Below are 72,089 nucleotides of genomic sequence, written 5' to 3'. Positions count from 1 at the left end.
CCGTTAACCAGCGCGAGGAGAAGCCAAGACCGCCACCTTTCCCGCTCCTACGTCGATCAACAAAGCCCAACACCACCACCCTTCAACAATCCTTTACCATACACTACACGATTACCGACTTCCCTCGCAGAGTAACTTACCAATTGCCAAAACGCAATGGCACTATCACCTTCAGTGAGAACCTTAATACCTTGCATGCATCTAACCACCCCACCATATGCCGCGAGCATGTGGTAGGTGGTGGGTTTCTACCTCGAGAAGACCCTATTAATTCACCATGATGGAATTGCTCTCCAACTCACACCCCTATTTGGCTGGCAAAGTACATTTTTAAGCAAGTTTGAAATATCAAATTTATTTTGTTTGTAAATTGGAAATTTTAAGATGGTTATTTCTCTTTAGTGATTTTTTTTAACTTCCATATCGATTCATGAATGTGAGATAAACTTGTAGGTATTTATTTTTAAATGGAAAATTTTCGGCTAAACACAATAATCCACTAATTTAATCCTATATCACTGAAAATTTGTTTATTAAATATATATCAATTGTGTTTTATTAGAAAATATAATTATTGTAATCATTTTTTTAATTATCTTTTTGTGTTTATAAAACCCTGCGTTCGAGTTAATCGACTAAAACATAAACATGGTGACCAGAAATAAATGTTGCAACTAAATAAATTATCTAAGTTAATTTATATCTCCATGTCAAATCAACCATTTCTAAATTTTTCCTCACGAGTCAAAATACATTTAAAGAAAAAAAAAACTGTCAAAGTCCATGCCTGATCGCACGGCTTCTATCCGCAGAGAGGTTTTGGGACGTGTTCCTGGTCTTTGTTTCAACATAATTGTGAAGTGCATTTGTCCAGAACTTTGCCCTTTTTCCTATGCTTAGTATATTAGTTGAGGGACAACTTCTTGAACACCGCGGTACAGTGTCTGCAAGACTCGAATAGGTAAACGTCCCCATCCCCACAGAGCTTTGAATTATATACGAAAACAAAACAAGGCTGAGGTTCTCCTTCCCTCGCCCATTGGATTTTAAGAATGATGTTTTGGATGCCCCGCGGGAAAGGCTTGAAACCCCATGGATGCCCTCTCAACTTGATAAAAGTAATGGTGGATATTGGTAACAGAGTCGTCTATCAAGGCGGAGGAATTGTCTCGACAGTCAAAAGTGGCCGGAATCTAGGTAAAAGAATTTCAAAAAATCTTGTAGAGGCAGTTTGTGAATCATGTTTTTGATGGTGGAAATGGATTCAATACCATCAAAAATGTGTTGGACACCTCAAATTTTGAAGTTTAACAAATATAACTTGGATTTAGAAAAATCCTTGCCAGATTTTCTCTAAATATGATCAGAATTTCCATAACTTTCCAAACAATTCTTCCGGCTCATTAGACTACGGCTATTTGTAACTATTATATAAAAATTCAGTGTTTTAAAAATTATTTATTTATCTATACTATCATGGCTATTCATATTACATTAAAACTCCATGGATGCCCACTCAACCTATAAAACTAATGGGGGATGTTTGTAACTCTTATATAAAAATTCAGTGTTTTAAAAATTATTTATTTATATATTATCATTGTTATTCATATTATATTAAAAAATTAAATTAAAATATGAACAACATTAAAAAAAAGAATTAAATTAAAATAATATTATAAAACAATATGTCAAAAAATTATATTTAACCATATTTATTATCAAAGTTTAATAAAATTAAAAATAATAATAATATATATATATATACAATAAATCTATATTATTTTGGATCTACTTAGGGTTGAGAGGAGTCATATTTTTTAAGGTGCAAAACTTTCTTCACGTTTTGCATTATAAAAGAGATTTACAACTTTCTTCAACCTTCAATATGAGTAAACTTAACTCTTCTAGAGTACTCTTCATAGTGCCCACCTAGCTAGACCATTTTCCGTGACTAACAAGAGTTGGCATGGAAATGTCTCAAATTATAGAGATCAAACATGACAGGTCAACTTACAGGAGGCATAACATTTGTGTTTGAACTCTGATTGATGTGATTCTTACACTCTTGGAAAGATCTTCAAGTGTAGAATAGCACTAGTGAGTGCGATTATTAAGAAACAATTTTTTACCCCATAAAAACATCATTTAAGGCATTAAAATAACTTCAAATATTTCTAACCACAGTTCTTCAAATTGGTTCCCATTGTTAAAACTACTCATATTTCTCAAATTTGTCCACTTTAAAAACATGAAGATGGATGAAAAAAAATCTAATAATTCAATTTGAATCAACTCCATAAAAACTATATCAACTTATCGAATACCATTTATTCACATTTAAGAGTAAACCTTCAATTCCACCCAATCACCTTACATTGGAATGAATATCCATAAAAGAAACAAATACATCACAACTTCATACTTTGCATCCATATTCTCACTTAGAACTGAAATAATGAGAAAGGGTGGTTGATTTATGTACTCTTTCATTGATGATAACACTTGTGAATGGTCCATAATATATGTGTGTCCCAACCTTTTACCTTAATATCTATATATATATATATATATATATATATATATATATATATATAGATAGATAGATATAGATATATATCCACTTAAAGCATATTGAGGTGCCAAGCATATACCAGCTTTCATTGCTCATTAACCTTAATATTGTATGTTTAGGGACAAACGAAAATGATTCCCCATTTTCTAACTTATCCTCCTTACTATATTAACCATTCAATCTAGTCGCTTATTAACAATACTTAATTAATTCAATGCTATCGAAGCTTGCAACTATTTTTTGATGAGAGAAAATGTTCTAAAAAGGGAATTATTGTATGTGTTGTCACTCCCAGAGACAACGTTGGAGTGTTTATAAGACTAGTGCCTGGGTACATCTAAATCGGTGTGCCTCAAATGATTCTCGAGTAGGAGGAGACACCACCCATATTCTATACATAGATATCAGAGAGTTGGTTCTTTCATTCAAAGATACAAGCCATATGTTTCAGCATTTATACACACACATAGTTCCCAGAAATATAACATAAATAGTGAAGGCCAAGCACTTCAAAGACTTACATTTTAATTAGCTTTATAAGATAAATGAGAGGAGACAAAGAAAAGGGACAACTCAGGATATAGAGCTCAGAGTACCAAGAATTCTATATATAAAATATAGAGCCTGAAACCATAAGATTTACTATAACTATCTGAGTGACAGGAAGATGTAATGGACAAAGAAGAAATGAATCATATGAATCATATGCTTCACACAATATAGTTTTGGAAATATAATTTCAACCCCTCACACAGGCATATGCATTAACACTTTAACGCAGATGAATCTGTAGACAAGTCTGAAATATCAGAGTATCTATTATCGCATGAATTCAAAGAGGAAAACATACAAGATGAATGGAACATAGTAACAGACTGTAATACATCAAAGGAGGAATCACCACTATTCATGTAATATTCTGCAAGATCTATGTGACTAAGTGATACAATTTTCACAAAAATATCTGACTTTCTTTCAGATTCAAAACCCTTTTTTCAGTGCCGCAACCCCCTATTTATAAGAAGAGGTGTTGCTTTCAATCATGGTTTCATACATAAAATATTGGGCCGAGTTTTCAGCTATCAATTCAACTTTCTCTCTTGGCCAAGGGAGGTTTTGTATCCAAAAACCATTAAGAACAATAATAATGGCCTCACAGAGGAAGACACATCACAAAATTGTGGAACATGTGAGACATTTATGCAAAATCATAGTGCCCCACTCCTGTAATCACTTCTGTTTAGTGGCTACATTTAGTTCACGACATATGCTCCTATGCTACCCAACTAACTCTCGTCATTCCCTCTTTAAGACCTTCATCGCCGACCTTGAGAATGTGTTACGAAGAGCCATTTCTGGGGTTCCCATACTTGGTTTTAAATGCTCCCTCTCGCAATTCACTGCTACATCCGCCTTCGGGACCGACTCCATCACTTTGGCCTTAAATGTTCTATTGAATCCCTCGGTGCGATACTTTGCCTATTCTCAAAGGCTTGATCTCCTATATCTTCCTCTAGAGTTCCTTCCAGTGCCGACCTCATCGATTTCTGCCATAAAAACCTTCTGAGCACAATCAACGCCATGATCCGGCTTAAGGGTGCATTCTCGGTTCAATGATAGAAGTCTCAAGGGGCATGAGCATTCACCTCTTCATACAGGCGAAAGGGCACATGCTTATACCTCTAGGATGGGCGAAAGGGAACCTTTGGATTTCCCCCTTAGCCTCTCTTTATTATAGCCCCTTTATTGAAATTCCTTATACGACCAGGGCTGGAACCAAAGGCCCATGTGTTTGGCACCAAAGTTCTCAATAACTGCGTGGGGGGCCTTTTTCTTTATATTGCAGAAGTCCCTCATCGGTCGATTTCCCAGACCCAAACTCTTTATAAATCATAGCTCATAACTTATCACATCCGAGGGAGGAGTCCCACATATTGCAATCACTCTACACCATTGTCTTAAGCCTTTACCCCTTAACTGCTGTGATCGCCGATTTAGAGGGTGACATCATTACCACCACGTGTCACCCTGTGATTGGTGGCACGTGGCACCCGGAAATGGTCCCATGTCACCTAGAAAACACTGAAACCGGGGGCACGTGTCCTCTGCCACATCATCAACCATACTGCCACATCACTATTGATGGTAGCTGCCCTGCCAGCTCTAAAGAATAATCATGTGCCACCATGTCGCCTTTAGGAGGAGAGAGAAAGTGGCATGTCGGGCCTTGGTTTTTTCATGAATGCCTTTGTTAGCAAATTTTTGGCCTCCCAAGCGATTTTGTATTAAATCGTGGAATCGTCGATTTCCATTGTTTAAGAGCTGCGACCCCCGCCAATCGTCAATCCTTGATGCCATATGGAGGAGAGAGAAAGGGCAGGTCCGACCCTTGTTTTGTCGACCATTTCCTTTGTATTTGAAAATCAGCTCTCCCCGAGACTTTTGACATAGACATCGCAAATCGGCGGTTTTGCAGGTCTTTTTAAGTTGAAACCTCATTGAATTGTTGATTATTGATAGATGATCCCCCCTAGAGGCAAGAGAAAGGGGAGGCCCTACCCTTGGTTTTTTTTCGTGATTTCTTTGTTCACTATTTCCGGCCCTTCCCTGGCGGTGCGACAATATGTCACGAATCGGCACCCCCCACATGTTTTGGAGTATGTCGTAATTGATGGACTGTTGGATATGTGGGATGTGGGATGCGATATCCGCGTTCGAGACTACAATGTGCTGATAACCTTAGCTGTGTACCCCAAGTATCCTGCCGATGGCCGACTGCGATAAATGCTCCACCCAGACCACCGACTGGCGATATGCGATATTAGTGTTCGGTGAATCATTGTTTCTCATTCCGTCTGTGTTCCATACCCGTCTGAACACTGATATGCGATATGCGATGAGCCTCCTGGGTCTTGATTGCGATTTTTTCTCCATGCTTAGCCATTTTCCTCAATCAAATGGGCTTTTCAAGGGCAATCTTCTATAGGCTCTAAATTTTGATCCAGGAATCCTTTTCTGGACTTCTATATACCATCGCAAAGATTTTTCTGAGCATTATGCAATGGAGAGGATCTCATCAATCTCTGATAAATTCTGTGGCTCAGGAAATGGCTTCCACTTCACTGTTATCATGCATCCTGGACCATTCATCATTTGCAAAGCAGTGAGTGAGCAGTGAATGACAACATTGGCTCCATCTGGGGATAGTGCCTTGCCATCAAGGTGATGAGAACCTGCACACTACAAACTACTCCTTTGGGAATGGAGCCACTTCTCAATCAAAAGATAACTTTCACAAAAGAAGAAATTTTATAATAAAAGAAAATTCAAATGACAATTGTAGTAAACACACCGAATATTTACAATGAGTGTAATACAGCTAATTCTTAATTTTGAAAATAGAACTTGAGGAACTCACCATTCACTGGTAGTTCCAACAGTTCACCATCCAAGTTTTTAAGTAGACATGTGTTGTTCCCTCTCTCTTTTACAATCCTGAAGGGGCCAAACCACAGTGGATCAAGTTTTCCATGTTTTCCTTTGTCCTCCCATCAGAAATCCTGCCTAAGAACTAAATCTCTTGGCTAAAGAGGTTTGTTCTTGGCCTTCTTGTCAAATAAATATTTCATTTTTTGTTGATAATTGGACAATTTGGCCTCCACCTGTTCTCTGTTCTCCTGAAGCTCAACCAACTGATTAATCCTCCTTGTCAAGGGACTTGGCTCTTCTTCAACTTCTTGTAATAGCCTTGCTATTGGAATTGCTAGTTGAATTGGGAAGAGAACAACTTTTCCATACACTAACTCAAAAGGTGATTTCCCAGTGGATCGTTTAGGCGTTACTCGGTTGGCCCATAGAGAAAACTTCAGTTGGGAGTCCCAGTTCCTTTGGTTTTCAGTGATAGTCTTCTTCAGCACCCTCACCACAGCTTTGTTTGAGGACTCAGCCAAACCATTGCCTTGAGGGTAGTATGTAGTGGAGTGTCCAATAATGATATTGTATTTATGGAAGAAGCTGGTGAACTTGGCAGATTTGAATACCTGAGCATTATCAATGATGATTTTGAAAGGGAAACCAAAGCGGGATAATATGTTCTCCTCCATGAACTTTATCACCACTGAATCTGTAGCATTTATGGTTGGGATGGCCTCTACCCACTTGGTGAAGTAGTTAGTGGCTGTCAATATCCATTTATGCTGGCCACTAGATGGTGGGTTGATCTCTCCTATGAAGTCCAATCCCCACTGTCTAAAAGGCTCCTCCACATGCATAGGAATCAGGGGGAGAGGAGAAAACTTCTTCCTTTCAGCAAACACCTAGAATTTATGGCACCTCCTGACTTTGTTATAGACATCCTAGAACAACGTAGGTGAGTAAAATCCAACCTTGAGGATTTTGTGTTTTATGGTCTTCCAACTGTAATTCCCTTCACGAAACTCCCCAATCACCTTATGGGTCTCTCCTTCCACCAAACATAGCAACAATACCCCCACAGGGTCCTTCTAGTAGAGTAGGCCATTGGATATGATATATTTTTGGGCTTGCAACCTCAGTATTTGATATTTGGAGGCATCTAGCCCCAACAGGCACCTCAAGAATAAGAGGTAATGAACGATATTATTGTACCATGGTGATCCCTCGTACTTGGCATAGATTTTCTACTAATATGTTTTAATACTGCTTTAGTGCTCCTCTGGTCTGTCTTCCTCTGTGGTCAGATTTATGGCTAGTGCTTAGCAATTAGATTCAGAAAAAACATTGGGCAACACTTTGCCTTTGATTAGCTTGGTAGGATTTATTTCCAGATCGTATTCCTATATTTTCACTATCCACCTACTCCTCTTTCCCTCGCTGTCTCCTTGCACCAGGATGTCCTTGACTGCTCTTGTTGAGACAAATGTTGTGATCTTCGATTGTAGCACATATGCATGAAACACCTTCAGAGCCTTGACTAGTGCATAAGCTTGTTTCTCCAATATATTATATCTTAGTTCAGCGTCCCTTAGTACTTGGATGAAGAAGGCGATGGGTTGCTCATGACCTGTTTTATTTTTTTGTAGCAGCACTACGACAATGGTATGTGGAGAGGCAAAAGAAAAGATGTAGAATGACGCTTCATAATCGGGATTGGCTAACACTAGGGCTTAAGTCAAAGCTTCTTTGGTTCTTCTAAAAGAATCACGGGGACACGGCTCCACTTGACTTCGTTTCCCTTCTTAAGCATGTCTATAATACCTTTGACAATCTCTGCATAGTTGGGTATAAATCACCTCAAGAAATTTATTCTCCCCAAGAAGGCTTGGACTTCTTTCTTATTCTTGGGCAAAGGAATGTGGCTGATGGCTTCAACCCATTTAGGATCAATCTTCACACCCTCCTGTGATACTACATGTCCTAGCAGCTTCCCCTCACTTAGGGTGAATTGGGATTTCTTAGGATTCAAGGAGAGACCATATCTCCTGCACTTCTCAAAGGTGAGTTCTAAGTGGAGGATGTGTTCCTCCTCAGTCTTGGAAAAGATTGTGATGTCATCCAAGTAAACCACCACGAATTTTTCTTGCTCCCCCATGAAAGCTATGTCCATGGCTCTCTGAAATGTGGCCCCTGCATTTATCAGCCCAAAAGGCATGCGAGCATACATAAATGTTCCCCACAGGGTGGTGAAAGTGGTATTTTCTTGATCCTCGGGATGAACAACCACTTGATTATATCCAGAGAACCCATCCACCATAGACATTCTGGCTGAACCAACCACCTTCTGCAATATATTATCCATCTTGGGAAATAGGTAGTTGTCTTTCAAAGATGCCCTGTTTAGGTTCCAGAAGTCTACACATAGCCTTATCTCTTTGTTCTTCTTACGAACCGGGACCAAATTCGCTACCCACTCAGAGTATCTTAAAGGTACTATAATCTTTTCATGTAGCAGCTTCCTTATCTCCCTTTCAATGGAGGGGAGTAAGAGTGGATTTATTTGTTTGAGTTTTTGCTTGCAGGGTTTCACTCTGCTCTTCAAAGGAATCTTATGTTGTATGATGTTAGTATTAAAAATTTTCAAATCATCATAAGACCAAGAAAAAACATCTTTGTAGGCTTTGAAAAGATCTAAATACCTTTGTTTGTAATGCAAGGGGATTCCTTTTGACAACTTGATCATCTCAGGCTCCTCCTCTGATCCAGTGTTGCAATCTTGTACTTGATCATCCATCTCAGGAGCTATTTGTTTGGTGGCTATGTCATCTTTATTAAAAATCCTTTCTAGTGGGACTAGTCCGCGAGGGATAGTGTTCCCTTTTAATTGAAAAATTTTGTGCCCAACCACTACATCTTTCCATGAATCGACTTCTTGATCTACTTCCTCTTCTTCTTCTTCTTCTTGATCGATGGTGGAGTTAGAAAATTCCCCAACAACCTCTATGAATCGTTTCACTTGTTCATCATCTTCGAACACTTGACAGTGCTTAATGTTATGAGGTACGGAGGATCTATACTTGACCTCCACCTCATATCTGAGGAGAGGATTTTGAGGGGGCTTGAAAGTACTTGCAGCTACAACAAGAGATCCAGTCATCCTGTTTTCTTCCCTGGACAGAAACTGGAAGTTGAAGGCTAGGAAGAAATTATCAATTAAGTCCCACACTTGATTTCGATACATCCTCAATCTGGGGTGTTTGGCCTGGCATTGGTTCCTGATTTTCCTTACGACCAGCTCAGAGTCTCCATAAACTATTAGACATTCAATATTCAGATTTTTTGTAGTCTGTAACCCAAGGAGCAGTGCTTCATACTCCACCACATTGTTGGTTTCTTCGAACTCTAGCTTGAATGAGAGGGGTATCAGACAACCTTCAGGAGATACCAACAATACTCCTACCCCATTTCCCTCTTTTAAATTAGCTCCATCAAAATATAATTTACATACTTTGCTTTCACTTGCATGCTGATGTTCTAATGGCCATGTTAGGTGGACTGATGTTTCTTCTGTGATAGCCTCATATTCTTCTAGAAATAGGTAGGAGAGGTCACTTTCTTTTCCATAGACTGGGGAGTTCTTTGAGCCTTTAGCTAAGGTCATAGTTTTTACAAACCTGGATTCTCTATATATCCTCCTTTTCTCTCCTCCAAAGGTGGGAATGGTGGCATAAGTTATATCCAACTTGATAGAGCTCCCTACCTTAGAACCCCGAGATCTAGATAACATCATGCAAAAACGAGGGGGTATATCTTCCACTACAATGTCCATTACCATTCTCTTCTCAGGGACCTGAGAAAGTTTCACCACCAGATCCTTTATCATACCCAGACATTTGACCCTCTTAGAGTTGAAAGAGTAAAGATCCTTATAGGGCTTGGTGATTTGCAAGCCAAGTCATTCCATTACTTCCAATGGCATGAGGTTGTGGGAGGTTCCAAATTCCAACATGCAATTATGTAAAAGAAGATCATGAATTCCCAATGTTACATAGAAAGGTGTAGTAGAAGGATCAAGTTCTTCCACATGCGGCCCAAAGACCACCATTGGCCTCTCTTCTTGAAGATTTAGAGAATCATGGCTGGGTGATGAAACTGATGGGAGCATGAATTGAGATACATGAGCTTTATAGGTAGGCTTCTTTAGAAGCTTAGTCAGTGGAATAGAAATCTTTACCTTTTCAAGCTCCCTTTGAAGGTCGAATGTAGATTGGATCTTCTCTACACCTCCTAGCTCAACTTCCCCTCCAATACCACTGGTGTTTTTCTACAAAACAGGTGCTTCCTTTGCTATGTGCTCCTCTGAGCGATTTCTTTCCTTATTCAAGGGGACTTTTATCTTGGCAAGGATAGGATTCAGCTTGCCTTTTCCTTTGTCTCGTACTGGAGGAGTAACTTGGGGAGTAGTTTCCTCCTATTTCTCTAGTTCTCTTAACCTCTTCTTTGAAGATATTAGGTTATATTTATGTTGTGGTTGTGCCAACATGAACTCTGCAAATTGTTTACAATAATAATCCATATCTTGCTTATCTGCTGCTTCTCCACCATGACTAACCTCCTAGTGAACCATATTCTCTTGTCTTTCTTTAGAGAAAGCAGAATATAAGTCTCCCTACATGTCGTGTGTATCTGACCATTGCTCATCGAGATCATCTTCTAAATATAGAGAATGAGGGATCTGATTCGACTGTTCCTTTCTTTCCCTTGGCAGTATTTGTAATGGAGGCCTTCTATATTGTGGGTTATATCCCCAATTGTTTCCTTGAGCATTTTGTTTGGAGGGACTCTTGTTCTGAATTTCAAGTTTTCCAACCTTATGTGAACACTCCTGATGAGTTTATCTAGCTCCTCCAACTTCTGGTCTGGTGATTCTCTGGTTTTATGAGAGGAGGAAGCTTCTTCTTTACCTCTTCTATTCCCGGTGGTTTCCTGCTTTCCACTTGACTTCCCCGTGGAGGAAAAATTTTCTTCTACTTCCAGATAATCAACTTGGAGTTGATCTAAGGTAGGAGATTTCCTTTCTCTTAAGGTGAAACCAAATTCAGATTCAAAGCCTCCCAAGTAGACTACCTGAGAAGCAACTGGAGGAGGTTTTATATCAGCAGGCAAGTTGTTATACTACTTATTGAATCTCTTATTAAAATATGAGATATTCTCTTATGGCTTCTTCCTGATGGCATTGAACTATGTGAGGTGGAACTCATGATCTCTCTTCTCACCCCATTTTTGTGTGAAGGAGGTTTGTAGTTCCTCATAGGTGGTGATGGAGGCATCAGGGAGGGTTTTAAACCATTTTCTAGCTTCTATATAAAGGGACTGTACAAAAAGTCTAACGAGCACATCCAACTTTTCTACATTCAGTTTCTCAGGAAAAGCACAGGAGGCTTGAATGTGTCTTTGAGCCTAATTATCATATTCCTCATTAAATCTAGGAAAAATATTCAAGTAGTCCTGGGGAATAACACTTAAGAGTTGAGGTAAGTCAAGAGGCACATACTTGTGTAGTAAAAAGACTAGAAGAGCCATCTAGATTGGTGGAGGAGGATTAAAATTTTCTTGAGGAAATGAGGTCAAGACTGCAGGGGTTGAAGGGGAAGGAGGGTATGTTAGGGTCTTAGGAGCAAGTCCTAAATTGTGAGAAACAGTTGGCTGAGAATTGGAGGAGGAAGTGACAAAGGCTGATGAGATGGTAGCAGAGGTAGGGGGAGTTTTCTCTCCCCAGAATTTTCTGAAAATTAATTTTTCAGGGTCAGAAACAAATGGGGCTTTCTGCTGTGAGGTGTTTAAGTGAGTAAGGGGCCTTCTAAAACCTAGGGTGATGAATGATAATGATAGGGGTGTGGAGTAGCCAAGGAGATGTGAATGAAATTAGAACAGACTTCCCTCATCTAAACGAAGGGTGCTGAATTTTTCGTATCCTAGGGGAAAAATCCTTCAATACGTTCCCTGTCAATGGTGCTAGAATATGTTGTCACTCCCAGAGGCAACCTTGGATTGCTTACAAAACCAGTGCCTGGGTACATCTAAATCAGTGTGCCTCAAATGATTCTCAAGTAGGAGGAGACACCACCCGTATTATATACATAGATACCAAAGAGTTGGTTCTTTCATTCAAAGATACAAGAAGTATGCTTCAACATTTCTACACACACATAGTTCCCAAAAATATAACAGAATAGTGAAGGTGAAGCACTTCAAAGACTTACATTTTAATCAGGTTTATAAGATAAATGAGAGGAGACAAAGAAAAGGGACAACTCAGGATATAGATCTCAGAGTACCAAGAATTCTATATATAAAATATTGAGCCTGAAACCATAAGATTTACTGTAACTATCTGAGTGAGAGGAAGATGTAATGGACAGAGAAGAAATGAATCATATGATTCATGCAATACAATTTTGGAAATATAATTTCAACCCCTCACACAGGCATATGCATTAACACTTTAATGCAGATGAATCTGTAGACAAGTCTAAAATATCAGAGTATCTATTATCGCATGAATTCAAAGAGGAAAACATACAACATGAATGGAACAGAGTAACAGACTATAATACATCAAAGGAGGAATCACCACTATTCCTATAATATTCTGCAAGATCTATGTGACTAAGTGATACAGTTTTCACAAAAATATCCGACTTTCTTTCAAATTTCACAACCCTTTTTTCAGTGCTGTGATCCCCTATTTATAAGAATAGGGGGTGCTTTCAATCATGGTTTCATACATAAAATCCTGGGCCTAATTTTCAGCTATCAAGTTAGCTTACTCTCTCAACCAAGGGAGGTTCTTTATCCAAAAAACATTAAGAAAAATAATAATGGCCTCATAGAGGAAGGCACATCACATAATCGCGAAACAGGTGAGACATTTATGTAAAATCAAAATGCCCCATTCTTGTAATCACTTTTGTTTCGTGGCTTCATTTAGTTCATGGCATATCCTCCTGCATTTCTCAGCTAACTCTCTTTATTCTATCCTTAAGACCTTCGGCGTCGACCTTGAGAACGGGTTACGAAGAGCCATTTCTGGGGGGTGCCCATACTTGGTTTTAAATGCTCCCTCTCTTGACTCACTGCTACAACCACCTCCAGGACCAACTCCATCACTTTGGCCTTAAATGTTATATTGAACCCCTCAGTTCTCTGCTCTGCCCAGTCTCAAAAGGCTTGGTCTCCTATATCTTCCTCTGTAGCTTCTTTCAGCGTCAACCTCATCGATTTCTGCCATAAAACCTTCTGAGCACATTCGGTGCCGTAATCCGACCTAGGGGGTGCATTCTCATTTCAAAGAAGTCTCAAGGGGCATGGCCATTCACCTCTTCATATAGGTGAAAGGGCACAAGCTTATACCTCTGGGACGGGTGAAAGAGAACCTTTGGATTTCCCCTTATCCTCTCTTTATTATAGCCCCTTTATTGAAATTCCTTATATGAATGGGGCTGGAACCAAAGGCCCATGTGTTTGGCACCAAAGTTCTCAATAACTACGTCGGGGGGCTTTTTCTTTATATTGCAGAAGTCCCTCATCGTCCGATTTCCTGGACCTGAACTATCTATAAATCATAGCTCATAACTTATCTCAACCTCGGGAGGAGTCCTGCATATCGCAATCGCACTACACCATTGTCTTAAGCCTTTACCCCTTAACTGCTATGATCATCGATCTGCGGGCTGATGTCATTACAGCCACGTGTCACCTTGTGAGTGGTGACATGTGGCACTTGGAAATGGTGCCATGTCACCCCCGAAAACATTGAAACTGGGTGACATGTGTCCTTTGCCACATCATCAACCATAATACCATGTCATTACTGATGTCATCTGCCCTTCTAGCTCTGAAGACGAATTGTGTGCCACCACATGGCCTCTAGGAGGAGAGAGAAAGTGGCTAATTGGACCTTGGTCTTTTCATGAATGCCTTTTTTATGGAATTTTCGACCTCCCCGACGATTTTGTATTAAATCGCAAAATCGGCAGTTTCCATTGTTTTAGAGCAGCGACCCTCTCCATTGTCGATGCCATGTGGAGGAGAGAGAAAGGGAGGCCCGACCCTTATTTTGTCAGCCATTTCCTTTGTATTTGAAAATCAGGTCTCCTCGGGACTTTTGACATAGGCATCACAAGTCGGCAGTTACCCTGCTGAATCGCCAATCATCAATTACTGATCCCCCCTGGAGGAGAGAGAAATGCAAGGCCTTACCATTGTTTTTTTTCATGATTTTCTTTGTTCACTATTTCTGGGCCTTCCTCGACGGTGTGACAATATATCACAAATCGCCGCCCCCCACATGTTTTGGAGTATGTCGTAACTGATGGAATGCTGCATTTGCGGGATGCAGGATGCGATATCAGTGTTCGGGACTACGACTTTCCGATAACCTTATCTGTATGCCCCAAGGATCCTGTCGATGGCCGATTGTGATAAATGCTCTGCCTAGACCCGCTGACTATCGATATGTGATATCAGCGATCGACAGATTGTTGTTTCTTGTTTCGTCAGTGTTCCATATCTATTTGAACGCTGACATGCGATATGCGATGAACCTCTTGGGTCTCGATTGTGATCTTTTCTCCGTCCTTAGCCATTTTCCTCAATCAACTGGGCTTTTTAGGGCAATCTTCTACAGGCTCTAACTTTTGATCCGGGAACCCTTTTTTGGACTTTCTATATACCAATGGAAATATTTTTTCGAGCATTATCCAATGGAGAGGATCTCATCAAGCTCTCATAACTTATATGGCTTAGGAAATGGCTTCAAGTTCACTGTTCTTATGCATCCTAGACCACTGATCATTTGCAAAGCAGTGACTGAGAAAATAAATGACAATAGTATGAAAAGAAGTTTTAATAAGTAATTTAACAATTAATTCTTAATATTCAATAAAAATTAGTTGTTTATATTTCTTTTTGTTAGCGATCCTCATAACTTGATACAGAAGCTTACTTTAGTTATTAGTGAATTTTCCTAACGCTTATTCAAAACTATTTTCTTTATCTCCCTTATTAGTCCTTGCCCCCAACAGGACTATACCGATTGCTCGATCGTTGACTGCTTATTAATTTCTTTTGAACATTTTTTCTTCTTCACTTTTTAGCATTTTAACCAAAGTTTAATGTGTAGAAATTCCCACTGTAGATCAATAGATTATGCAATATACTAAAACACAATACAAGATCTACTTCTACAACACTTTGCAGAAGCTTAATCGAATTGAGCAAGATCAAGAGAACACATATAGCTAAGAATGAGAAATCAATCACACATAACACAGAAGAAATAACACGGGGAAAGCCTCAGCCTAAAATTCCAATCTTTGTATTATCATACAAGTGGAAATCTTGTTCAAGTTACAAAAAGAATCAACTCTCAAGCTATCCTACTCTCTCTGCAATCAAACAAATACAGCTCACAGACTGAATAGACATAGTATTTGTCCTCCTCAAGCCCTCCAAGCCTCCTATTTCCTTGCGCAGTTTTTCTTGGGGTCCAATGATGTCACGTGTGTGAATTGGCCTCATCACACTCACTAAACCTGAAGAAGTAACTGTGCAATCCTCAAGGAAAGAATTCCTTTTGCATACAAGGAATATTCACAATGGAATATTCTAGCAACTGATAGTACATTGCCCCTCCATTTGATCTCAATTGGGTCTCTATCTGAACTGACATGCATGGGTTATTTATGAGAGAATACTCAGTTATCTGAAGTGCAGTAGTTACATAAATGCAAGCATTAACTAACTGAACTTACATTAATTCAACAAACTGTTTGAATTAATCTAACTGGACTTGACTCAGTTAACTGAGCCAAGTAATTACAACTCAATATTACAACTCACCCTTATCTCTTTAACTGATGGATAAATTCCTCAATTAATGGAGAAACTGTTGCATGTCCCCACATAGACTTCATGTTTGATTTTCCTTAACTAATTAACTCAAGATCAATTAATTAATTATTTTACAAACAGCTGCTAAGATCAAATTCGAATTTTACTTCACTATTTTAGTTTAGGGACTGACTAAAATATGAAGGTATCCCGAAATGCTATTTATAAAATGCTATTTTTAGCACTTCCATTTTTCCATCCATTGTTGCTAAGATCAACACTGGCTGAACTGCTATTTATAGCAGTGATATTTTTAGCATTTCTTGTTGTTGTTTTCAACACTCCCTCTCAACAAGAAAGGGATTATCAGTAACCCCAATCCTGTCTCTATGGAACTCGAACTTGCATTTTGACAATGCCTTAGTCAAATATGTGCATCTTGTTCCTAGGTCGAAATATACAACAACAACATGATCCTCTTGACCACACAGTCTCAAATATGGTGATACCAGATATCAATGTGCTTGGACCTGTCATGAAAAACTGGATTCTCAGAGAGTTTGATACAACTTTGGTTATCGCAGTAGATCACTGTAGGATCCATCATCTGACCAAACAATCCCACTAGAATCTTCCACATCCAAATGGCCTCACATGCAGCCTAACTAGTAGCCATGTATTCAGCCTCTGCTGAGCTAAGTGCAACTGATCTTTGTTTCCTGCTGTACCAGGAAAATGCAGCTGAACCAAGGTTGAAGATTCCTCCAGAAGTGCTCTTCCGCTCTGATGGAATCCCTGCCCAATCTGCATCTGTGAAGCCCTGAAGCTTCACTCCCTCTGTCCATCTGTACCACAATCTGAATTGAGATGTTCCTCTGAGGTATGTCAGCACATGCTTCACTGCCTTCCAAAACAGCGTGGTAGGCTGCACCATAGTTTGACTCAGCTGTTTCACCGCAAAGCATAAGTCGGGTCGTGTGTTCACTAGATACATAAGTGAACCCACCAGCTACCGATAAATAGTAACAGCTACTACCTTACCTGAAGTAGCATCCTCATTCCTCCAGTTCCCAGCTAGAGGAGTCTGCATGGGCTTGCACTTCTCCATGTGAAAGCACCTGAGTATCTCATTGGCATACTTGACTTGAGACACAAATACTTCCCCATCTTTCTTCCACACCTCCATGCCTAGAAAGTAGTGCATAAGGCCCATGTCCTTCATCTCGAACTCTCTTGCAAGGTCCTTCTTGTAAGACTGTATCGGCTGATCATCACCTGTCAAAATCAGATCATCGACATAAAGAACAATGATCAATGGTTTACCTTCTACTATGATGTGGTAAAGGTTCGCATCTGCTTCAATCTTGGTGAAGCCCAAACCGGTGAAATAGCTGTCGATCCTGGTGTACCAAGCACAGGTTACTTGCTTCATCCCATACATAGCCCTCTTGAGTCTGCACACATGCAACTCATGATCGAAGGTTTCAAAACCTTCTGGCTGCTCAATGTACACCTCCTCCTCAATCTTCCCATTGAGGAATGCTGTCTTCACATTCGTCTGGTGAATCTTCCACCCCATCTGAGCTGATAGTGCCAATATCTATCTAATTGATGAGTATCTTGCTACGGGAGAAAAAGTCTCATCATAGTCGATCCCCTCGACCTGTGAGAAACCCTGGGCAACAAACCTTGCATTATGTTTCTCAACACTGCCATCAGCTACCTGCTTTACCTTGTAAAGCCATCTGGAACTCACCACTGACTTGCCCTGAGGCCTTGGGTCAACATCCCACACATTGTTTCGAATGATAGAGCTGTACTCCTCTACCATTACATCAACCCAGACTGATTGTTGCACTGCCTCCTCGAATGAAGAAGGTTCGATATCTACACACTCCCCAACCAGGGCCATGTACCCAGTGTACCGCTCGGGTGACCTCCTTTGTCTACGCTGAGAAGATGGTTGTCTCACATTCTCCCGCGCACCCAGCATCAACCTGTCAGCTTCCCTTGAGTGTTTCCGCCCATCTCTAGAAGTCTCAGCATGAGTGGATGTGTCCACTCCCGGATCCTCTGCATGCGGCTACTCCACATCAATTTGAGGCTCCTCCTCCTTAGGAACTGAAGGTTCCTCATCTGCATGCAACTTGAGCTCCCTCTCAAGTGATAAGTGCATGAATTTTTGCTCGTCGAACTTCAGATCCCTGCATACCACTGTCCTTTGAGTGGAAGGCAAGTACACCTGATAGTTGTGGGGTGTATCCGTGTACCCCACAAGTATTCCCAACTCAGCTGTTGGGTCTAGCTTCTTCCTGGCATCTTTGGTCACATGACAGTAAACTGATGATCCAAAGATTCAGAAGTGGCTTACATTAGGTCGCTTCCCAAAATAGGCCTCCATAGGTGTCTTCATTCCCGGTATACGGTGTGGGCTTCTGTTATGTAAGTATACTGTTGTATTGCATGCGTCAGCCCACAAATGCAGTGGTAGGCTTTGGTCATGCAACATTGCTCAAGCTTCTCCCACAATCGATCTGTTCTTCCTTTCGGCCACCCCATTCTGCTATGGGTTATGGGGTGCCGTCAATTCCCATTTAATACCTTCTGTAGCGTAGAAGTCTTTAAACTGTTGGGAGACATACTCTCCACCATTGTCGCTACGCAAGGCTTTTATTTTCTTTCCAAATTCTTTCTCTACCAAGGCTTTAAATTCACAAAACCTCAAGAAGGTCTGATCCTTATTTTGCATAAAGTAGATCCAGCATCTATGAGAAAAATCATCAATAAAAATAACATAGTACCTTTGTTTAGCGGTGGAGGTTGTAGAGAAAGGTCCACAAACATCTGAGTGAACTCCCTCCAGGATTTCTCCAGCTCTACTGTCTCGATCCAGAAAGGAATATTTCACACACTTACCCAAGGTACAACCTTTGCATGTAGTCGGCTACTCAAGTTTTCCCCTGGGTAATCCAGTAGAAATCTGCTGCATGTTCTTCAGGGCTCCATGGTGCAAGTGGCACAGTCTTCTATGCCATAGCTCACCAATATCTTGGCTCCACACCATCTCAGCTTTGTAACTCAAAGCAACACATTCGTCTACCTCTAGCTTGTAGATATTTTTGACTCGAATCCCTATTCGCTTTGGCTGTCCAGTAGCGATATGCCTCAGGAATACCTTTCTTTTACTAAAGACTACATCATAGCCTTTATCTTCTAGCACAATGATAGAGAAAAGATTCTTCTTCAGACTTGGTACATACTTTACATCAGTCAAGGTGAGGGGAGCTCCATGCTCCCTTTGAAACAAAACCGTACCTTCACCTGAAACACGGTACTTTCCATCATCGCCCATCCCAATCCACATCTGGAGATCCTTCTCCTCCAAGGTACTGAGAAGATTCTTGTCACCTGACATGTGGAATGAAGATCCACTGTCTAGGTACCACACACATCCCACCATGGCTGAAACCATGCATGCGATAAGCGAGAAATCCAGCTCAAACTGTGAGGCCAGTGCCTCACCATTAGATCCCTTCGAGGAACCCTTCTTGGATTTCTTCTGTGGGCAATTCATAGCATAATGTCCCACTTCATGACAATGAAAGCATCACACTTTCGATTTGTCAATCTTCTTCCCACCATGGGAAGAACCGGATTTGGATGGGTTGCCTTCCCTTTCCCTTTCCTCGCCTTACTTGCTAAGGCTATATTTTCCTCATCATCTTGTGTTGATGAGGATCCATCTCTGGTGCTTCTTCTTATTTCCTCCTACATCAGATCCAACCAAAGTCGTTCCCAATCTGGCTTTTTTTCTCTTCCATTAACCGAGTCTTGGTAGCTATGCCAGCTCTTAGGAAGACCAAGGATTGCAAGACTCACCATGTCATCATCAGTGGTCATGATCCCTACACTTCCAAGCTCATCCTTGTAGGTGGTGAGCTTGTTCAGATATGTAGAGATTGTGTCACGCTTTTCACATTTGATCTTACGAAGATTGTCTTTCAGTGCCAGCTTCCTCTAATCGTTGTTGTTCTGATATAAATATTTCAATGTTTTCCACATCAAAAACGGTGTCTCCTTCCCATGGAGGCTTGAGACAATGTGGTCTCGAACTCCCTCCAGGAGGATTCTCCTTGCTCTAGCCACACATTTCTTCCATTCCACCAATTAAGTATCATCAGTCGGCTTGGGGACTTCTTGATCAATGAAGTCCTTTAGACCATTATCCTCTAATACTGTCTCCATGCGATCCTTCCAAGCTATATAATTCGAGCTGCCATCAAGGGCATACTTGAGTCTTAAACCACTGAACGCCATCGGTGAAATTGAGATGTGATAAGAACTCAATTTCTATATTCAGGAACCACAAACTTCGAACTTATCCTTCTTGTATAATGTTCTTCGCCTTGATCACCTTTGCTCTGATACCATGTTGAAATTCCCATTGTAGATCAACAGATTATGCAATATACTAAAGCACAATACAAGATCTACTTCTACAACACTTTGTTGAAGATTAATCGAATGGAGCAAGATCAAGAGAACACATATAACTAAGAATGAGAAATCAATCACACATAACACAGAAGAAATAACCCGGGGAAAGCCTCAGCCTAAAACCCCAATCTTTGTATTATCATACAAGTGGAAATCTTGTTCAAGTTACAAAAAGAATCAACTCTCAAGCTATCTTGCTGTCTCTGCAATCAAACAAATACAACTTACAGACTAAATAGACATAGTATTTGTCCTCCTCAAGCCCTCCAAGCCTCCTATTTCCTTGCACAGTTTTCTTGGGGTCCAATGATGTCACATGTGTGAATTGGCTTCATCACACTCACTAAACCTGAAGAAGTAACTACACAATCCTCAAGGAAATAATTCCTTCTGCATGCAAGGAATATTCACAATGGAATATTCTAGCAACTGATAGTACACTGCCCCTCCATCTGATCTCAACTGGGTCTTTGTCTAAACTGACATGCATGAGTTATTTATGAGAGAATACTTAGTTATCTGAAGTGCAGTAGTTACATGCATGCAAGCATTAACTAACTGAACTTACATTAATTCAACAAACTGTTTGAATTAATCTAACTGGACTTGACTCAGTTAACTGAGCCAACTAATTACAACTCAATATTACAACTCATCCTTATCTCTTTAACTGATGGATAAATTCCTCAATTAATGGAGAAACTGTTGCATGTCCCCACATAGACTTCATGTTTGATTTTCCTTAACTAATTAACTCAAGATGAATTAATTAATTATTTTACAAACAGCTGCTAAGATCAAATTCGAATTTTACTTCACTATTTTAGTTTAGGGACTGACTAAAATAGGAAGGTATCCCAAAATGTTATTTATAGAATGATATTTTTAGCACTTCCATTTTTCCATCCATTGTTGCTAAGATCAACACTGGCTGAACTGCTATTTATAGCAGTGCTATTTTTAGCAATTGTATTTTTAGCATTTCTTGTTGCTATTTTCAACATAATGCTGGAAATTTTATTCACCGAAATTTTATGCAAATTTTTTGGTTCGAAAACATTTTGCCTCTTATTACATCCTTCACATGGCCCAATGTATGAAGATTGCGACAATATCATATTATCCAAAGTTTGTTGGTTGAGGCAAAGTTTTCCTATATCTAAAGTTTTGTTTGGAAAGTTTTATGGTGCAACAATTTTTATATACTCCTGCAAATTTCTTTATATCCATTTTTTTTGTAGCTAATGTACTTCCAAGTGCTTTCAAGATGTCTATCAAGGCCCTTTCCACATGGCTATTAGAATGTAACTCTAGTATCATAAAAGATTGTCAGGGGAGAAGTCTCAAGCAAAAATTAGTGAAGCCATCCAGGTGATGACTAGGGCCACTGATTCCAAAGTGCAAGAATTGAATTCCACCCTTTAGATGTGCTTTGGTATCTACATACTCAGAAGAACCTTATCAGTTAGTCAATGGATTTGCATGAATATCGGTCTTGAGCTTAAAGTTCTTATATTTCCGTCAATTATTATTGTCGTGCCGTCTTGCTTCTCAATATCTCTATGGATGGTTGGTTGATCTACAAGGAAGAAATGAAAGGCTAGTTCTACAATTCTCATAAATTAAAGGTCAGTTCTGCAATTCTCTACAAATTTTGAAGCATTCTACATTTAAACATCAGTGATATGGAATATCATGGAGAAATTAATTATAAAATTCAAAGTGGTATGGAATATCATGGAGAAATTAAATATAAAATTCAAAGTACAAAAAATAGTGAAGTACATAATGTAGATCCCTATTTCAAATAATTGTAAGTTTAATTCAACAATAAATGAAAAAATGGAAAGATGAATCATAGTTTCAAAAGCTTGCATTAATGTGATGAAAGGTGAATGCAAATTTAGTTTTTTATATATTTGAATTTATGAGAAACCTATCCAAAAATAAAGTCTAACAGACTGTGGATCATTCTGTTTGAGATTGATTCAGTTTGATGGATGTAATCAAGTTCTCAATATGTGATCAATGTTTTTATTAAACAATTGAACCCCAATTTTTGCATTAGACAACGTACAAAACTCAATACATGATTTTTCAATTCAAGGATGCTACAGACTCCTAGTGGTCAGTTATGCAACTCCTTATTCTACTTTCATTATTATACTTAAACCTGTAGTGGATTTGCAATACCTTGTTATTTATATTCCTTCCAATGTCTGCTCCTAAGAACCCTGCCTTTCATGTCCCATTAATAAAAAAAATACACACACAAAGTTTATGATTCCTACCCACCTCATACCTCACCGAAAAGAAGGTTGAATATAGGGAGTGACAAGCTCATGTGGAGGCTCATCCTTTGATGCCTTCCTTCAATCGTATGTGACGACAAGTGATACATCCAATTATTCCTCCATAAAAGTCATAAATTAATATTTGAAGTGGATATTTATTGATCGATAACTCTCTCGATCCCTTAGTGCTTCCCACTAGTCATGGATTGAAACTCTCAGGGAAAGTCCCATCAATGCATCTCTTTTCCTCCTATATTCAACTATCTTAGGGGTATTTATTCAATCAAAATTAAAGTCATTAAAGGATTTGTAGCTAGCCTCATCAGCACACAATATAGTGTTAGCATCACGAGTGACAAGCTTGGGCATTGAAACAGGGTTAATTGGGAATGCCCACCCTGGTTCAAGTTGCAAAGAGATAATTCCCACCTTGTTTTGAGTTGTAGAGAGATAAGTACAATGGCCCAAGCTATTTAAGTTCCGCTTGTGCATAGTGCACGTTGGGCATAGAGTTATGGAAAAGAGTGACAAGTGGTAAGGTCACGATACAAGGAAAACAAATTATAGTTAGAAAATTTGTGCATCATAAAACTTGAGGGAGAGGGAGATCCACCAGTCCAATTTAACACATATCCATTGGTCGAATTTGACATAGATACTTCGGTCTAGACAACCATCTGCCTCCCATATAGACATCCAATGTTAAGTGGTGTGGTTTAGGATTGCATGCTATGTTATGGAGATGGAGTGGTGATGTGTGTGGCCCTCATACAAGGGCCCACATGGTCCATTTAAGTCGTATTTTTTTTGTGTGTTTAAAAAGCACTTTAATGACTCCATGGACTTTAACTTTGAGCTACTTTGAGCTAGTTTTGATTTGTGCATAGTTGGTGTCAAAGTGTTGGTGTTTGAGCAATCAAACTCATTACTAACCACAAGCTATGTTGAGTCTAATGAAAGGCTTCATTGAGTCTAATGACCATTGTTTGGAGGGCTCTTTGTGCTCAGGGTTTGCGGCCTACCATACCTAAGCGTACACATCCCAAACTTACATACTTACTAGAAAGGTGTTGGCATACCTAAGCATACACATCATAGACTTGTAGACTTATTAGAAATGTGCTGGTAGCAAGACTTGACACAAATTTGATATTTTTCTGAAGTGACAAAGATTCTTTAACAAACTTTTAAAGAGGTAAAGACTTGTAGCCTATTCACACGAAATTTCTATTAATTTGTAAGGTGCTTCGTGATGATTTATGTTTGTTGAGGCTACAAATGAGTGGGATAATAGGTAGGGGAAGGATAAATCATTGGGGGGTTTCTTTTTCTCTTTTTCATATCATTTGTTAGGCTAGCCTCAGCCTAAGATTAGATAGTTACCCAGAAACAAATTACTAAATATGAAAATCTTATTCTCATATATCACAGTGATATCAGAGTGAGACTTCGAGTTATTATAGGATTTCCCATTGTTAAAAAAAATATGACAATGAGGCTATTCAATTAAATTATAAAGGGTATTTTGTCTGCATGAAACTTTGACATACTTCCTCTCTTAACATCTCCTTGTGTACATTTTGAGATCCTTGGTCAATTTTTATTCTAGAATATTAATTAGCTTATCATGTTAATTGTAAGCATGGAATGTGGTTCAAATTTATAATTACAATTTCTTTTGTCTTCACTCCTTTGGCTCTTATTGCACCTGGGCATAATTTTAGACAATTTAGAGTAAGACCTTTATACTCAAAACTGAAACAAATAAAGAGAAAAAAAAAAGGATCTATTTGCCAAAAAAAGGATAATAGCTTCCAAAACCTTGCTCCAGTACTTTTGATAATGCCTAGAACCTTTAGAATAAAAATAATGGACTTGATAAAGAGAAAAAGGAAAACATCTTTTTGCACATAAAAATGAATAATATCTCTTCCAAAACCTACTCCAGTGGACACTGATAATGAAACAAAGATAACCATCAATGGGAGATAGAAGGGGATCAAAAACCTCCTGTAGGCAGCTACAAGATGCCTCCTGCTAGATGATAACTGCACACATTCACCCATAAATAGTAGAATCCAGACTGCTATTTTTACCAATCAGCTAGTAGCCTAATCAATTCTACTAATCTGTTTAACTATAAACCATATTTCATACCAGGCTAGATATTTTTTTGGGTTTTTCATAGCTCTTATGCAGGAAACCTCAATACAGTTTTAAAATCTCTGTATGCTAATAGTTGAGAAGTCAAGCACATGTGGTACCTTTAAACGAGTTTAAAAATTAGACTTTGTAGCTTTAATATTTGTAAAGGTTTTAATGAGGTAATAGAATTTTTATTTTATTTTATTTAACACAAAAATTGTTCAGTCATATTGGCATATCCCATATCCCTTGTTGAGGAGTCAAACTATTTATTATTTTGTAGTATACATCCATAGTATGATCATATGAATTAATGAAAAGAGGTTAAGAAGTTTTCCCTTTGCATGGCCATTTTGATCTATACATTTGACCAGCTTGATTCATAAAGACAAGTGTGGATTAAGTAGGTAACTATCCTTGCTACATTAGCTTTACATGTAGACATTGTCATTGTGCATGGGAACCAACTCCAGCAAGTGATCCAGGTGGCTCCAGACACATGTAGAAGTCCTAGAATACTCAGAAAGGGTCAAAATTCAAAGTGGTCAGATTGCTCCCAAACCAACACCAGATCGAAGTGCTCGCCGCCTTGATTCTAACGGTGTGAATGACACTCAAATCTGAGCTCATATGAGGGAGAAAGAGTCAATTAAATTTTCGATCAAAGTTGGGCAGTGGGCCACGTTTAAGTGTCCTACAAATTCACCATCAACTGGCATGAGAACTTAGCTCCTGAAAGCGAGTGAATTTGTTGGATACTTAATTTGTCTAATATCCCTTATATTAGACAAAATCAAAACAATGTTTATTATATTAAAAAAAAACATTAAAGAGGTGGCGGGCCGGGGCCATGACCACTACCACCCCCATCGGACCCAAACCAACCACATTAACAAATTTTAATTAAAAAAGGGTCGGCGGCCATGACCCCATCGAACCCTCCAACATCCAATGAAGCATATATGTTATATATATAGTATGAGATCAGTGGGAGTTGAACCCATGGCCGGGTCCACTAGCCTCGCCCAAGTGGTGGTCCCACGTTTTAATACTACAACAGTTACAACACCAAACCGTGCACCATTTCACTTAACATGCTGGAACCGTTGCAACCAAACAAAAAATTTAAGTATAAAATGATTCTATTATTGATACTCCGACCTCCCTTCCTCGAACTGAACGACACAACCAACCAACCAAATGACGCTTCATTGACAACTCTGCCACCCACATGTTTAAAAACCCTCCTTCTCATTTGCATAGGAAAGAACAGAAGCGGAGTTGGACCGAACGGAGGAATGGATTCGAAACAAATTTGTGGTAGCGTAGAGGGGGTCCATCTTGGGCATGGAAAATGAGGCAGATACCTAGAATATTTGAGGGAATATTCTCATGCAGATGTTTTGAGGAATCTTTAAGATTCCTTGGGAGGTAAAAATTCTTTTTATTAGAATGTAATCAAGTTTATAGTCATTTTTATTAGATTTTCACAGGGAACACAATGGCAAGATTGGATTTGCCTTTTGAGTAGAAAATTTGTAGATTCCCAGCGGAGGAGAATCTTCAAGAATCTTGAGGGAATGTTTCAGATTCCATGGAGGCTGAATTTTCCAAGATTTAGAATGCAACCAAATTTATACTCATTCTTCTCAGAATTTCGCAAGGATCTCAATGGCAAGATTAGTTTGCTGATTTGAGCAGTAGATCTTCAGATGACAGGGAGGAGGAAATCTTTGAGGAATCTAGACAGAATCTAAAATATTCTTGTAGCCCAGATTTTCACTTCGTTAGAATTCAGAAATTTGACAATCGATTTTACATTATTCGATGCCATGAATCTGATGGTGTAATCAGATTTTCCATTTGATCATTCAATTTTTCATCCACTTTTAAAAGTGGAGTGGAGGTGTCAGCATTCAATGTGCTAACAATCATTTCCATGATATTCAACGCCATGAGATTGATTGTACAACCAAATCCAACAGTTTATAATACTCTTCTTCAAATAACTCCTTGATGTGAGGTATATGCAGTGTGATCATGTACTTCTTTGTCTCTTTTCTTGAGATGCATTGTGTTGTATAGATCCCTGTTTGATGTTTGATGTGGGATCTTGTTTTGTTCTTGATGTGAGATGTACTTATTGTCATGTTTTGATTGAGATCCCTTTGTCACCATGTTGATGGGATACTCATGTGTCACCATGTATGTTTGAATTGAGATCCATTTGATGCCATGTTGGCGAGGTTGGCGAGGTGCTCATTATTATCATATGTGAAACTATGTCATGCTGATAGGAGTCCTTTTGTGAATGGGAGTTCCTGCAACGAAACATCTCGTGGAGCCACTCTTGCGTGAGGGCATATTCCTTGCATGATAGAGAAAACACATTCATGTACATCATCACTCTTTCCAGCACTTAATGCAGCTGCCTACACCATCTTGACACCGGGGTTCGGAGAAGTAGTCCCTCCTGGATGAACTCTGTTATCAACTTTTGTTTTATGTTGTTGATTCTTGTCATGTTACTTCTTCTTTACAACATGCATATATGTTCCTTTATGCTATTTTAAATGCAATTTTAACAACATCACGGAAGTAAAAGATCTTGGTTAAATCCGAGAGTTGAGTCAACTTGGGTCAAGTTTGGTATTAGAGCGGTCTTTGCGTGGATGTGAATCGCGAGCGTGAACAATGGAACGTGCAGCGATGGAGGATGACAAAGCGATATATGAGACGATGCTGAGAGTGTCTGAAAAGGTGGAAATAATGTATGAAGCTATACAAAAAGAGACAGAGGAAAAGCAGCGATTGCAGCTTCAGTTGCGAGCCGTGGAAGAGGCCCTAGAAGAACTGAAGCACAGCCACCAGAGTCTTCAAGAAGATAACGCTGAATTGAAGATGCTTCTACAAGAAGAGAAAAAGGAGAAACATAGTTTGCTATGAAACTGCAAGATAAGGACGAGACCTTGGAAAAGCTGCAGTGTGACCCATGTGAGGTAAGAAGTAGTTCGCCGACTTCATGTATGCTTCCTGATGATGATTTCGCTATTTTTGAGAATCATACCACAAGAATTAGCTCCAAATTGTTAAAGAGAATGGGGTATGAAAGAAAAGGCTTGGGAATTAATAGCCAAGGAATTACTCAACCATTGGAGGTTTTGCAGAGACCTCGATTTGTAGGCTTGGGATACATCGAAGGATAATGCTCGAAGGTGTCAGATGCTTCTGAGACATTTTTGAAATCGTCGAGGAAAGAGAATGATGGGAACACATCACCATCAACCCATGGCAGTGCCCATTGCAAGGAAAGAGTTGAGGCAAGCTCTCATCGCCATAATTACACCAGAGACAACAAGGAAAGGTATAAAAAGTCTCAATATTCGAATGTTCATTTTGATTACAATCATGTTGTTAATGATGGACGTAAAACATGGTATCGAAAAACATGTACTTTTTGTGGATTACATAACCATATATTTGTTGAGTGATGGAAAAGAATAACAACACACAAAAGGAGGAGGCATGAAAGACCATCTCAACAATAGGCAAAGAAGAAGGTAAAGCAGATTTGGAGGAAGAATACCTATTGTAGTCATTACAACAGAGGTGGCCATCAAAGAGCCACATGTTGGAGGCTCCATCCAGAGAAACGCCTTAAAGACAAAGCGTTGGTGCATGAACCAGCTGAACAAGATGTTCGACAAGCAAAACCACCATAGGGGGGTGGCCCATTCACATCGATAAGTGAAAAATGGTTTCTAAATATGTTACCTTGTCATGGTTGTGCTTTTGTAAATCATTTGTTGCATTTTAAGATGTAAAAGTGATGATGTGTTTTCCATCACCTGTTAAGCAACAATGATGTCTAGTCTTATTTTGTGATGCATTTTAAACTGTGAAAGTGATGATGTGTTTTCCATCACTTGTCAGAGAAACAATAGTTTTTGGCCTTGTTTTTGTAAATCACGTGTTGCAGTGATGATGTGTTTTCCATCACTTGTTGACGCAACAATGATATTTTGGCCTTGTTTTCATAGATGGGGTATTGTTTCCATTTTGATGTAAACTTGACCACCGAGTATGTGTTATAAACTCATGGCAAGTATGGGATTCTTGGGTCATTAGTTGGTCATGTGAATTAAGCATGTAATTTGCATAATTGTACTACAGGTTTGCAGAGGTTGCAGGTGTCGGCTCATTGCTTATGGCTCCAAAGGACAAAGGTGAAGAAGAAGGGAGGGTGACATATCAGATACTTGTAAGCGCAGATAGGGTATAAAAAAGTTGCATATTATTATTTCATGTTTTTGGAGGACCAAAATCTGCTCAGTGGGGAGGATTGATCCAGGTGGCTCCAAACACATGCAGAAGTCCCAGAAGACTCAGAAAGGGTCAAAATTAAAAGTGGTCATATTTATCCTAAAATAGCACTAGATCGAAGTTCTCGTTGCCCTAATTCCAACGGTGCAAACGTCACTCAAATCCGAGCTCGTATGAGGGAGAAAGATCCAGTCAAAGGTTTGGTCATAGGTGGGCAGTGGGCTAGATTTAGGTGTCCTACAAATTCACCATCAACTGGCGTGAGAACTTAGCTCCCTAAAGTGGGAAAATCTATTGGATACTTAATTTGTCTAATATCCCTTATATTAGACAAAATCAAAAAAATATTTATTATATTAAAAAATAAAAAATAAAAAATATTAAAGAGGTGGTGGGTCATGACCCTTGCCACACCCATCGGACCCAAACCAACCGCATTAACAAATTTTAATTAAAAAGGGATCAGGGCCATGACCCCGCCGGACCCTCCAACATCCAACGGAGCATATATGTTATATATATAGTACGAGATCGGTGGGAGTTGAACCCACGGCTCGGTCCACCGGCCCCACCCACGCGGTGGTCCCACGTTTTAATACTACAATGGTTACAACACCAAACCGTGCACCATTTCACTTAACATGTCGGAACCGTTGCAACCAAACAGAAAATTTAATATAAAAAGGTTTTGTTATGTATTTTTGGTGGGGGTGGGATTTGATCCCCCGACCTCCCTGCCTCGAACCAAACAACACAACCAACTCGCCAAATGACACTTCATTGACAACTTCGCCACCCACGCGTTTAAAAACCCTCCTTCTCATTTGCACGGGAAATAACAAAAGCGGATTTAGACCGAACAAAGGAACAGAGTCAAAATAGATTTTTGGCAGCGCAGAGGGGGTCCATCCTGGGCATAGAAAACGAGGAAGATACCCAAAATATTCCAGTGAATATTCTCATGCAGATTTTTTGAGGAATCTTTAAGATTCCTTGGGAGGTAAAAATTCTTTTTATCAGAATGTAATCAAGTTTACAATCATTTTTCTTAGATTTTCGCAGGGAACACAATGGCGAGGTTGGATTCACCTTTTGAGCAGCATATTTGTAGATTCCCAATGGGGGAGAATCTTTAAGAATCTTGAGGGAATCTTCCAAATTCCTTGGAGGCTGAATTTTCCCAGATTCAGAATGCAACCAACCTTATACTCATTCTCCTCAGAATTTCGCAAGGATCTCAATGGCAAGATCAGTTTATTGATTTGAGAAGCAGATATTCAGATGACCTAGAGGAGGGAATCTTTGAGGAATCTAGGGGGAATCTAAAAGATTCATGTAGCCCAGATTTTCACTTTGTCAGAATTCAGAAATTTGACAGTCGATTTTACACTATTCGACGCCACGAATCTGATGGTGTAATCAGATTTTCCATTTGATCATTCCATTTTTTGGCCACTTTTCAAAGTGGAGTGCATGTGTCAGTATTCAATGTGTGAGCAGTCATTTCCATGATATTCGACGCCACGCGATTGATGGTATAACCAGATCCAAAATTTTATCATCCTCTTATTCAGATAACTCATTGATGTGAGGTATATGTAGTGTGATCATGTACTTCTTTGTCTCTTTGCTTGAGATGCATTGTGCTGTATAGATCCCTGTTTGATGTTTGATGTGGGATCTTGTTTTGTTCTTGATGTGAGATATACTTATTTTCATGTTTTGATTGAGATCCCTTTGTTGCCATGTTGACGGGATTCTCATGTGTTGCCATGTATGTTTTAATTGAGATCCCTTTGATGCCATGTTGGTGGGATGCTCATTATTATCATACGTGAAATTATGTCATGTTGATAGGAGTCCTTTTGTGAATGACAGTTCCTGCAACGAAACATCTTGTAGAGCCACTCCTACATGAGGGCATATTCCTTACATGATAGAGAAAACAAATTCATGTACATCATCACTCTTTTGAGCACTTAATGTAGTGGCCTACACCATCTTCACACCGGGGCCTAGAGACGTAGTCCCTCCTGGACAAACTCCGTTATCAACATCTTGTGTTTTATGTAGCTGATTCTTGTCATGTTCCTTCTTCTTTACAACATGCATATATGTTCCTTTATGCTCTTTTAAATGCAATTTTAACAACATCGCAAAAGTAAAAGATCTTGGTATATCTGGGAGTTGAGTCAACTTAGATCAGCAAGCCACATCAGATTTTTATGCTTCGACCTCCAATTCCTCAAGATGTTCTTTCAAATAATTCAAGTAATTTTAGGCCTCTGGAAATCCTATGATGTAAAAACAAATGTTCCTTTTCCAAGCATACATCTCTCCTTGAGTAATAGAAAATACGAAAAAAACAATGTTTGAAGTGATCCATGAATATGGAATCTAATGATGAGTCTGTCATTTCAGTCAGGAAGTCATCTAATTCATTCAACACCTCACTCAATGTTCCTTTCAACACTATCACCTTTGAGGATAGTCCTGATAGGACAAATCAGCATAATATTCTATTAGAATTCAATTCATGGAGACACAGTCATTTCTAGGCTCTAGCATAAGACTATGATTCAACAAAACATTTAAAATATGATCAAAATCACAAGTGTTGTAAAAATATTTGATGACAAATTAATACAAGAATTTATTAGCTATCAAATTTCAAACATGCCCAGTACTAGCATTAAGTCATAAGCCCATGATAGAAACAAAATATTTGTAGGTTCAACATTAGAGGCACTCTAAATAATGAGAATATGCATTGGAATGTAGTTTGGATGAATTTTTGTATTCATTCTCATTCTCATGAAAGTATGAGTACAAGTGCATTTCAATGGAAGAAATTTCATTTAAAAAACAAAAACGCATAGAAATGCTTAGGAAAGCCAAAGCAAGTGGAAAAAAATAACAGTGGTTCAATATACATCTAACTGAGGAAGTTCATTGGGAAAAATAATGTAACTGCCATTTTGATCTAAGATCTGCTTGCAATAGGAAAAAAATATACTAGTTACATCTGGAAGAAGCCTTGGAGAGTTAGATGAAGGATAGAATAATGCATGTCTGTCAAAATGTGGACTAAAGGATTTTCTTCTGTTTTTTCTTTATTAGAAATAAAAATATACTGGTTATATCATATCAAAATGTACAAAAGAAGAATAATGTTTGGGGAAGTGATCCCTATTGACTTAGACTGGGGATCTGATATACAATGGATGATCCCTTCAACTGCAGCAGAGAAAATAAATATGATGACGATCTTCCAATCCATGAGTACCAACCTGACTACTGAAAAACTTTTGTAGGCATGGAGATAGGTGGCTCACCTTGCTTTCCCTTCTTCTTTCAAACATCCTTCCACTAAGATGAAGGGAGTAGGCCTCGTGGAGGCACCTGTGAAACTACCTGTCCATCTATATCACAATCAATATCTCCCTCAAAATTAAGGGAAATTCCCATTTCCAAATCAGAGTTCTCCTACTCATTTAGCCTCTTCAGCCCTCCTCAAGGGTTATCTATTTGGTAAGGTTAGGTTCGGCTTGGAAGACCAAAGTCTGATGTTCATCCCTTGCTGTAGAAGGGATCATTGGAACCTTAGTCGGTGAACATCTCCCTCTTTACGAATTGACCCAGGAGTTAGATTCCAGCCTCTATGTTTAATTTGTTTCCCCTTTTTTCCCTAGAAAATCTTGGCCTTAAGACATTATCCTATCAATTGATGGCTAGTTCTTAACAAGTCATGCATCTAAATGTTGTATTCTTGTGAGAATGATTTCATTCCAGGACGATATTTTTTGGGAGACCATGACTCAAGATGAGTTTGACATCGATACGAGCACATGAGACAATGCCCTTTTGGACTTGATTGGTCTCAACCTTCAGAAACTTCCCAGGGCATTTCTAGTTACTTCGAGCAATGGAAAAACCGACAAAAAAAGGGAATATTGGGCATGCCCACCCACAATGAGTGGTAGTAAAAGTAATGGAAGGAGAATTGAACACTAAAACCAAGGATTTATAAATAGGTCATGTCTACCCATAAATTAAAGCTATTTTTAAGGGCAATGGAGGAATAAAATCAGTGTTCAGCTCTGAAATTCAGGGAATAGATCAAGCAAAATTTAGCGCCAACAATAGCCTTGGGCCCCAAAATTACAGAAAAATCATGTAAGCCGGTAGATAGAGAGATACCAAGTTAGCAACAACAAACAAAATATTAACTGAACATGAACTAGTTCATAGTATATATAGTCTTCAATGGTGGATGATGTAATTCAGTAATAAGCTTTGAAATATACTGACATAGCAGATACAGAGATATGGATTGAATGATGCGCTCTACATATTGTTTGTGAAGTAGAGCCAAAAATAGAACATGCAACTGGAAAAAGAGGCGTGGTCTCTCTCTCTCTATATGAAACTCTTTTTACAAAATAATTCATAATGTCCCAGACACCAGCATGGTCTTAGTTAACATCAGAGATCAAACAGGGGAAGAGAGAAATTTTTCAAAGAAAAGTACAATACCCATATTTCTACTATGCTTTAGGACTTTGAGATAACAAAATAATTGGCATATATTACAAGTGTAGGATATTTTACTTGCATGCTCTATCATTTATCTGGAAATTGCATAGTTATGTGAGTTCACTTCTACAAAAATCAACTTGTTGTCAGGCTCTGCCATCTTGGAAGAAATTATAATGGCACAATACCCACAATAAGTTCCAAGCTCTAAGGCCACTCTGTTTTCAAATTTTTGCACTTCAACATCCAGAAGAGAACCCTTCTCCTTCCCTAAAATTTCTAGCCAATTATGTTGAGTAACTCTCAATAGCTCCCAGCACAGACTCTGCATTCCCCTTCTCTGCATTTTGTAGGACATAGTTTATCAGGTCTCATTCTCTGTAGCCAGGAGAATGGTCTGTCACACTTGATCCTTTGTCAAATGAAAATGTCAAGTATGACAGAAACCTTGACACAAGTCTTCATGTCATGGTTCTAATTTGTTGAGCAACAGGGTGGTAGATTTGTAAATTACCATACAAAGTGATGCAACTGACTGGATGTAGAAAAGTAAGTGTATAAATAGAAAAACAACATGATTCTAAGATTGTAGATATGCTCTATCTGGCCAAATCGAAAGCAGAAAACCAGGATTGGCATCTCAGATGATGTGAGAGTGAAGTTGTATAAAATATAGAATTATGTTTTCATGAATGATGGGCATACAAAAATTATGAAAACAATTATATTAATATTATGGAAAATTTTTTATTAATATTATTATTATATGAATTTAGGTTCTTATTAATCTTGTTTATCCGAAAAAAATATAATTAATATTTTAAAATTTTAAAGTTAAAATTTCTTAATAATGTTTTTATTAACATTACGAATATTAAAATTCTTAAACCCGCAGCTATAGTCTGAACAGACTCCTCTTTTTCCCTGAAAATCATGGAAAATTCGGCAATATTTTGATAAACTCCAGTAGGGATTTTTGTTAATCCATGTTATAGCTGTCAAAATAAACAAATTCATATCATTGGGAGAATGAGTAGAGGAAGGATAAATCATTGGGTGGTTTCCTTTTCTTTTTTGCATATCATTTGTTTTGAAGTTTTGGCATCATTTTAGGTTCTTTTGCAATAATGAGCAAGAAAGTCTTACCATGTCAATTCCTTTGTTCACATATAAAATAAACAGTGGAAATGTTTGTTGTGTGCTTTTTATAAACAAATTGTGTATATTCCCTATTATGTTGATATGTTGAACTCTATATAATTACTCTAGAATGTATAGTTCAATACTCTAGAATAAACATTCTATGAAAATACTATTTTAAAAATCCCTAGTGTCCACTGTTCATCACTGTAATATATTAGAAAATCCTTTATATGTATAAAATATTTTGCACTTTAGAATAAACATTTAGATATTTGACCAGTAAAATATTCTTGTAAATTATTTTCAAGACTATACTCATACCTTGGGAGTAACAAGCATGCTTGATTTTTGGTTTCATCTTGTTAAACTTTAAAGGAAAGGAGAATATACAAGGCTACAAGTATATTGGAAGTGATGAATCCTTCTACTTGTAAACCACCACATGTGAAACACAATTGATTCTTCCCTACTATATCCAGGTTGATTAATGTTGGTAATAAAAATCAAAGAGAGGAGATAACATTGCATAGAGATGATAGAAAGGTGCACAAAATCTTAATGTGCATGGGTACACATTTATCATAGCAAAGATAAGGAATCTTGTATAGCAAAAGGATGATTGGGGTGTAAGTACTACTTTTCTACTAGGCCGCTTAGAAACATGAGAAGGCATGCCTTCTCCTCCTAGTTATGCCTTCATGGACAAACTTGATCTTTTTATAGGTGGTATTTCTATTATCTTGTTTGTTCCATTGTTGCAATTTGCTTCATCTGGTTTTGGTGCATGTTGTTCTTGGATTTTTTTCTTTTTTTTTATCTCATGAAAAATATTTTAGGGCATCCCCATAGTAGTTGCACACTTTCCTATTATATCCATACCCAATTAATTTCTTTACAAGGATATCCAATTAATTTCTTTACAAGGGAAAATAACACATTGTTGCATCTCTAGTTTGGAAAACTTTCACCCTTGCTTTGACAATTATTTCAACTTTTGTCACATTTATTCTTGCACTTGCACCCAAGCAAAATAGTATGGAATTATTGATTATGATATGAAGGCTGCTAATATTGGTAACCTCTGGAAGATTTGTGTAATTTTGGCATTGAAATTACTCTAGAAGATTTGTGTAAGTTTGGCATTGAAATTGGAAAGTTGAGTACAAGTGAAAAGGAGAGATTTATTTTCATATATGCTTTTTGAATGCACAATTTCAAATAATATGTGGTCTATGTTTTATGTATGATTTCTATGTATGATCATCTATATGAGGCATGTTGTTTTGGGTGATTTGTGAGGGTAGAGAGAATAGTTAATAACATTTGAATGTAAATGAGTATGAATTTAAATACTTGTTAACTTGTTTTTGTGGGCCAAAATGCAATGTTTCTCAAAATACATCGAAGGCATTCCTTCTCCTCCTAGTCATGCCTCCATGGATAGACTTGCTCTTATTATAGGTGGTATTTCTATTATCTTGTTTGTTCCATTGTTGCAATTTGCTTCATTTGGTTTTGGCGCATGTTGTTCTTGGCTTTTTTTCTTTTTCTATCTCATGCAGAATATTTTAGGGCATCCCCATAGTAGTTGCACACTTTCCTGTTGTATCCATATGCAATTAATTTCTTTATAAGGATATCCAATTAATTTCTTTACAAGGGAAATTAATGCATTGTTGCATCTCTAGTTTAGAAAACTTTCACCCTTTCTTTGATAGTTATTTCAACTTTTGTCACATTTATTCCTACACTTACACCTATGCAAAATAGTATGGAATGATTGATTATGATATGAAGGCTGGTAATATTGGTAACCTCTGGAAGATTTGTGTAAGTTTGGCATTGAAATTGGAAAGTTGGGTACAGGTGAAAAGGAGATATTTATTTTTATATATGCTTTTTGAATGCACAATTTCAAATAATATGTGGTATACTTTTTATGTATGATTTCTATGTATGATCATCTATATGGGGCATGTTGTTTGGCGTGATCTATGAGGGTAGAGATAATAGTTAATAACATTTGAATGTACATGAGTATGAATTTAAATACTTGTTAACTTATTTTTGTGGGCCAACATGCAATGTTTCTCAAAAGCCATTTTGTTATGTAACCAGCTCACAAAATAGAAGAAAATATAGATCAACGACTTCAAAATCAACCTCTTCGAGGGGGAAACATCCTTTACATTACACAAAAGAATAATTCTTGGATGATACAAATGACAAAACCTCCTTTCTATATATAGGAGTCTAAGGGATCACAATATAATAAAAGATGACATAGAAATAATAATATAAGGGCACAACAATAAAAATAGTGGGCTTCTGTGGGGCACAATAACAACAATATGGGGACAATAGGGGCACAACAATAACAATAAGGGATACATTGAAAATAGTAATGGGGGAATCGCTAGTATTATAGGGACCTAACATGACCCTCTCCTTCAAAAAAGTGTTGTCCTCAACGCTTGAGTAGTTTTGGATGCTTCTGTATAAAATTCTCACCCTCCCATGTGGAATCTTCAGTGGGTAAGTTCTTCCACTTGATGAGATACTCCGAAATTGATTGATTTCGTAGCTGTCGAGTTCTTGTTTCTGTGACTGCTTCGGGTTCCAATATGATTTTTCCTTCCTCGTCAAGTTATGGCAATATTGTTTGAACTGGGAGTTTGTCACCTATAACCTTCTTTAAGCATGAAACATGGAAAAATGGGTGCACTTAGGAAGCTCCAATTTGTATGCCATAGTACCAATATTTTGCAACACCTTGTATGAACCATAATAATTTGGTGATAATTTATTATCCTTCTTAGCTTGCTTGAGGGGCATATGGTTGTAGTCGTAGGAATACCCAGTCACCTACATTAAAACTTCTTTCATTGCAATGTTGATTTGCCTGTTGTTTCATTCTATTCTGCGTCAAAGTGAGGTTATCCTTTAAGAGTTTGAGAACTTGTTGTTGATGCTCAATGTGATCTTCCACTGCTTGAAACTTATAATTTTCTCTTAAATATGATGTGATGGATGGTGGATGATATCCATAAAGTGCCATAAATGGGGTCATTTTTTCTACAGTATGGAAGGAAGTGTTATACCACCATTCAACCAGAGGCAACCATTTGACCCATTGTGTGTGTTTATAAGATACAAAGCAACAAATATATCCTTTCAAACATTTGTTTACTATCTTAGTTTGCCCATTAAATTGAGGATGATAAGATGAGCTATGAGCTAACTGAGTACCAAGACAAGAAAATAATTTTGTCTAAATATTTCCAGTGAAAATGGGATCTCTGTTGCTTACAATAATCTTTGGGTTTCCATGTAGCTTTTGAATTGTTCCCATAAATGCAGTATAAATTGTACTGGGTTTAAATGGATGTGATAATGCACAAAAGTGTGCATACTTGGTAAGTCTATCAATTACCACCATGATGACACTCTTTCCTTCGGACTTGGGTAAGCCTGTGATAAAATCCATTGAAGCCTCCTCCCAACATTGGCTTGGAATGGAGAAAGGTTGTAATAGACCTTGGGTCTTAATTGTTTCAACTTTATTTTGTTGGCAAACCAAACATTCCTCCACAAAATTTTGAATATCTGATTTAAGGCCATCCCAAAAAAATTCCTTCTTAACCCTGTGGTAAGTTTTTAAAAATCATGAGTGCCCTCCTAAGGGAGAGGTGTGCAATTCCATAATAATCTTTTGTTTGAGTTGGGAATTCTTACACAAGTATAAGTATTCTTTGTACCATAACGAATCATTTTTCCATCTAAATGTATCAGATGTACTTGAATCTTATTGTAACTTTTGAATGAGTGCCCATACTTCTTCGTCTTTCTTCCATTCATCCCTTGCCTCGTTTATCCAATCTGGTTGGATAATAAATGTGGCGCAAAGCAATGATTCCACATCCTCATCCTTTCTTGAGAGAGCATCTGCCACAACATTTTTCTTCCCTTTTTTGTAGATGATTTCAAAGCCATAACCCAACATCTTTGTGACCCATTTTTTCTGCTCTTTTGAAGATAATCTTTATTCTAAAATGTATTTAAGACTATCATGATCTGTTTTTACCTTGAAGTGTCTTCCCATTAGTTAGGGTCACCATTTCTTAAGTGCATGTACTATTTCCAACATTTACTTCTCATAAATAGATTTGTGCAAATAATTTCCTTTGATTGGACGAATTTCGAAAGAAATGGGTCTTTCTTCTTGCATTAAAATAAAACCAATTCCATTTTCTGAGGCATCACATTCCACAATAAAGGTTTTTGTGAAGTCTGGCATAGCTAAGACCAGTGCTTGACACATTGCCTCTTTAATATGTTCAAAGGCCTTCGTTGCTTCTGGAGTCCATGAAAATTAATCTTTCTTCAATAATGTTGTTATAGGTGCATCTATTCGCCCATAATTCTTAACAAAATTGCAATAATACCCTGTCAACTTGAGAAATCCTCGCAGATGCTTTTATGGATGTCGGGATTTTCCATTCCTTAGTGGCTTTAATTTTGTTAGGGTCTACCTTCACACCTTCATGAGATACAATATGACCCAGATATTCCACCTCTTGTACTCTAAAGAAACATTTGGAGCTTTTTGCATATAATTGATTCTCCTCCAATAGTTTGATCACCCTGTCAACATGATCCTTCCAAGACTTGATGTAGATTAGTATATCATCAAAAAATACTAACACAAATTTTCTAAGGAAGGGTTTGAAAATGGAATTCATCAAACATTGAAATGTAGAAGGTGCATTGGTAAGGCCAAAAGGCATGACCAAAAATTCATAATGACCCTCATGAGTTCTAAATGTTGTTTTTGGAATGTCTTCAATCTTCATTCTGATTTGATGATATCCTAAACGAATATCCAACTTGGTGAAGTAAATTGATCCATGCAATTCATCCAATAATTCATCAATGAAAGGAATGGGAAATTTATCTTTAATAGTGATCTTGTTGAGCTCCCTATAATCTGGAAACATGCACCATGACCCGTCTTTGACTAGGTTGAATTATACCAGCCTCTAGCATTTCTACAACCATACGTTCAATTTCACTATTTTGAGCATAGGGATATATGTAAGGCATGATGTTTGGAGAAACACTTCGTGGAATCAAATGAACAGCATGATCATGATCATGAATAGGTGGGAAGCATTTGGGAGTCTCAAATACCTTGGAATGATTGTCCAAGACTTTTTGGAGATCTGGAGAAATAGATGATTTCGATGTGGGAACCTCTAGCGAACATAATTGTGCAATTATGCCTCGTTGTTCTTTCTTTAGAAGCTTTGTCATTCCATTAGAGCTGATTATATTTCCAAGGTCTAACATTGTGTCCTATGGTAACCCTCTGAGTCCTCTTTCCAACCCCTCAAGTCTGATCAAGATTGGATTCTCCAAGGAAGAGTTATGCCAAATATCCCGCAATGACCTAATTATAGACTAGTTCAGTAGAGTGAACTTGTACAAAGTGCCACGTGTCACTGTTTCGACCTTAGGACCTGAAACCGATACAAAGAAAATTACAAGCTGTCATATTTCTTTAAATTTTTACAAACTTTCAATCTGATGTTGAGAGAGAAAGTTATGATGATTTTCCCCAAGTTACCTGTTTGAGATATAATCTGGGATCCTGCAAATACCCTAACTTCCTTGAATCCTATCGCTGAAAATATAGTGAGAAAATATCTGAAATTTGGATTCGAGGTTAATCGATATTTTGGCTCAAATGGGTTTTAATTTCAGGTTCTTAAACATCATAGAAAAAATGTTATGGTGACAATTCCACGATGACCTGTTCGGAGAAGTGAAATCCTAGAATCCAAATCCTTTGATACCAAATGTTATGTAACCAACTCACAAAATAGAAGAAAAGATAGATCAATGACTTCAAAATCAGCATCTTGAAGGGGGAAACCTCCTTTACCTTACACAAATGAATAATTCTTGGATGATACAAATGACAAAATATTATTTCTATATATAGGAGTCTAAGGGGTCACAATAAAATCAAAGCCGACATAGCAATAATAATATAAGGGCACAACAATAACAATAGAGGGCTTCTATGGGGCACAATAATAACAATATGGTGACAATAGGGGCACAAATATAACAATAAGGGCTACAATGACAATAGTAATGGGGGGATCACTAGTATTATAAGGACCTAACACATTTTTTGTTTAAGGAAACATCACCCAATTGCACCCATGCAGACTAGTAAGGAATTATTGATTATGATATGAAGGCTGCTAATATTGGTAAACTATGGAAGGTTTGTCTAAATTTGGTATTAAAATTGGAAATTTGGGTATAGGTCAAAATGAGATATTCATTTTCATATCTGTTTTTTGAATGCACAATTTTAGATAATATGTGGTCTAATGTTGCTTTTTGAATGCACAATTTCAAATAATATGTGGTCTAATGCACAATTTCAAATTATATGTGGTGCAAGTAGTCATGTAGCTAAAATGGTACCAAGAAGCGATGCATTTTTCATGGAATTTGACCTTGAACCAGAAGATTATTATCCATTACCAAAACGTGAAGTCCACAATGAAAACCTGAACATGCAACTTTAGAAGCACATTATACCCCATGTTTATTTATATTTTCTAGTACTCCTGAATCACATATGTTACAATGCCATTGAGTTACACAGCTACATGAGACATAGTAGGTAGTGAGAATGTAAATAGATAATAAATTTTAGGCATCTTGCAAGTAAATATATCTAAAATGCATGCATTGCAGAGTTTTCAAGAAACAATGATTGCATGAAGAACATTTTACAAATCTTCTGAAGGTAGTGAGGAATACCTCCTCTAAAACTTTCATTACAAGAAATATGGTTTTTGATTTTAATGGGGAATTCCATTATTTAGTTATTCTCATTGGTAAACAATAGGTAAAATCTTCTAGGAACAAATGTCATAGTTGAGCTTGTCTTCTTTGAATTCCACTTCTCTAGAATTCAGATTGAAATCATTATTTAAAATATCTGAACAGACACTGGCCCTACGTTTAGAGGACACTTTTTTCTGCTATTTAATAGTCTATTTGTCTCATAGGTGGATAGTGTACTTCTCTAGTTATCTTTTAAACAAAATCGACCTATTTTTTCCAGTTTAAGAACATAATTAACTAATATATCAAGAAAAGAGAGTAGCTTATGTTTGGACTTTATCATCTTTTCCTTTTCCATCTAATGCAGAGAGAGGGCATACTATTCAAATATTTTAAGAAATAGAGTACCATTTATAAACATGTGCTAACCTATGCTTTGTGAAAAGTTTTGACTGAGTGAAATAATTGAAGGGTCTCTGCAGGAAAAGAAGAAGCTTTGGAGGACAATTACAATAATTGTCAACTAGTATTTGAACTAGGGTTCATTATCATTTTATTAGCCTCATGAATTTATTTACGATCATTTGTTGTTTCTTTCAAAAAAAGAAGTGCACCTAATATTGAGTCAAACTTGAGTGCCTATATTCAACATATATTTTGCATGCTTTTCACATGAGTCTTATCTTTGAAAGACACAAAGGATTTTTTCTAGCTTACTTACAGGCACATTTCTGAGTTGGTTTAAGGCATCTAGGGTTAGGGTTTTGATAGGTATTGTATTTGTAGTAGACCTAAGTGTTGAATTAGAGGAGAGTGCTTTTTCTTATTATTGTTCCAACTTCTCATATGGTTCATAAGATTGATTGGTTTCATATTTTCCTACATATCTTGCATATGCATTTTTAAATTAGCTATTTTTTTTCCTAAATTTATGCTACAAATATGGGTAACACTTCTCACAGTGCAATTTTAAAATTTCAATGAATGAATGAAGCGTGCACAATTGTTGGTTGGTACTCGTTGACAGAACATGTTTACATTTTGAAATTTTATATGATTATAAATTTTATGAATGTTGAATCCTTTTTAGTAGTGGAGGAGCAATTTGAAAGCAAACATGAATTATGCTAAAATAAAGCCAGACAAAAATAACTGCGGTTGAATATGGTTAGAGCGTTGGATGAATTTTTTAAAATTTTATGCTTATACTTTTATGAATGTTGAATCGTTTTTCAACAGTTGAGGATCAATTGGAAAACAAACATGAATTATGCTAAAATTAAGCTAGACAAAAATAGTTTGGGTTGGAGCTAGTTAGAGCGTTGGATGGCTGTAAAGCCTTGGGAGAATAGACTCATGGAACAAACCCAAATGGATTCTTATGAAATTCAGTATCTCAAAACTATGATGGTGTTGGAGAGAATATGAGGAAATATCATGAACCTCACAGAACCAACGCTAGTATCCGTGTTGCCATAAAATCACCTTCAGGGGTTTTGTGATGAACAATGTTCTAACAATTATTTTAATTTTCTACTCAACCTTTATTTTTTTGTGTATTATTAAACAACTTTAGCATAAATTTTATGCTAATCATTATAATAATGTCATGACATGCATCCATAGTATATAGGTCCCATCATTCATGGTGGAGTGCAATTTCTTTAGGTACATTGCTCATTCATATGTAGATGAAAGATGATACTTTGTTCCACTGGTGCTCAAGAATGCAACAATATAACAATTTCCTATTAATGTCTTTATAAAATCAGTATTATCATCCATTGTTATTCAGGTCACATTATCAATCACAATGAGGTAATTATTTTTCTTCTGTTTGGTATTCATTATGGTATATATCTTTCTATGTATGATCATATATATGGGGGAAGTTTGGAGTAATATGTGAGGGTATAGAGAATAGTTAATAACATCTAAATCTAAATTATTATGAGTTTAAATACATGTTAAATTATTTTTATGTGCCAAAATGTAATGTTGCTCAAAAGCCCCTTTTTTGTTTAGGAAATCATCATAAAAATGATTCAATATGAAAAAATTCTATCATAAGTTGAAGATACTTTCAAATCATCATAATCTGCTTTTTGTCTATGCGTTCACAAATTTGAACTTCTAAAAAAGCTAGTCATCTATGATGAATTTGTATAAATTGTTCAAGATAGTCCTCTATGACGAATCTATTTACACTGTTCAAACCATAGGTTTCAGGTTATTGAACCAAACATAACAAATCTCTTGCATTGGAATTGAACCATGACAATAAGGGAAAATTCTAGTATGTATGTATATTCTCAAATATTTATCACTATTTAGCACAATATTAAACTGGTATATGGCAATGATAATGAAAAATTACGATTTACTTGTCATAATTAAGGTTTCCTTGTCATATCAATATTCTGTATATCAATACGAATACTCGATTGACATAATACGAATACTCGATTGACATTTCATCATCAAGTTAAGTTCAAAAACCATAGGGAAAGATAATATCACTACTTTCACGATTATGGATAGTATCATTGTTTTCTGGAGGTTCAACAATGGCCTTTGACCTTTAATGGACATTTTCTTTTGATTTTGATGTTGTTGGTTTCGCCTCCACCGTTTCTGAAATAAAATATAATATTATTTCTAGTAGCAGCCTTTTCCACTACTGGTGCTTCTGGTTGTGCCTTCCCTGCTACTGAAACTACTATTGGTAGGGGTTGTGCTTCCCTATTTCAGCTTATGAAGTCACAGAATCTCTATGCAATGGCTTTAACACATTGTTTTGTGTGTCTTCTGTTTTTTCCACAAGAACTATTCTCTTTGATCAAAACTATTATATTTGACCAAAATTCTTTCCACGTCTAGAATTTCATTTATATTTTCAACTATCTAGTCACATGTGGAATCTCTACTCAATCAATTCTACTCTCTTATCATTTCTAAGGTAAGGTCATTAACAATCGGGGGGCTTATAACAATATATATAGTACTAGGTTAACCAATTACAAGCTAAGTTTTTATTTTATCCATTATTGATACCGAGCCTATCCACCTCGCGTCTTAACCACCCTTTACTTACTGCCTTACCCAACCGTATTCTATTTAACCACCACAATTTAACCCCCACCCAAACACTTGATTGTATACTAAATTCATGCTTGCTGGTCTATGGCAAGGATCCTCTAACAATAATGAATTCCCACCTATAATAGGGATAGCTAAACCTGAACTAGTCTTATGCTTAAACCATAACCATATCTAGTTGTTGATCCAACATTTAAAGCAAAAGATAATGTTCTATTTGTGATTGATCTAGAGTGAGCAAATGACTCCACAACTCACACAAAGGTGGTAGTATATATATGTGGTTCTTTATAGTCTATCATTACCCACCATGAAATATATTCATTTATATTCAAGGAGCTATGAACCGCTATGTTTCCACCATATTTCTCTTCCTTCATTTCTTTACCATCAATTCTCTAACCTTACTCACCTAACCACACGTGTACGCTAACCACAATTTGGTAAACTAGTGGATAGGGTACATAGTGAAGGTTCTGGTTAAGATTCACGACTCGAACCACACCTCATTAACTTCCTTTTCCCACTCTTTCTTATATTTCCCCTGCCCCATGACTTGCCTAACCTTGCTTTATGTTCTCTTGCCTTAGAGTCCTTCCTTTCTGTCTGTATGTACTAATATGTTCCCTATCCTATCTATTCTCTAAGGGCCTCCATCTACAGAGCGTAACAACTAGATCACCGCATATGTGCCCTTTTGTTAAAAGGCGTATCCAATATGTTACCCACCTAATGAACAAAAATTTGGAATTATCTAATCCAGGACTTGAAGCATCCACCCTCCCTATGCTCGTGTTGTCATAACTGCCTCTATGGAAGCAAGGGAAAACATCAGAACAAGAGAATCATTTTGGTTTTTTTGATACATTTTTCCTTGGTTCCTCTAACCTCCTTCCCATTTGTTTCTTTTGATTCACAGGTGTTTGGGATGTGTTTAGGATGTTGGCTTCAACTCAACCATGGTAATACTTTTTCCTTGGAATCATTAGCTTGAATTCTAAGGTATTTTCTTTAAAATACCTATTCCAAATTTAATGAGGGTTGGTTAACTTCTTGCTATAGCTCCATTGATATGTAGCTACTCAATAGTGGCACTGCAATACAAAGGTTTTAGTCTCTTTTTGTCTCAATGTTTTTTTCTAGTTACACTTCTCTTAGGCGAGCGTGACTACTTCATGCCTCAACAATGATAACAAAATGTGCCCATTTTATTATGATTTAGTTTTTGTGACTATAATTATTAGTTTCTCACTTTTCTTCTACGCCAACCCTCTTTGTTCCTAATGTAGGTTAGGTGACTGGTCGAATTTCTATCATATGGGCCTAAGCGAGGGTTTCATCTCCTCGATGGTAAATTCTACCTCCTTTCACATTTAACAGGATACTTGATAAGTATTGTTTGTTACTTGTATCTAATGTATTCACTGACCTTCTATTCTCTGATCAAAATCTAATGAGGTTTTCCTTTCAACTTGTTGTCATGCTATGACTGAGCACAATCCACAACAATTTACCTGTAAGTTATGCAGAGTTAATGTTTATGATTTTCATTCTACTATGGTCAACTTTTATTTGTACAATTTTAAATTTCTAGTTTACCTTGGCTAACATGACTACTTCTACAATGGTGATGTACAAGTAGAGTGTGGGTCCACCTTCCACCATTTACTATAAGTATTCTTCTTCATCTACAATGTTTCTTTCTCAGTGTCATAAGCAATGACTATTTTTTCGTTGTCCAATAATGTTCTAATGTTTACTTTGGTATCACAGGTATCCTTTGTATTCGATGTCCCTTGTTTTTAAACTGTCTTTGCATCCACAAGTCTAATCCACGAAAGGATCCCTAGAAGTGTCACAAATATCAAACACATTGGAAGCTCACACTCACACTAATTTATGATTTCAACCATAATAAATAGTCGATGGAGATACTGGTCTTGTATTTTCTAAAGACATTTCTGGCCACTTTCACACCGAGCTATGATGACAACCATAATACACAGTCGATGGAGATGCTAGTTTTGTATTTTCTAAAGACATTTTTGGCTGCTTCAGGGCTCTTAGTTTTCGCTTCAAGGCTCTTAGTTGGAACATAGTTGCAGTCAATGAAATTGAAACTAAGTTGCCTACATTTATTAAAAGTAATGTATTATCAAAATATAAACGATTAAAATATTTCATATCCGATAGGGACTACCGTTGCCTGTGGCCCTTGTTGATAATGACTCCCCACTTGTCACATCTTAATAAATGTGTGATTTTATAACCAAAACATGTGTGTGCTTTTATAACTAAAATATGTAGGGCTTTTATAACACATGAACTTTTATGTGAATTGAAAAAGAACAGGCAAGATTCAAGAAGTTTTATGGTTTATTTTCCATGAAGTTTTAAACCATAAAGATGGAAACATACCTCAACAGTGGAGCACTTCCCACTTTAAAAGAAAATCAAAATTGGCACGCTATAATTTTCCTTTAAAACTCATCACATGTTGATGGGGCATACAAAATACAGATTGTAACTCTGGTGGATGGTCTAACACTCCATACATGTAATGATAAATAAGTACTCTATTAGAATTTGTCTATTTTTCACTTTCCATCTGCCTGGCAAATATTGGTTCATTTCCATTTACAGTTTAACTAGGTTATCTTCTATTCCTACGTCTTCCACATATATTTTCCTGTTGTTCTAAATTATTGATCCACATAGGTGCTACAAATTTTCATTCTATTAAATAGAGAAATTTAGGATTCTGATAAATGAGAGCCTTCTATTTCCACTGGTTAGAGATAAAATATGAAGTAAAAAAAAAATAGAAAAATGCAAAAGTTTGATGATGACATTATTATATTTCTACTATTTGGAAATTAGATACATAGAATTCTATATAATATGAGTTGTTATGCTTGTATAATTTGAGTTATTAAATGTGTATAATTTGAGATACATGGAATATTATGCGAAAAAATATTCAAGTACATTTCTGTTTTAGGGATGAAATGTACTATTTCATTTTGAAAATATAATTAATACAATTTATAAAAAAAAATGTATTATGTGAATGCCCATTTTCATATTTGCCTATATTATCTCATTGTTGTCATCATATCATATTTTCTACTAACCATCTATTTAAAAAAATTTAAATATATATATTAAATATATGCCATTCTAATTAAAACCATTCCTTAAAATTTTTGATCACCATGTACGTTGGATAATTCCAAAAAGAATTGAAATTTCTCTTTTTTGGGATTTCAAATCTTTTTTACAATGTAATTGTCACGCATATTATCATACTCCCATTATAGGAAACTTGCTTTCCACGCATATCGACGTTGCACACTCCTATATTTACCGAGTCCTAGTAGTTTACATGGCTCAAGATATTTCATCCTTGCACCATGTATCACTTAAGCCAATACAGACTATGGTATTTTATCTCAATATTCATTATTGCTGGGCTAGTTCAATTTATAAATATGGAAAAGAAATCAAATGATAATAAATATGTAAGTTTAATGGTTAGTAATATTTATTTATTAAAATTCAAATGTTAATTATAAACATGTTTATAAATTTTAAGACTTAAATTATTAGTTTAAATCTAATTAAAAGTTAAAGAAATTAATAAGTTTTAATAAGGCCAATTAATACTAATAAACAAATAGATGGATGAAACATCGTAAATTCCTAAATTTCTTAACATCTTTAAATGCTTTCTAGCGCAGCCATTTTAAGTGAAAGTAAAAGAATATTTAATGCATGAGGTAGGGAATGAGAGTTTTATATGTAATTTATTTCATATGCTTTTTATTTTATATTATATTTAACTCGTATGTAATTTTGTTTTATTACGTTTGATTATTTTTTATTTTTTTTATTTATATTTTATTTTTTATAAGTATTTTAATAATTTGTATTTTGATTATTTAATTTTAATTATTAATATTTAATTTTTATTTTCAAATTATTATAATAATAATTATAACTTATAATTATAAAGGTGTTTTTAAAATATTAATTTAAGATTAGGATTTCAATTTTTCATTTAATATAATATTGATTTTTATAAATTATAGTGATCATTATAATAATAATCTTAATTTGGGGTGGACATAAATATTTTATTATGAATGTTCAAGTTTGCAATTTTGATCATACGAATGTAAAAGGAGTCATGTGATGGGGAAAATGTCTGCAAAGCCCATGAAGATAGTCTAGTTATAAAGAGGGCCAAAGCATGCACTAACATTTGGCTCTTATTCAGGATGATGTCTCTCTATGAGGCATCAAGAATTGCAGACCTGGTTCCTTCGCTTTGGGCATGGAGTCGATTCATGTTAAGAATAAAATCATCATTTATTAACAAGAGGAGGAAAGGAAACTTCAAATGCAAAAACATAAAGTCTAATCTATTCTAGGAAAGGAAATGAATATCTTTACATCTTAAAGTTTTAACTGGTTGATATCAAGAGTGAAACAAAGATTAATCATATGAAGCCCTAGTATGTAAATATTGAAAAGTTCAATAATTATTCACACATATAAGATACTTGGTCATATATTCAGTATTCCAAGGTGATTATGATAATTATTTAGGAAACATTGATTATAGATTAGCATATGTCTCATTCTTCATAAAAGAATTTCAACACTATATATAAGTAATAAATGCTTACAGTTAATGATGAAGAGATTGTAAAAGTCATAGTATTGAATTAAGATCACAAGTGCGGCCTTCGTCTTGAACAAAGTTTTACTGAAACTATGGAGACTAGTTATTAGGGATTTTTTTTCCTCTTTTGTTTGCATAACATGACTTTCCATATTCAGATGTCATTCCACTACTAGCAAGCATCCATAGCGCTGACGCATTCATCCACTATCCTGACATAAGAGACTTTAAGAATTCTTGTTTACTCTTGATGTTGGATACCTCTTTTCAATTTATTTAGCACATATGAACTTTTACTTAAATATATATGTTTATTTTTACAGGATGGAAGGGTCAAGCAATAGACTTAGTCCAATACCACTGAAATTTCTCCACAGTAGTGGGTGTCTATAGCCCCAACAAAGATATCATCATACCCCATCGGAAGTTACCTCAACAAGAGTGGGAGGATTATGCACTAGGTTTTAATATAGCACCATTGATCTTACTTTGTTTTCAACAGGTGTCTATGGCCTTGGTGGAGGTATCAACATGCCCCAGCCAGGAAAACATTGGTTCTTGTCCCTAGGGTACTATAGTGATTAGGGAAGGTCTCATGTATGGAGTGTGATTGCAATTAACTAGTTCCACAAAAGTTTCAATTAGATTTTATGAAATCCATACCATATGTTTATAGTTCTATCACTTGTGATTTAATGCAATCACTCACGGTAGTTGTGTTTTAGTAGTATCAAAAGAAAGGTGTGGTAAAAAATGTTCGATATATAGTTTGAGACTGTTAAAGAGATGAGATTTGATCCCTTTAGAAAAATAGTTACCCCTTAATCCTGATTTACAAACAAAGACTGTTAGGATGGTTTTCAAAACTCATTGTTATAGAATATACCCAGGTGTCATAAATTCACATTTCATTCTCGTAATGATCATTAAAAATTCTTGAAGGTGTAAATATTTTCATATTTATTTGTTCTAAAGCTATAAAGCACAAGTAAGAAAAAGTTTCTTTATGTACATAATTTATATACATTAGTATTCTCAAGAGTAAAGTTGTTCAAAGAAATCAAACAACTACTGTAACCAGGATAGTAATTTATCAACTCCAAAACTCTTACCTCTTTGCTTTGAAAATAGTAAATTGTTAATTAATTGTAAAGAAGGGTAAGATGTGTCGCTTATTTTGCTTCCTAAAAAGGAGTTCCAGCCTACATGATAATATGATGATGTTATCTTAAAGACGTCTTCCATCCAATCCTCCATAAAGTCGTAATACTTTATGTGACTGCTTAAATGATGAAACATTTCTAACATAAATGTATCTGTAATATATTCATAATTTACTCCCTTATTGGAGAAATCGGAAATCATACTAGGATTAGACAGAAGGTAACTTAAATATTTTCAAAATTCATGCTCATCACAATAAGAAGAAGAATTATATCATTTGATATAGGCATGCATAGTTTGGAAGGTGTTATTAAAGAGATAATGTATTTATAGTGAAATAAATAAATGTATAAAATAAAGTTCAAATTTATTTTATTTACATTTTCATGTACAATAACATTATCATGTGCATAATTATTCTAGACAGTTTCCTTATTAGTTATATAGTTATTTTCATTGTGCTTATTAGCATGAAAAGTATTATAGTTGTATGATGATCATGAATTTAAACCTACAAGTGAATGATCATCATCATATTCATCATACATGGGCAGTTTTGAGTAATCAACATGAACCTCAAATGAATTAGCATCAAAACTAATTAAAAGACCATCACATACATTTTCTTCTTCATGGTTGTATAACCTTGTTTCGCGTCGAAAGTTTTCTTATTTGCAATCATTACTTTTATCATGATTAGGAACATGAAATAAACTAGGTATGTTAGGAAAAACTAAAGAAGAAAATAGTTTGGATACCAAAGAAGCCCAAGAGAGATCCATTGTAACAATAAAAAAAAAATCAAGAGTCATCAGGTGAACAACAAAACAAACAAATATACACTTGAAAACATTTAAGGCACATGCAGTTATGATCTTGTTCACTAGCAGGTCACAGTCTTAATCATTAATTCAGTTACCAGGAAAATAAAACCTTGACAATTCGTTCCGTAGTAATGGCACTAGAAGAATGTTGGTTCTCAGATTGTTCTGGTAACTGAGAACAACACAAGAAGACATTCACTGAGGATCATAGATCTTCCCGCTTCAGGTGAAAGGGCTAGCCTCCCTTCACCTCAGGGGGTATTCCATGTGTCTAATGTTAATTAAATAAATTTTCCTTAAAGACAAATAGGTATGGCCAGATTAATGATATAAAGGAATGAAAAGTTTAATTGTTTAGCTTTGGGGAAATAAACTTATATGCAATTATAGGATTCATGGTTAAAATAAATAATTAACGTGCATAATTAAAATAAATAACTTAAAACAATATTAAAGAAAAAAGAAACACATAGAAGAAAAATAGAAAAATAAAATAAAATAAAAACTAAAATATCTCTATATCTTGAAGATAATATTATTTATTTAAATGAAAATATAAACTCAATATCATGTATTAAATTACTTCAAAAATAATACATAAAACAAATAACTAACACATTTTCTCCACCAATAATATATATTAGCAAATAAATGAGTTCAATTAAAGATTACAAAAGATCAATAAAGTTCACGAAAATTATCAACATGTTAGTAGTTATCAACGTAGAGATATACAACACTGTAAATTATATAAAGAAAAAAAACAAAGAAAAAAATAAAATAAAGAGAAATCAGTGTGTATGATATCTAAATAAAATATGCAAATGAAGCATGGATAACATGTATCATCATGACCTCAACTTGCAACATATTATTTAAATTTGATTTAAAATTTTTTAAATAACAAATATTTAAAAGATATAAATAAATTTATGTGTGTAAAATTTACTGTGTAATCAAGTTAAATGAGAAATCTTACTTATTTAACTAGTAAACCCCAAATAAAGAAATAAATAACACAAAAAGAGAAATAAAATACATATTCTAATTTATGTTATTTATTTGGAAATTATTGTAAATAAATAATCAATTTCAAGCACTATAAATGAAAGAAAATCTCTTAATCTGAACACTCTAAATAATTTTGAAGATCAAACAAATCAAGAAAATATTAAGTGACTTACAAATTGATCACATCATAACTATAAATCACCAAGTTAAATCAGAATATTCAACAAAACAAATTAAATAAAAAAAAAAAACAGAAATAAGGAGAATGAACATAAAAGGGAGAATAAAAGAATTATTTATTTAAAATTGCATGTCATTACATTATAAATCCCCGATGAATATAGTTTGTACAACATATGTAGTTAGACTTCTCCAAAGCATGAATCATTTTCTCCCAAAGTCTCTCCAATAATGGGTCTCTCCAATGTGTAATGAGAGTTTATATACATAAATATTCAGTAACAAAAGTATAACTACCCACATAATTAAAAGAAAATAAAAATTATTTCTGGAAATAGTTTCGAAACGTATTCCTCTTTAGTATTAACATTATAAATATTTTTTTCATTTAATTGATTTCGCCCCAATCTCGCATATAACAATATTTTAAAAAAACCTTTATTCATTTTTTCCTTCATAAGAAGAAAAGAAAAACAAAAATTAGTCTAAATATAAAAACATAACAATAAAAGAAATTAAAATAAATAAAAACTCACCCTTTGTAAATTTCTCCTAGAAATATTGTTTCATGTACCTTTAATGAATTGTTTTTTTAAGTTGGGAAAAACTTAGTGAAATTTTTCTAATTGTATAAAAAACATTAAGTATAAAATATATTTAACATACCTACATTTACTTTTCAAAACCTTATAATGCTGCATAAAATCTAGAATATTGAATGTGCATTAATTAATCTAAAATTTGTTTCTCATTTTAAATTTTTGATTTCTACTTTTCTAATAAGTCTACAATAATGTCAATGAGAAAATCATATTTAAAATATGTAAACCTAATTTAGATTTGAGTTGCTAATATATTGGAGTTTATTCTGTAATTTATTTTAGATTTTAAATCAATATAGTATTCTTTTCAACCCTTCTCTCCACTACAAATAATTTTTCGCCGCCACAATATGTTTAGTCAACCATAAAAAAACACTAAAATCATGAATTTAAAATAAACTAATTAATTAACTAATTATTATATATATATATATATATATATATATATATTTAATTATAAATTTCTGGTTTCTATTTTAATATAAATTTTAAATAAACTTTTATTCTTTTAATATCATAAACCATATATATCATTTGTAATATATATATAAACCTTGGAGGGGAGAAAAGACTAAATGCAAATCCAAACTTTCTTGGGTGTGTTGAGAATGCTTTGGGCATACGAGAATGGCTGGAATCTAATGGTCACCAGTACATTGTGACAGATGACAAGGAAGGTCTTGACTGTGGTAAGTTGGGTCATGCAGTGATTTCCTTTGTTATGTAGTTAGTACTCCTGCAAAATAAAATTAATGTGTCTTTTTGAAGTTCTTAATTTAACATGATCATATGCATAGAAGTTGCGCAGGGGATAACTTAAAATTATCTGTAGTTTCAGAACATAGAAGGGAAAGTTTCCAGTGTTGCCAGGATTGTGGCTTGAACCCGCCATTAGCCAAGTTTGAAATGAGTCGTCAGGCAAATGTGTTTTTCCAACTTGTCCGAGTCAAACTTGGTTGTTGACAGAGTTTGATTTTTCAACTTGTCCAAGTCAAACTTGTTTGTTGACAGAGTTTGACAGAGTTTGTTGCGAGTTTGACCTCTGAGTATGAGTATGACTTAGTTGACTGAATCAAACTTGTCTAATAAGGCCTATAAAAACCCTCATGCAGCCCAATTTAGGTTATTTTTACCTCTGCTAGGTTCATTGCTTCTCTACTAGGTGATTAATTTCTGTGAAAATAGTATTTGTCTTTTTACTAGCCTATTTTGTTTCTTGTTGTAGGTACATGTTCTGTTGGGTTGTTGTGGTACTTCCCATTTTCTCTCCTAACAGTCACCTAACCGTCAAGGGTAACCAGCTCCACACAAGAACAGGTAATTCTTTGTTTTCTGTTAACGTAATAGCGATTCTATATGGGTATTCATCTGCTGTACTTAGTTAATTAAGTTTTTTGGCAAAGAGAGTCTGTTAAATCCCAACTGTTTGATTACATCTATAATATGTAATTTGAAATCGAGTACCTCATATTGTATTTCCAAAACACTACTGTTTGTTTATGAAACTCAGTCATGTATCTTCGGGCTTTTGGATATCCCTTCTTTTTCAATGCCTGAAAAGATCAACTGCATACTTAATAGAGGATTTGAAATGGTTCCCAAATCTTGATTATGATTTTGCCAGTCTTTCTTTATAATCTGATTCATACCCTGTCCTCGCTCAGAAACATTCCTTTTGTAGTTGACACATTGATGTCCAAGTGTTGAATAATTGAACTGTGGTTGTAATCCTCTATTTGGATGTGGGGGTTGTATAAGGAGAGGGTTGAGATTGTGTCAAATAACAACCATTATGCGAAGCCTTTTCAGGCTACTAGATCAATCCCTTCTTTTTCAATCCTTTTTCTACTGTTTGGATTGGCTTATATTACTTCTGAATTCAGAACAACACGGAGAATGTGCTGCCCAGATTTAAATTTGGGTCATCACTTCTCCAAGCGCTTAAACTTGCTGCTAGACCACATTCTGACGTTCAACTTGTTTGCAATTTTTCTAGGTTGCAGCATTGAGAATGTCTTATGTGATTGATGAGTAAGGTTGATATTTGCATCTTGCAACAGTTTTACTCACAGTTAAAAAGGAATCTCATATATGTCTGTTCTATAACACTGTTAGCTTTTCTCACACTTATTTGTTTTTAGATTGGTGAATTCTTAGAAATTCCTTTGTGCAATGCCCGAAACAAAATTAAATTCCAGAATAGATCCATAGAAAGAGGATTGAAAAAGGAGATGTTTGACAAGTAACCCATGTCATTGGAACATTATGTCTTTTTTCCTGTATACAATCTTGGAACACCTGCATTATGCAGGTTACACAACTCAGATATGTAATTGTAACAAATATCTACCGAATTTTGAGCAAAATTGACGAAAACTTAGAAGAATCAGACTATAGGAACAAGGGAAAATATTATCTTCCTCACTATAAGATAGTTTTCATTTAAAAATATTAGGAATATCCTTATCTTGTAATATCATGTTATTTTTTGCAAGCCAAACCCCCTGCAGACAAATCATGGCAAAGCCCTATGGGAAACAATTCATTTGTCCTTGTACCTGGTGATAAGGATTGTCCTTTCTACCCATAACACCATGCAGACAAATCATGGCAAAGCCCTATGGGAAACAATTCATTTATCCTTGTACCTGGTGAGTCATCACACCTCATATCCACATGGATATGTTGAATTTAGGGTCTTCTTAGGGAACACTAATTTCCTCACAATTTCAGAAAACTTCACTATGACCTCAGAAACCCTGTCCCCGTTTGTTATAGACAATTTTGTGCCTTGCAGCATCAGGCATGAATTGTCAATAATCCAAGGGATCCGAAGTCCCTAAACATGATGTTCCTACCCCTAGAGGAACAAGGTCAGCAAACCAACAGCTCTCAGATCAGTTCCCCACCTGAAAACACTAAAAAACAAGCAATCCTGAAATCAAAGCAGGTGCTCCACTAGGCTTCTGCGCTGAAACTCAACTCCTCCATGGTGTACCTGCGTTGCAAAGCAGGTAGAACAAAGGCCACCTGCGCTGAGCGAGATGGGACAAGTGGCACACTGAGTCATTGCTCTGGAATCTTCCAAAAATGACACTTGGATCAGGGATTTCGCCTTGTGATGAGTCAGAAGCTCTGTTTCTCCAAGTGGAAGCAAGGTTCTCCAAGTGGACTCAAGAACTGAAGATCAACTGAAGAGAGAGAGGACACAAGGCAGCTACACATCAGTTGCAAGCTGACTCATCCTTTCTCAATTCATCTATATATTGAGCTCTCTCCTATGAGCTCAGGAGGCTGGAATTTTGTGCAAAGTAATGATATGCTGTTGGTTTCACTATAGAACTATTGGGTGATTGCTTGAAGGAGGTGAAGAGGAGAAATTCTTTCTGCTGGGAGGTGTTGCTGGATTGGGGCCTTCAATGGTTGTAACCTTCTCAGAACTTTACTTCTTCCATTAATGAAAGCTATTGAGGTTCTTCTATATGCATTTGTTTCAATGATGTATTGTGATGATTGTATATTTGATTTATGCTAATCCTTGAATCAGTTATGAATGCATGCTTCTTGTAGTTTCCTTCTTTGTTATTTTGCAAGATCTCCTTGTAGCTGGGCCAGCAAAAGAGCAAATAGCTAGGAGCAAGCAGCAAAGAGAAGAGATTGGAGCAAATATTAAGCGCAAGGCAACGGTTAGTGCATTTCTTCATTCTCTCTTGCTTTCATAAAGAAGTAAACCTTAAGTAGTTTTGTTTACAGTTGTTGCTGAGGTACTATCACCCTTAGAGTGGGATAGGGTCATCCGAATCGGATACTTTTCCCTACAACAAACTGGCGACTCCGCTGGGGATCGTATCTGTTTGATTGTTTGTAGTATTTTGCTATTCATTTCCTGAACAAAAGAGTACCAAATCAAAAAGCTTTTGACTATATCAAAAGCGAAGTAGAGGGCAGCTACTCTAGCTCATTTCTGAGCATGTTCATGATTTGAAGAGCTGATCTACAAGGATCCTTTTAAGCTCTTAGTGATAGCTTTTCATCTTCCTTTTCATCCCTTAGTGTGTGCTTGACTGATAGCTTCTGATTTGAGCAAAAACTGTGAATTTTTGAGAAAATTGTGACCCGGAAACTGAGAAAACACAACTTTCGTTTTCCAAAGCAGGTAGTACACAGGCTACCTGCTTTGCAACGCAGGTCCCAAAGGGGCTACCTGCGCTGAGAGCCAGACTGGCTGTGCAGCACCTGCGTTGGCCCAATTTTGCCTTGTGCATTTGGGGTTTCCTCCCTTTTTCTTGCCTGTTTTCACTATAGATTTTGCAGCCAGTTACCAGTCTTGTACCTGTTCTGAAACCAACCTTACTTGCCATCATTCCGCCTCTGTTATATAACGAAATTTTACTTGTTCTTTTGTATTTCTTACATCATTTACAATTTCCCATAACGAAAGTGAACTAGTCTTGCTTTGGCCTCTTAGATCTGAACCTGTGTTAGGCATTTTTGCTGATCTTAAGAGTTAGCTTGGTTGCTGTCCATAGCTGATTGGTCTTTTACTTTCGTCATTATGGTTTGATTTCATGTATTTCTAGTGATTAAACAAGTAAATCTTAAGGTGTCTTTTGATTTTGGACAAGCTTGTTTGTTTTCGCTTGAAATCGAAATCAAAGTTATATAACAACTTTCTTTTTGTAATACATCAACATTAAGAAAGGGAAAAGAAAATACATGCATTGTGCATTTTGCATTTGACTGTTTGCATGCTGATTTAGGAAATTTTGCATTAGTGTGTGCTCTATGATCTGTGTGAAAAGATTTGCCTTTCTTCTCCTCAGTAGTTAAGATTTTCATAAGTTGAAAGAATTGAAAAAACTTGCTTATCATTCTTAGACTGCATTTAGGAGTTGTATCATACATCACGTGGTGATCCATAAAGGCAAACTGCTAAGCAAGATCAACCTAAAAAGAACTGAATTTATCTAACAACGCTTTGAAACATAACGAAACACAGTAGAGGTCTAGGTAGAGACGTGAACCGGCGTCGTTAAACATAGTGACTGTCGATCTCTACGAAGGTGGGTGATTCCTCCTGAGGTACGATAGCACTAATACGGATTTGTGCTCCCGCGTACCGTCGCGTATATTGGGAGACCCCTATAGGAACAAAGCCTTTATCCATAGGAAGCCGTGTCGGCCGCCCTACTGATCGCGATGCAGTGAACACAGCATTCACGAAGATCGACCACTCGTACCGTAAAACATATTCTGTGGTTTCGCGAAAAGTTTGGCACACCCTCTGCCTAGAACTCCAGAGTAGTTTCTTTTGGCCTTTTTCAAACTCTATAACTGAAAAAGTCCATCCGAGCATTTGTCACTTCGGGCTCGTTAATACATCGAAGGAGACTAGAGTCATCTTTAGCTTTTTCTCGACTCTTAAAAAGTGAAAAAGCAAGTTGTGTCTAAAAGCGTCGTCATAATAAAATTCATTTTAAATGGAACATAATCACCTCCTATTCCTGCGTTGATCTTCGAAGTTAGTCTTTTGGCATCGTAAGTTCTTGTAGAATCGCTAAGAAATCTTTTGGATAGACTCAAAATGTCTGAACAACCGTCAACATCTAGGACTGTGTCGTCCGACACAGCAACAGCAGAGCCTCCTGCTGCCACTCCAACGATGTTTGCTGGTATACCATCTGTCCCGGCAAATTGCCAACAACAAGCCGGAGTCCCATCAAGGACAACAATATGGTTAGTTCCTATTTCTTCATCTGGATTATCATCTGGTACTTCTTATGTTGAAACTCAACAAATTGATCCAATGTGTCTTCAAAGGCCAATTTACCCTTTAAGTACTGGATTTCCACCATGTGGAGGGCAGTATGCTCTTTCATTGTTCCCTCCCGGAGAACAACCATGTGGGAGTTTACAACAAAGTTCAGGTCAAACTGGAATCACATCTAGCGGTTGGGTACCAATACTGCCTCAACAATCAGGAGTTGCATATTCAATGCAACCAGTACACCCTGTGTCGAATATTCCCACCACACCTGCTACGGCGAATGCGTCGCAAGTACAAGCGCTACCTGTTGTAATACAACAACCTCTTGTCTCGGCGGCTCAATCACAATCTCAGGGTAGTGCCTCCTTATCTGGAGCGACTCAGGCTCGACCAAGTACTGTGACTCCTCATCTTGGTCAATCATCCAGTATTGGTCAACAACAAATGGTCCAACAACCAGAGCTGGTTCAATCTCAACAACCGCCATTCCAGCAATCATATCAAGGACCTGAGCAACAAGTCTTTGTAAGTAATGGGCAACCATGCTATAATGGTTATACCCATCAACCTTGTCAGAGTTGTCAGCATTATGCTGGTCTGCAAAGACCCATTGCTCAGGTGATACCATCTTATCCTGGATATGCTTCTCCTAACCTGAACCAACAGTTGCCCTTTGTGGCAGCTCTAGAATTACCAGATCTAAACCGGCTGACGAATGATCCAATTGCTTATGCCCCTTGGTGGCCAGCAATTCCGCATAAACTTCCATCGGACATTCCTAAATTCAATGGAAATCCAGGTGAAGACCCGTCGAATCACGTCATGACTTTTCATCTGTGGTGTTCATCGAACACTCTAAACGATGATTCGATAAGACTTCGCCTCTTCCAGAGGACCTTGACAGGGCCAGCGGCTAAATGGTACATTGAATTGCCAAGAGCCTCTTTCGACAATTTCAGCTCCTTAGCCACGACTTTCTTAACCCATTTTCAATTACCGATAAGGTATGAAACGGGAACAGAACTCCTTACCAACTTCAAACAGACAACGGCCACTCACATATCTGATCATATACATGAGTGGCGACGTCGTCGTAGGATGGTGAAAACTTACATTCCCGATCAGCTGTTAGCTGAATGGTTTATAAAGTCGTTACTTCCAGCTATAACGGAAGATGTGGCCAAGGGAGGAGTCGTAATAGAGGAGCAAGTCATTGCTCGTGCTCAATACTTAGACTTAGTATATACTCAGTCGGGCACGCTCTACGACAAAATACCTGACACCCCTAGACCTGAATTTTCAATTCCTCCCCCTCCTAAATCGAATACTGACTCTCACACCAACAATGGCGTGACTGGCAAACACAAAATTTCTAGTCAAAATGCAAATGAAGAATTTCTTGCCTCAGAAGTAAATGCCATGTCGACCGACAAGGGCAAACAACTGAAGCAACCAGGGGGCAAGAAGAAAAAGAAAAGGAAAGGGAAACCCCCGACAGGGTGTCATATATGCGATGAGGATCATTGGACGAAAGATTGTCCACATATAGCTGAAGTTAAGAAACTCTTCAAGAGTTCAAAAACCCCAGCAGTATTGACTGATCCGTTTCCTAATCCAAGACAAAATCTGGTTGCTAATCAAAATGCTTCCCGATCCCAAGTGCTCATGTTGTCCACCTCAAAGCAACAGAATAATGCTTTGACAAGGAATAAAGATTACAGGAATCCGAAGCAGTTGAACAACAAGGCAAATAAACAACCTAGTAGTTCAACAACAACTTTGACCAAAGTCGTGCCACCCATCATTCCTGAACCAATGATAAAGTCGCCAAAGGGAGTAGTACACAAATCGACATTTAATCCTCGTGCAAAAATAGCACAGAATTATAATATAGTAGAGGACCTGGCCCAATCGCCGTCCGCTATGTCGACACTTGAGGTACCGCAAAATTGCCCCTCCCAAGAGCAAGCTTTACTATCAGCGATAAGTGGGATTGGCCCAATGGATTCCAATCTTGTGGCCTTTGATCATAAAGGATATGACCCTCAGTTACCAGCTCAACTAGCTTTCCTTATTCAAGTGAAAGCCCTCAACAAAATTGTTCATCGAACAATTATTGATGAGGGGGCATCTACATGTCTTATGTCGATGAGTTGCTGGAAAAATTTAGGCTCACCACCCTTGTCAAAATCGTCAACGACATTAAAAGCATTTGATGGACGATCGTACACTCCATACGGGATTTTAAGTAACTTGCAAGTTGAACTGGGGGGCAAAACAGTAGAAGTTGATGTGGAATTAATCGACGGAAACCTCGATTACAACATCCTACTGGGAAGGCCTTGGATATATGCCATGGCTGCAGTTGTGTCGACCTACTTCAGGAGGATTGTATTTCCTTTTCAAGGAATAATTACAATCGTCGACCAACAAACATTTCTCCCCAACAGTTCTCAAGTTACGGGAAGCAGCACAATGATCCATGAAAGTAATCATTCGCTTCAAAATATTGGAGTAGGTATCCTAAAAGACCCTGCCTTAATGGGTACTTTTGCCCTACCGCCGGCAACTAATCTGGCGGAAGTAGCCACAGTGGAAACCTACAATATGAAATCTTCTATATCTAACGGATTCAGAAGATTCCTAAACATTTTGTCAGCATGGATCATCGCCCTAATGGAAATACTGTAAATACAGTGGGCTCCGAGGACGGTTCTTAGCTCGTGTCAACCTCGTTAAAAAATGAAACAAGGAGTCATGAGGATAGTTCTTTTACTATGTCAACCTCATTAAAAAATGAAACAAATCCCCTTTTCAAAATTCAAAGGTAAACCTTCATTCCAACCACCAAGTTGAATGCAATGAAGCTTGGGGGGCACCCTCCTTTGACATGCGTTATTATGATGCTGGGGGCATGCATAAAAATCGAGCAGTTTTAGCACACAGTTCATGCTCGTTAAAAAATAAACGCAAGATCCGAGCAGTTTTAGCCCATAGTTCATGCTCGTTAAAAAATAAACATAAGTTGTGAGCAATCTTCCCCTAGAGTTCAAGCTCACCCAGAAAAAATGAACCGGTAAATAACCTTGGTAAATGTAACCTTTGACAGCCATATTAAAGCCCTTGGTCGTGTTCTTGCAGTCTCACCTCCATCCGTTCATTTGGCCAATCGTTCATCTCCATATGTTTGTTTACCCATTTTGAGGAACAGCTGCGAAGAGTGATTTCACTAAGCCATCCTTGTGACACTGCCGTGATTGGAATATTCCAACCTGTACCTGGAATCTGCTGCTGCCCTGTTCATCACTCGTTCCTCAAAAGACGAGTCTTCTTTGAGCTCTTTTCACTGACTCGTAAAATATGAAAAGTTTGCCGAGTTTTGGCCTTCCAGCTCGTTAAAGCAACCAGAAGAGCTATCCCTCCTCTAGATTTTAATCTTCTTGGACCTGAGGGATTATTGCACAAAAAGATCGAGCGCTTGTTTTGTTCGGCTCGTTAAAGCAATCGAAAATTCATCCCTTCTGTATTGTTTTATACTTTTTCGGACTTAAGGGATTAGATGACGAAAAAGGAATTTTGGAGTTGACTTTATGTACCTTTTCAGACTCTCTAAAAATGAAAAGGACCGAGTTATCCTTGTCGTTAGACTCGTTAAATTCATTAAATAGCGACAAACTTGTCTTTAGACGAGAACGAGTTTCCCTATCGCTAGGCTCGTTAAAACATAGCGATGGGCTTGCCCAAAGGGCAGGTTATAGAACAAGCATATGTTATCCTCCTCAAGCTTGACAAAAATAAAGAGGTACTGGTCAGCAATGACTGGGGAAAAATTGGGAGAACCTCACAGCTTTAATGGTAGCAAGTCGCTCTTGAACATGACACTTTGTCCTCCGTATCACATCGGGTTGGGTTGTTTCATTCACCGGTCTCATCGCCATGGTCCTCGCCACACCATCCACATTTGGGGTAATGCTACCGATCCATCACATCAGTGTCGTTATATGTTCAAGAGATGTTGTTCTGTAAAGAGTCAACCGTGTCCCATCCACTACCATACATTGTCCTTCATCCATTTCATGACCGCCACCCTGAATCATACATCACAGTTTGTTTTCACCTCATCACAATCACTAGCTCCGTTCCGTGTCACTGATGTGGGATTCAATAACGCCCTCCTTTGACAGATCGCTCCTTGTCGACATCAGCTCATTATCCAAGGAGTTGATCTAGGAACAACCCCTTCAGTACTTTGAAGCTTGCATGCCTCAATGGCAAGTTTCTCACTTCCGGCGACAGGTATACATCAATGACCTTCGACCAGAAGATTTTGCATGGTGGTCGACACCAAGTCCTTTATTCCCACCATGTGAATTTTATTGCTGTACCTTGAGGGTCATCCTCCTTATCGGTGATTCCTCTCGCGCTTGTTAATAGTTTACATCATTGACCGGTAATCAAGCGATGTCTTTCCATGTTCGACTTCAAGAAATTCTCACATGGATCGACTTGTACATCGAGTGAAGATCGGAAGAGATTGAAGACCCCGGATCTAGTTTCATCCATCTGGGCTGCGATATATATTCAGGATATAAAGACATTTGATGTGTACATCATTGCAGCAGATGATCATCCTTCTCAAAGGATGATAATTTCAGCAGAGAATTATCAGTCTACCATCAGACGATCATCTGTTCTATGTACCAAAATGAATTTATAAAGCTGAGCATGGGAATGCCCGCCTCAGCTAGATCATGAAAAAGTATGAAAAATAATGTATTGTATTGTATCTTATTACAGGACACTTCTCAGCAGATTGAATGAACTTCGGATCCTCCTAATAAAGCATTTCACTCGATAAACGACCTCATACTTTAGGGGGCATCTGTTATAGACAATTTTGTGCCTTGCAGCATCAGGCATGAATTGTCAATAATCCAAGGGATCCGAAGTCCCTAAACATGATGTTCCTACCCCTAGAGGAACAAGGTAGGCAAACCAACAGCTCTCAGATCAGTTCCCCACCTGAAAACACTCAAAAACAAGCAATCCTGAAATCAAAGCAGGTGCTCCACTAGGCTTCTGTGCTGAAACTCAACTCCTCCATGGTGTACCTGCGTTGCAAAGCAGGTAGAACAAAGGCCACCTGCGCTGAGCGAGATGGGACAAGTGGCACACTGAGTCATTGCTCTGGAATCTTCCAAAAATGACACTTGGATCAGGGATTTCGCCTTGTGATGAGTCAGAAGCTCTGTTTCTCCAAGTGGAAGCAAGGTTCTCCAAGTGGACTCAAGAACTGAAGATCAACTGAAGAGAGAGAGGACACAAGGCAGCTACACATCAGTTGCAAGCTGACTCATCCTTTCTCAATTCATCTATATATTGAGCTCTCTCCTATGAGCTCAGGAGGCTGGAATTTTGTGCAAAGTAATGATATGCTGTTGGTTTCACTATAGAACTATTGGGTGATTGCTTGAAGGAGGTGAAGAGGAGAAATTCTTTCTGCTGGGAGGTGTTGCTGGATTGGGGCCTTCAATGGTTGTAACCTTCTCAGAACTTTACTTCTTCCATTAATGAAAGCTATTGAGGTTCTTCTATATGCATTTGTTTCAATGATGTATTGTGATGATTGTATATTTGATTTATGCTAATCCTTGAATCAGTTATGAATGCATGCTTCTTGTAGTTTCCTTCTTTGTTATTTTGCAGGATCTCATTGTAGCTGGGCCAGCAAAAGAGCAAATAGCTAGGAGCAAGCAGCAAAGAGAAGAGATTGGAGCAAATATTAAGCGCAAGGCAACGGTTAGTGCATTTCTTCATTCTCTCTTGCTTTCATAAAGAAGTAAACCTTAAGTAGTTTTGTTTACAGTTGTTGCTGAGGTACTATCACCCTTAGAGTGGGATAGGGTCATCTGAATCGGATACTTTTCCCTACAACATCGTTCATGGTTGTGCTCAGCACCATATTTTCTGTCCAATCCATAATCAATTTAGAATCTTCCATTACCTGGAGCCTGGCATTATCTTTTTGAACTGCATGTTGCAGCAATAATCTTAAGTCACGGAATTCTGCTCTACTATTTGTCCCCTGGCCTATAGCATACTTGAAAGAGATGAATGGGATTCACTGAAATATAAAATGCTGCCAGAACCACATTTAGCTGGAATTCATTGGCAAGCACTGTCAAAGAAACCTCAAGTCTTGTCTTTCTCTATCTCTGGGGTTTTTAAAATTCTTTGAGCTTTGACATTTTCAGGCTTCCATGATCCTCCATAGGCAAATCTAATTTGATGGCCAATCGGTATTGTAGGAATATCCTTATCTTGTAATATCATGTTATTTTTTGCAAGCCAAACCCCCTGCAGACAAATCATGGCAAAGCCCTATGGGAAACAATTCATTTGTCCTTGTACCTGGTGATAAGGATTGTCCTTTCTACCCATAACCCCCTGCAGACAAATCATGGCAAAGCCCTATGGGAAACAATTCATTTATCCTTGTACCTGGTGAGTCATCACACCTCATATCCACATGGATATGTTGAATTTAGGGTCTTCTTAGGGAACACTAATTTCCTCACAGACAACAAAGTGATAGCCTATTGCCTCAAAAACAGGTGCATTTGCTCCCATTAGTTAACCAACAACTTTGATTGAATTGAACTCAATAGTCGTTTGCCCAGGTTGGTTCTTTCTATTGTGATCTTTGATGATACAAATGTAAATCTAAATAGTTTTCAACCTATGAAAAGATCAATTCATGCCAAAACTCTAGGGGTAAGCCAGGGAGTCTAAACTGCACTAGATTAGATGATGGCTATGCTTCAAAGGGATTGGCACAGTTTGCCATATCATCCATAAACCTCCTCCAAACACAGTGTCTGTATTTAGGAATCAAGAAGAATACCATGATAAATCCTTTTGATTGGAGTGTTATGGCTTTAAACCATTCTGGGTCCCAGTCTCCCAATTAAACTTGATCCATTTGGATATAGTATCAGTGGATCACCAAATTGTTGCAGGAGCAAACAAAGAGATCCATTGTTTTGTTAAGTACAAATATTATACGTTATTGCATGACTTTAATGCTAGCGACCACTTTAGTGTTCAAGTCATATTAATGTTGGTAAATGTGACTGACATGTAACATCAAAAGCACAGGTTAGTGCAAGGTAGTTAAACAACCATAACTTCCTAAGGGTGTCTTATGTGAGAGAGTATGATTTTTCTGTCTTGTATAATTTCTGTAATATCATCCATAAAAATAATGTTATATGTTCTGTCCATTATCATATTGACTCTTATTTATGTGTTTGCATTCCAAAGTTAACATCAGAGCATGTTAAATGAGGATCCAAGCATAGTTTTGTGCATGTATGCAGCTGAGTTCAAGACAACGAGATTTTTTAATAGGCATCAAGTTAGGTCAGAATGAAGCAATTGTTGAGATCATAAATCAATAATGAAGAAGAGATGCCGGGAGGTTATATGAGTTTGTGCCTGAAAAGGATCCCTTTTTTATTCACGAAAAAAACATTATAATATGTTATAGGAGAAATCAAAATATACATTTTCATTTTTTTTTATTGACACTTTCAGAACTGTAGGTCTCTGTGACCTTCTATCCAGAAGACCCCAAAAGGGTTTTTTATAACCTAATTTTTACAGTCATCTGTAGGCATTTTTTGCCTCAGCTTTTCTAGAAAGCACCAAATTTACATTCAAATTTGCCTGAAATTAGGCCATTACATAAAGTTATAAACAATTCACAAGATTAACTTCTAGAGCAGAATATCTGATTTTTTTTGTGAAAATCAGTGTAGGGAAGGAACTGATGCTGGAAGGAAAAATTCATCGGTAACTTTGTAGACATTGCCCTTCCTGCAGTGATAATACTTCTTTAGGTAATTTGTTTTCTTGTTTATTGAATTCTCTATAGATGCGTGAGAAAAAGATTTCAGAAAACTTCACTATGACCTCAGAAACCCTGTCCCCGTTCATGGTTGTGCTCAGCACCATATTTTCTATCCAATCCATAATCAATTTAGAATCTTCCATTACTTGGAGCCTGGCATTATCTTTTTGAACTGCATGTTGTAGCAATAATCTTAAGTCACGAAATTATGCTCTACTATTTGCCCCCTGGCCTATAGCATACTTGAAAGAGATGAATGGGATTCACTGAAATATAAAATGCTGCCAGAACCACATTTAGCTGGAATTCATTGGCAATCAATGTCAAAGAAACCTCAAGTCTTGTCTTTCTCTATCTCTGGGGTTTTTAAAATTCTTTGAGCTTTGACATTTTCAGGCTTCATTTGTCCTTGTACCTAGTGATAAGGATTGTCCTTTCTACCCATAACCCCCTGCAGACAAATCATGGCAAAGCCCTTTGGGAAACAATTCATTTATCCTTGTACCTGGTGAGTCATCACACCTCATATCCACATGGATATGTTGAATAGGGTCTTATTATGGAACACTCATTTCCTCACAAACAACAAAGTGATAGCCTATTGCCTCAAAAATAGGTGCATTTGCTCCCATTAGTTAACCAACAACTTTGATTGAATTGAACTCAACAGTCGTTCGCCCAGGTCGGTTCTTTCTGTTGTGATCTTTGATGATACAAATGTAAATCTAAATAGTTTTCAACCTATGAAAAGATCAATTCATGCCAAAACTCTAGGGGTAAGCCAGGGAGTCTAAACTGCGCTAGATTAGATGATGGCTATGCTTCAAAGGGATTGGCACAGTTTGCCATATCATCCATAAACCTCCTCCAAACATGGTGTCTGTATTCAGGAATCAAGAAGAATACCATGATAAATCCTTTTGATTGGAGTGTTATGGCTTTAAGCCATTCTGGGTCCCAGTCTCCCAATTAAACTTGATCCATTTGGATATAGTATCAGTGGATCACCAAATTGTTGCAGGAGCAAACAAAGAGATCCATTGTTTTGTTAAGTACAAATATTATACATTATTGCATGACTTTAATGCTAGAGACCACTTTAGTGTTCAAGTCATATTAATGTTGGTAAATGTGACTGACATGTAACATCAAAAGCACAGGTTAGTGCAAGGTAGTTAAACAACCATAACTTCCTAAGGGTGTCTTATGTGAGAGAGTATGATTTTTCTATCTTGTATAATTTCTGTAATATCATCCATAAAAATAATGTTATATGTTCTCTCCATTATCATTTGACTCTTATTTATGTGTTTGCATTCCAAAGTTAACATCAAAGCATGTTAAATGAGGATCCAAGCATAGTTTTGTGCATGTATGTAGCTGAGTTCAAGACAACGAGATTTTTTAATAGGCATCAAGTTAGGTCAGAATGAAGCAATTGTTGAGATCATAAATCAATAATGAAGAAGAGATGCTGGGAGGTTATATGAGTTTGTGCCTGAGAAGGATCCCTTTTTTATTCACAAAAAAAACGTTATAATATGTTATAGGAGAAATCAAAATATACATTTTCACTTTCAGAACTGTAGGTCTATGTGACCTTTTGTCCAGAAGACCCCAAAAGGGTTTTTTATAACCTAATTTTTATAGTCATCTGTAGGCATTTTTTGCCTCAGCTTTTCTAGACAGCACCATATTTACTTTCAAATTTTCCTGAAATTAGGCTATTACATAAAGTTATAAAAAATTCACAAGATTAACTTCTAGAGCAAAATATCTGATTTTTTTTTGTGAAAATCAGTGTAGGGAAGGAACTGATGCTGGAAGGAAAAATTCATCCGTAACTTTGTAGACATTTCCCTTCCTGCAGTGATAATACTTCTTTAGGTAATCTGTTTTCTTGTTTATTGAATTCTCTATAGATGCGTGAGAAAAAGATTTCACAAAACTTCATCTCCGGTAGCAGCCTTAATCTCCTTTCTGAGTTTTTGTTTAATTTCTATTCCATCCATGGACCATGATAGAAATCCTCTGCCATCAATTGTACATTAGCCACAGAGTAGATACAAAGTCTTATAAATTTGTAGCATTTTTTTTGTCATTCAAACATTAAGAAAGTGGAAAACAAATACATGCATGTGCATTTGCATTTAGAATGCATGCGGAAATTGATTTAGGACAGTGCATCTTAGTGTGTGCTCTCTCTATGTTGAAACAATTTCACTTCTCTTTCCTTAGTAGCTAGGATTTTCATTGCAAAAATAAAATAAACATCTGTTTATCATCTTAGATTGCATATTTAGGAATTGTATATCTACATCACGCGGTCAACCTTAAAGGAAAATTTCTTAAGAAAGATCAACTGTAAAATAAATTTCAATAAACATAAAAACGCTTTGGAACCCAACGCACAACATTTAGAAGTCTAGGCTAGAGACGTATTCCGGCGTCATAAAGCCTGGTAACTATCGCTTTCATCGTAGGTTGGGTGATTCCTCCTCTTTGAGACGACAAGTGCCAGTACGGACTTGTGCTCCCACGTACCGTCGAGTATATATTGGGAGACCACAGTAGGCTATATTCTTTATCCTTAGGAAGCCGTGTCTACCGCCTTATTGATCGCAATGCACTGAACACAGCATTCGGGAAGATTGACTGCCATACCATAAAAAGTATTCTGCAGTTTTGCGATTGGTTTGGTAATCCCCCTATCTAGATTTCCAGAGTAGTCACTTTCATTCCTTTTCAGACTCCTTAAAAGAAAAGGTCCATCTGAGCACTTGTCACTTCAGGCTCATTAAAAATTGAAGGCGACTAGATTCATCTTTAGCTTTTTCTCGACTCTTAAAAATTGAAAAAGCAAGTTGTGTCAAAGCGTCATAAAATTTATTTTAATCGGAATAACATCACTGTTCCCTCATTGGTCTTAGGTTGAGAAAATGGAGTCCACCAATCAAGGATTTCCCCTTGGGGGAATTCTACTCCCTTTTCCTCTAGGGGAGATGTTGGTGCACCTCATATGGCTACATTGTCCCTTCCAGGGCTTACAATTGGCCCGCCAGTATAGCTTTTCTCGACCTCTGTCGTTCAAAACATCATGATTCTTGAGCAATCAAATCAGCAACCAGATGATACTAGAGTTACTGCCCAACCTTCTACTTCATTTGTTTCTCCGTCTCCTTCTTCCTCTTCGCTTGGTGAAGCTAGTCAAACTAAAAACCAAGTAACTGAGAAGAAGAAGAAAAGGAAGGAGAACAAGAAGAAGAAGCCAACGATGAAAAGGGGAAACCATGCATCATCTGATGAAAATCCACACACTGCACCATCCAAACCTAAATCTCCATGTGTCATTTGCAAAGGAAATCACTATCATCGAGATTGTCCTTGCATCCCACAGATCTTAAGGGATTGGTCTCCCCGCTTGGCATTCCTTTCTAGCACTATTTTTGGCTATTGCATATTCCTTTACTCTTTTGAGTGACATACTTCATTTTATCCTCTCATCTAGCTTTCACAAGAGCTGTCCTTTCTTTGTTTGTGAATATGTCAACTAAACAAATGCCAACTGATCCTGAGGATTAAAAACATCTAATTCCAGGCCCATACAACATATTAAGTACCAGGCAGGTAAGCTGTTCAGAGCTTTTAGATGTTCCAGAATGGTGCCAAAGGTGAAGTTGTTTGGCTTAAAAACACTCTCCTCATTTGACCTAAAACATTTCGGGCCTCATGGCATTACCCAACGCAGGCCTTGACAATGGTGCCAAAGCTAAAGTTGTTTGGCTTAGAAACAATCTGCTTATTTGAGCAAAAACATTTAGGGCCTCATGGCATTACCCATTCTGTGCATATCATCAAATTACAAATCCTGAAATTACATAATTCCATGTAACCTCATCTAGCATAGGCATTGCATTAAATAGTTTCAGTGCTTGGTCATTGGACCTATGTTGAGCTTAGCCACCTATCATTGCATTCTATGCAATTGCACAACTTCTCTCCACCATTATGTACAACATTCGTTTTCTCTGGAAACAAAAATACTCATGCAAAACCCAAATTCCACAATACAAATTTGCCCAATACAAAACCCACAACGTAGCTCCAACGTAGCTCTGGTGTTGCTACTGCCAAATTCCCTAAAAAATGTATACATTATTTGGCACAGGAAACTCAATCATCATGCCCTATCTGATTGTTTCTAACATGTGTAGGTTTCTGAAATTGTTAATTTACAATTTTAACTATGTTTCAAAAAAAATGATCATATAAAAGTTGTTGTAATAAATATCTTTCTTCATTATGTTTACAAGCTTAGATACCCGCTCATTTAGAAACAAATTGAACATGCTTCTTGCCCTTTGCCCTTTAATTCATATATTTTCAAGTAATGTTATAGGAATGTAATGAATATTAAACATCTTACGCGAAGAAAACAACATTTTTGTGTTTTGCTTTGTACCAGAAAATGACAACAAACCTTACTTAGAATGCAATTTCCTCAATGTTATCTGGATCAACTCATATTCAACCATACCTACAAATTGTTGAACTTGAACCAATACAATCAATGCAAAATTCAACTCCACGATATCGTACTACAATTTCAAATGGAACACATAAGAAACACATCATGCTTCCAAAAGATTTCAATGATCTCATAGCAACAGGCTTGCTACAAAAGGGTTCTGTTATAAATGTTAAAAGTTGGACTACCTCAGCTATCGGTCCATCAACGTAAGTTTGTTATAAATTTCTTATTTCAAATTTAACATTTTTATTTATAACACATCCGCTTCTAACAGTTATTCCTATGACTCTCATTTGTCATGTAGGTCTATAAAGCTAATAGACTTTGAAATATCTACTTCATTTGCACCCTTAATTGGCAATCCAAAAACTATGAGTATCTCGATCACATCTGATGAAAACACTCCATCCTCATTGAACCCAAATCCTTTATCAAAAAGACACTGCCCTCTTCCAACTACTCCAACTCCATCCGTTCCACCAGTTCAAATTCCCATCAAATCGTTAAACCCTTACCACTCAAATTGGTGCATAAAAGGATACGTCCAAAGGAAAACAGCTCTTTGACAGTTTCAGAATCAATACGGACCCGGTAAAGTGTTTGGTTTTGACTTGTTCGATA

This window comes from Pinus tabuliformis, chromosome 2_1 (assembly GCF_031772625.1).
Source record: "Pinus tabuliformis cultivar Carrire ecotype Pingquan chromosome 2_1, CPIR1, whole genome shotgun sequence".
Classification (NCBI taxonomy): Eukaryota; Viridiplantae; Streptophyta; class Pinopsida; order Pinales; family Pinaceae; genus Pinus; species Pinus tabuliformis.
This window is presented reverse-complemented; position numbering follows the sequence as displayed.